Source organism: Mixophyes fleayi, chromosome 4 (genome assembly GCF_038048845.1).
Source record: "Mixophyes fleayi isolate aMixFle1 chromosome 4, aMixFle1.hap1, whole genome shotgun sequence".
Taxonomy (NCBI): Eukaryota; Metazoa; Chordata; class Amphibia; order Anura; family Limnodynastidae; genus Mixophyes; species Mixophyes fleayi.
The window spans coordinates 178403104-178475192 of NC_134405.1; the positions used below are offsets into that span (position 1 = coordinate 178403104).

The following is a 72089-nucleotide window of genomic DNA, read 5'->3' on the forward strand; positions in this document are numbered from 1 at the left end:
TAGAAATGATCATATCTATGGAGCTATACACCTAGGTATTTTATAGCATAGTGATCAATTGGTTTGCTGTGTGAGCAGCAAGTCCTGGTGAAGCTATTCATCTCTCTATGCACACACGACAAAAGTCATTGTCTTCTTGCTCACCATTCAGGCCACAATAGTGAACTATTCCTCCTGTGTGAGCAGAGGGGTGGGACTAATAGCACTATTAGTTTATCCCTCTGAGCATACAGCAGACACCACTGGTTATTTTCACACTATGTCATGCCACACATAGTTTGAACCTGTATGTGAGTAGGGAGGGCTGATAGTGCTTTTAGTCTCTCCTCTGTACAGAGAGCAGGGCTTGCTGACCAAGGGGTATGTTTACTGAACTGCAGGTTTGAAAAAGTGGAGATGTTGCCTATAGCAACCAATCAGATTCTACCTGTAATTTAGTGCATTCTACAAAACAGCTAGAATCTGATTGGTTGCTATAGGCAACATCTCCACTTTTTCAAAACCACAGTTTAGTATATATACCCCCAAGTCACTACCAATCCCAAAAAGAATTGTGAGTGGTTTGACAGCAGGATAGAGAAAAGAATGGAAGTGCACCCAGGGAAGGAGGTGCAGCTGATAGAAAATTTAAGCTGGACACAGTGGCTGCTTTTGGATTGGCCCCATTTATTACTACCCTGAAATGAACACCCACGCAAAAAACTTTCATACATTTTGTGCAGTGATTTGGGTTTTAGTTTTTTGTTTTTTACAAAAGGAGGTTTGCACAGAACAATAGATTTGTTAAGTGTAAATAACATAAATGTCATGTGTTATGCAAAGCGCAATATTTGGTCACCAGTATTCAAGAACTAGACATTTGTGTGTCATTATTTTTATTGTGAACAGCAACATCACTATTTTCAGCATGCTCTGCAATAAGGTCACACTATAACATTCATGGACAATCAAATCCCTCCCCCACTCAAAAAGAAAAAAGAAGGGAGTTTGTATGTTCTCCCCTGTTTGCAAGGGGTTTCCTCTGGGTGCTCCCTTTTTCTTCCCACACTCATCATCATCATCACCATTTATTTATATACACTCGAAAGATATTGGTTCCTGACGAAAGTAACCCTAGTGTGTATGTTCATATGGTACACAATATGGATTGTAAGTGCCACTGGGCCAGGGACTGATGTGGATGATTAAAGTTCTTGACATGGAAGACAACTTTTCTCCTGGCTGTATCTACAGCTAGGCAAGTTTCTGAGCTGGGGTACAGTGCAGAGGTGACCAACCTCAGTCATCAAGAGCTACCAACAGCTTGTGTTTTCAGGATTTCTTTAATCATGTACAAGTGAGAATCTATTTTCCTGGTTAAACAACTATCCACCTATTTCTACATACAGAAATCCTGTAAACATGACCTGTTAATAGCTCTTGAGGACTGGTTTTGAGAACCTCAGAGACTGTGGTTCTGGCCCTGCAGCAAAGTAGGCACCAGGATGAAGAGTACTCTTAAAAAAAAAAGAGGACCAATGAAGTGCGCCGGACAGAGAACCTTTTCGTTCTCTAGGACGAGAGGTTGGGCAGCCTCCAAGCAGACAATTGCGCCAGATGGTAATTCGCCTGGTCTTCAGTGCACAAATTTACTAAATTTTACAGTTTTAACACTTGCGTTCAGAAATGCAAGCTTCAGGTGTAAGGTGCTGCGTACTGCATCAGAGCGTACCCTCCATTAGGGACAGCTTTTAGACATGTCCAGTGTCCTGCACATTATGAATGACAAAATAGGATTTTTGTACTCGCGCTAAATCTTTTTCTCTTAATTCAAAGGGAGGCAACTAGATGCTCTCCCTTTATGATCTTGCTCTTCCTATTTTTTTTTTTTTTGCTTCTTTTATTTGGTTTAAAACAGTTAGTGCATTTCAACTCCTCTCCCTCTTGTTGCTCTACTCCTTTGGGGCTTTGATAGTAAAAGAACTGAAGTACTAGCAGCCAATGGGGGTATAGAGGGGTGGGGAGGCTTGAGAGTTTGCTGGTTAATTTAAAAGAGCCAGGCTCTATATCACCATATTCTATACCCCAATGTCTCCTATAGGATGATTGAGAAAATAGATTCACTTGAGGTGACACTTGATGGGCGACTCACCATTTGGCCTACTCTGAATACATGAGTCCGTGCCACTGCTTTTGGCATTACTATAAAGCATGCCATAAAACCCATTCACACTTACCTGTCATAATTAAAATAAAATAAAAACTATATAATTTGTGAATATTACGAGTGGTTCTATTATAAGGGTATCTTAATGTTTTGGTCAACCTTTTAGATACATAGAAGTAGAATTATCACAAAATATGGTAAAGTATTAAAAATGAGAGCAAATAAACAGCTTGTAGAAAATGCTACATTTATTTAGTGATCTTTTAAAGTTTAAATGAATGTGTTATCTGATGTTTTTTCTCATTATTCACAAAGCTGTATTCAAAAGTGTATTGACTCCCAGAAACAAGAGGATCACTAATGTGGGTCATGGCACATCTGGCCACAAACATCTTATTTGCTTTCCGTGTGTTGAATTCATGCTTCAAATTTTCTGTCTTCTAATTTGCTAACATGAAATAATAAAGTAAAATGAATGTTAGAAACATAGTTTACATCAAAACAACACTGGGAGAGGTACATGTCCCTTAAGGTTATTTGCCACAATTAATGAGAGAAAAAACCCAGCAACTTATGGATGTTTTTTTTAACCTGAAAACCACACAGTGCACAATGACTATCTAGATGTCGCTTCACAGTGGAATCTACATGCTAAAAACACTCTGACCCAGTATACTTCACAGAGCAGACTTATATATACACATACACACACACACATACATACATACATACATACATACATACATACATACATACATACATACATATATATATATATATATATATATATACACAAGTTAACCCGTGCATGATACTCATGCATTCTAGTCAAATCAAGCTACTTAAGGTGTTAAAAAGGTTCTTGTCATGCATTTGGGCCTAGCCCAGGCCTCCTCAGGGGAAGAGCGTTACTTCCCGACGCAAGCACCCTTTTTTAACGTGGTTTTGTCCACATGTCACCACCTCATCATTTTTCTCCATCACCTCATCCTTCATCTTCATCGCCACATCCTTCATCATGCTACTTAAGGTGTTAAAAACTCCCCACTGTCACCCCCGGCAACCACCAACCACTCCCAACTGTCACTTCTCCTTCAAGAAATATATATATATATATATATATTTTAAATCTTTATAAACACTTTTAACAATAACAAATTAAATTAACAAATTAAAAACATCTTCGTATACCAAATTTCAGCCCTTTCTGAATTTTTTTTTCCACACAACTAAGAAATTAGAAGATCAGTGTATAACTCCGCCCAGCAGGTGGCGCTGCAGCTTGGTTTTATTTTTTACAAAAAAATAAAACCAAGCTGCAGCGCCACCTGCTGGGCGGAGTTATACAGTGACCTACTAAATTCTTAGTGTGTGTGGAAAAAAAAATTCAGAAAGGGCTGATATTTGGTATACTAAGATGTTTTTAATTTGTTAATTTAATTTGTTATTGTTAAAAGTGTTTATAAAGATTTAAAATATATATATATATATATATATATTTCTTGAAGGAGAAGTGACAGTGGGGAGTGGTTGGTGGTTGCCGGGGGTGACAGTGGGGAGTGGTTGGTGGTTGAGGCCTGGGCTAGGCCCAAATGCATGACAAGAACCTTTTTAACACCTTAAGTAGCTTGATTTGACTAGAATGCATGAGTATCATGCACGGGTTAACTTATATATATATATATCTCCTTTGTAAGTCACTTAGAGATTGGTTGTAGAATGTGTCATCTATCTTTTGTACATATTTAATATCCAACGATCCGAAATACAGAGACCTACCTAAACACTGAAGCATTCTCCATTCAGTCTGCATGACAGCCAGCTCTTCTTTTAAGTTTTGCATACATTCTTCAGAAGGAGGTAGGTAAGGACCAAAGTGCATTGCTGAGGTGCAGTTTACCAAAACATTGGATAGAACTTCTATCGTCTCCACCTCGTTTTCCTGTTGGTTTGTAAAATCAGAACAATAAATTAAAAGTAGCAGAACAAACTAGTTTCTGTGTGATTTTCTGTGTGTATATTTAAACATGGTGAAGTTAGAGTTACCATAGTGTGTCACAAGGCACCTACCCCCTCTTATGTCATCACCCACACATAAATTAACAGGTAGGAATAGAAGCTTACCGGAACAATAGAAATAAATGCGCCTTCGGCTAAACCCTGCAGCAGGCTATTGATTAGAGCAATATCCTTAGTGCCAATGCTTCTGTTACTCGATGTAGCTAAAATAATAAGGTCAGGCTGGTAGCTATAAGCCAATGGAAGTATAAATCGAAACAGCGCATAGAAGAAGCTGCTACCTTCACCTGGCCTCTACAAAGGAAAGAAAGAAGTGTAATAGACAAATGCAATGCTTAAGATTACATATAATAAAAACCAGATCTGTCTCTCAAATCTAATATACTATTCTAAATATGCAGAATTTAGATGGTTTGTACAGATAAGGTTTTCTTTGTGTGTAATTATATATATATATATATATATATATATATATATATATATATATATATATATATATATATATATATATATATATAATATTTCATTTAAAAAACACACACACACACACACATACATATAAACACACACACCTGTACATATATACATACATAATTATAAAACTTTATTGGTTGTTGCTTAAACCATCATTTAATAATTTAAATATAGTTTGAAATGTAAGTGAGGCTGTGCAGTAATCCTGGAACCTTCATTATCTCCTGTATACAAATGATGGCAATTTCAATTGACTTACTTCTTCCCATTTAAGAAAAGTTTCATGATGTGAATTAATCCTCTCAGGTGTTTTGTCTCCTGAAACTGTAAGCAATAGAGTTTTCCTGCAAGGTGTAATGCATTTGATTGAATTTAGAAAAAGTTGTCTTCATGATTATAGTTTCCTCAAGTTACTTATTTAATGCAAAAAAAAGTGTTGTTTACAGAAATATATGTTGAATGACAGTGTTCAGAGCAAAAATATGCAATTTAAGTACAATAAAACTTGTTGGTGCCCAAATTACTTGTTTTCAAGAGTACTTACCCGTCATTTGTTAATTTAGGTTTAGTATCCATGTCCCCAATAATGACACAAAACACCCTATGTATAAGAAAAACATACGAATCATGTTAATATTCTAAAGACAGCTCTAAGCCTGTTTGAATACAAAACCTAGATTGTAGATTTAGCCTACAGGACCGTGCTGTAGTTCCTAAACTTGAGGATTATTATTGAGACAGAGATTATTCGCAAAGATACTATTCAATATATAAAAGACAGCAGTAAACAGCTGCCACACTAGTTTCCCATATTGTATGACTGTCTAACAATCAGTACAGAAATGAGAAACCCTTATAGATTTTTCAAAACTGCATGACAGGTACACTTTAAGAGTTTTAGCAAAATATTGACAGACACTAGAAGATTAACTAGTCTGCCGTGTGCCATGAAACAGCATTAAATACTGACTTACATAAGTCTGGTTATCTGGTCCTTTATGTCCCTCTAATAGATATTTCCACACTCTTAGTCTATGACTGATATACGATATGCCCTTGTCTCTAACATCAAGATAAAATACCCAGGCTCACTGAATTGCAGGAGAGTGTATTCCTCATATTTATTTGACAGGCATTAGTGTTCAGCCTAACGTTGTGCTGAGCAGTAAGGGAGCCTGTGTAGTTTATCTTCATGCCCTTAACAGTGGCTGTGGGAATCACTACATGCCTGAGCGGTTATTATACATTATTTCAAATGCACACTGTGGGCCACTAAGAAACCAGATTATTTACTCAGACATACCTTTCTGCACCTAAATGTAACACATGCTGTATTGCGACTGCTGTAGAAAGAGAAGCATTTGGGGATAGCGTAATACAGTTCTTTGTCTAAGGACAAGAAAGACATATTACAAATATTGAAATCACATGGTCATTAATATTTTTGAAGTGTAGAATTTCAAGTTACAAGTAGAGGTTTCATTTGCTACTGGGATACAAACACCGCTTTTACAGTTGGTGCTATGACATTTAGTCATTGAAATGTATATGCATGGTATTTATTAAAACTCACCTGTCTGCTCACAAGCTTATCAAGGGCATTTAACATTTTTCCCACAGAGATTAAAAGGCTTTCATTGTTCAAATCCTCTTGGTTGAAAACACTGAAAAATAAATAAAAAAAATAATAATGTTTTATTAAGATTGACAAGTGTAAAAACCTCTCTAATCCGTTTTATACCAATCTTGGTCTAAATGAGGGCCAGATTACAATAAATTGTATGTAAAATTCACCCACTTTTTATTTAATATCTCGGTTTATACTATGATTTACTAATACTTGTTATTATTTAGTCTGCTTCCTTACAATGGAAGGAAGGGCAGGGGGGCATCTGCGTCCCGGGCCAGTTCCATAGTGGGCTACCTTGGGTTGGGTCATCTGCATTTTTTTCCCTTTAAAATGTTCCTAATGGGCTACTGAGACGAGTCTTGTCCCCCGGGCTAAAATTTGCCAGCCTTCCCCTGACACACAAAGAAAAGAATATAGATAGAAAGTTTATGAATACTCAAAACATAGACCAAACCTCTTAAAAAAAAAAAAAAAAAAAAGTGCATATATTTGGAATCCCTATAAATGATAAAAGTCACAAAATAAAATTGGAAGTATAGTGTGTGTGAGTTGAATGAGTTGTGTCAATGTCGCCAAGGTAGGAATTGTGGAAGTTTATTTTTAATTTTCTGCCTGTTCTCATGATATAATTGCTTATAAAAAGTTAATGAAGAAAAGCAATTTGAACAAAAAAAAAAAAAAAAAAAAACCTTTTAGGAGGACAGACACATTCAATTATTTATCAGGTGTGCACTATGTGAAATAACAAAAATGATGTCACTGTAACATATAGCTTTATAAAGTTACTATGTAAATCAAGTAACATTTTAATGACCCTTTAGTAAGAGTAAGATCATACACATTAAAATGTTTTTTCAGATGCCTCTTATGTAAAAGTGAGAAACAGTAAATAGAGCACTTTGGTTTCTATATGAAATGTGGTAATACACATTAGCCGCCTGCAGACAATTTACCTTATTGCAGCACCTGCTTGTTCCTTGGACAGGATGCTCTCTTCTACCTGCACACCTGCAAGCTGGGTATGTGTGTGCCCCTCAGGGGCTACAACACAGGTTGAAATGCAAGGTGTTGGGTGCAGGATTTTCTTCATATGGCTTTCCAAAAACTCATCCACAATGGAAGCATCTACATGAGAAGGAGCGGCTGCAGACAAGCCTTTAGTACTGATGTCCTGTAATAATCTTGTTTCTTCAAAATGAAATTCAAAAGAAAATACATCACTTTCCTCATCAATTTCCACATATAAATTAATATTCCCTTTAAAAAGTGATAAAAATCTATAAATAAAATTATGATTATCTGATCTGCACAGGTCAAGATAGGATTTGATATAATCCATTCTCTGGATTTTTCAATATTAAATATAATGGACTTTTTGGGAATTCAGTGAGCAAAGAGCTCATAAAAAATGTATTTTGCAAATTATTACAAACAATTAAAACTATGCTTTACTCTATCAAAAATAAATGAATAACCATTTCAGGCAGACTTATGATACATGCAGGAATATGGCAAGCTTCCCCTGACGGTGGCAGACATTGGAAGACCTGCCAAATCAAGTGGATCGCTGAAAGCCAGGAAACAAATATTTTCCATTTATGTTTAATTTGTGAAATTCCCCCCAAACCTGATCTTTCAGAAACATAATATTTTTAAATAATGGCAGCACAGGTAATGCAACAAAAATGGCATAATTACCATCATGCAGTAAACATTTCCAGTAGGGAGCATGCACATGTCTTGCATTCTGTATGGACTCTAGAGCACTATAAAAAATAAAAAAAATAAAAGAAAGAAAAAAAAGTGTTCTCCTACATTGATCCAAAAACAGCAAACATCAGTTTCCTCCATTCAGTTAGGTGAGAAATGCTTCAGTCAGCAATAATTATTATACGATTAGTGCCACTCAAACAACAATACAAATATACAGTACAGCAAAGTCTAAGGGAAAATAGAAGCAATTCCTGAATAGAAGTCACGGTTGTCCATAAAGTAAATCATAACATGTTTGTCGATGAAAATTAAATTAGGAGAAAGCTTAAGAGCTGTGCGACAGCTTGCAATAAACAAAATACATATATATGGATGTCTATTGCTTCATCTTACCACATGTTTTCTGAAGTTCCCTTCTATCATTTGTAACTTAGAAAATGTAATTATTTGATTTACGTCTTACTTATGTTAATGAATCTGTATTCATGCAGGACATGGGGGCAATGTACAAAAAATAAAATAAAAAAAAATAAAAAGGATATTTTTCTTCTTCATATGACTTTTGGTGGAGGCATGGGGCTCTGGGGTACTTTGTAGGTGTTGGGGTACACAGCAAGAGCAGTCTATTGGGTGACAAATATGTAATGCCTTTCCAGGTACATAATAATGCCTGGATTATTTATGCTAAAAACTGGAAACCCTGATTTAGGATCAGCAGTCATATACTCTGACAAGTTGGAAGCAGTACAACATACATATTGCGCATACAGGTAAGGGCAGGTGATGATGCTGGAAGTTACCCGCCACCAGTCGTTTTCACCGAAAAATTAGAAGTAAATATCTCTCTGCTTAAATAGCAAGAGTTGCAACCCATTTGTAAATTGCACAAAATATATAAAATGTATCGGTATACAATACAAGTATAAGAGGATACTCCAGAAAAAGGTTTTATAGAGTGTTACATAGTAAGTATTCAGATTATATTCTTATACAAACAATAGTCAATGTATTTTTTTTAAGCGAAATAACAACAACAAAAAAAATCATTTCCACAACAATAGGCTTCTATAGAAATATGAACTAAGGGATAGTATTACACAGGTGATTGTTTTCTATCTAACAGAGCTACAAGAACATCATGTGGCAAACTGCTGCATGCTACATCAAGCAACATCGGTTATTAACTCCTTTTTCTGGTAGATTTCATAAAATTCTAGCATTTGCCTCACATATCCCAGAATTGAAATACTTCAGATGTTGCGTCTCTGGTAGCAAGAAGCTTCAAAATGTCACAATTCGTTGCAAGACTAAATCTCTAGTGTGGCCCACACACAACTCAATCTAAAAGTGACAGAAAACAGATGAGATAAGAATACTATGTACATACAAGGACATTCTTTTTACATATACCTGTAACATGGAGTCATTTCTCCAGACAACTTGGGCACCGGATCTCCAAGCAGAGTCCTTACAGTCATGGAGACAGATTCTGCCAGCGACCGTAGGTGGTATCCACCCTGTAAGAAGGGTGCTTATAACTATAACCTCTCTAATGAAATGAGATCAATAACAATTTCCTAGAATTTATCTTGCACATATCAACTTATTGCTAGGATTAGATAATTAACAAAACTAGACAGACACCTGTAGAAGGTCACAAACATTATCTTTGAATGATGTTTATAAATGTAAATTTGTAGCATGACACTTGCATATATGATATACATGTAGTGCATGTGGACACCCCTTCTAATTAGTGTGTTTGAACAATGGGTGTGGCTGAAATGGCCAAAGATGCATGACATCAAGCATACAGCCATGCAATCTCCATAGTCAAAACAGTAGAATTGGTCGTACTAAAGAGTTCAGTGACTTTCAATGTGGTATGATCATAGGATGCCCTTTCCAAGAAGTCAATTTGTCAAAAATATCACTGCTAGAGCAGTCCTGGTCAACGGTAAGTGCTGTTATTGTGAAGTGAAAACGTCTAAGAGCAAAAACAGCTCAGCTGCGAAGCGATAAGCCAAGCAATCTCACAGAATGGGAACGCTGAATGCTGAAGTGTCTAGCGCGTAAAAATTGCCTGCCCTCAGGTGCAACACTCACTACTGACTTCAAACTTCCTCTGAAAGCAATGTCAGCACAAGAACGGTTTGTCTGGAGCTTTATGAATTGGGTTTCCATGGCTAAGTAGTATCACACAAGCCTTAGTTCACAATGTGCAATGCCAAATGTTGACTAGAGTGGTGTACAGCACACCACCTCTGGAGCAGTGGAAACACATCCTTTGGAGTGACGAATCACACTTCACAATCTGGCAGTCTGACAGCCGTATTTGGGTTTTGAGAACACCAGGAGAATGCTTCCTGACTGAATGGTTACTGCTAACTATAAAAGTTTGGTGAAGGAAGAATGATTGTCTGGGCCTATTTTCAAGGCTTGGCATGGGCCCCTTAGTTCCAATGAAAGGAAATCTTAATGCTATAGTATACAACGACATTCGATAAAATGGTCTGCTTCCAACTTTGTGGAAAAAGTTTGGGGGAAGGCTCTTTCCTGTTTCAGCATGACAATGCCCCCGTGGACAAACTAAAGTCCATAAAAAAAAATGTTTCCCGAGTGTGGTGTGGAAGAACGTGCCTGGACTGCACAAAGACCTGATCTCAACCCCATTGAATACCTTTGGTGTGAATCAGAAAGCCAACTGCGAGCCAGGCATTATGGCCAAACATCAGTGCCCAAGCTCACTAAAGCAGTGTTCCAAAATCTAGTGGAACGCATTACTAGAAAATAGAAGTCTGTTAAAGCAGCAAAGAGGGAACCAACTCCATAATAATGTCAATGGTTAGGAAATATTCAACAAGCACAACTGGATGTGATGTTCAGGTGTCCACATACTTCTGATTATGTTGTGTATATAAAATGATATAATGTGAAAATAGAGTAATCTTTTTTTCAACAATTACATTGATCAATTGAAGAAAATAATGTACTTTTTGTAAAAAGAATAGGTGATAAAAGATAAACTACCACCAAAGAGTCAAATCCAGTCTTTGTCCCACTGAACAAATCAGCTGAATCCCATGGGGACAAATTAGTGCACAGTCAGCTGGTGATTGATACAACGAGAACACAAATAAGCGTTTACCTCAAGGATCATGCACAGTTTCCCACCAGCAAGGGGCATGAGTAGGTGAGTGAGATGGGAAAAACACTCCGGAGTAGCACACATACGTCCCTGCAACAAACGAAGTGTACAAAACCACCATTCAAGTTAGTCAATTACCCCAATATTATGTCATTTTATTTTCAGATTGCATAGTAAAACTAATAGTAATAATATAAAATTACATTTGGAAATAAACAAAGTAATTTAAAAAAAAATAATTGTAAAGGTTATAGAAAAACAGACATATAATAAAGAAACAAAAGTACCTCAGGGTCTCCAATTCCTGAATCATATCCAGCGGACACCAAGACCAGTTCAGGATTAAACTGAAAATGAAAAGCAAAGGTTTATATCTTTTCCTTGTTTTCATTGGGCACATCAGGCTGATGCATTACTCGATTCCTTATTAGAAGCTGTAACATGCTTTATTAAAAGGGTAAACACTCGCCATAAAAGAAACCTCTATAAAGTCCTTACTAGGTGTACCTGGTCCCTACACATCTACATAAAATCAGTCATTAAGTCTGGCAGCTTTAAGTACTTTGGTGGTCCTGTCCGAATATCACTTCCTCCTGAATGAAATAACGACCCTTAAGGCATAAGATTACTGGGCTCTCCCTTCGGCTCTCCATCAGCAATTTGCTCTTCTGTGCCCCTAACCCACACATTGATAAATCACTTGACAAACTAATTTTAGATATATCTTGTGCTGCAAAATACCAAGTCACTCAGAACAGGAAAAACATAGCCACCTTCTCGCCAAGAAGTCATAAATCTTATATGGTTTATTTCCAAAATGGAATACATCATCAGCCTCCAGAATAATAGGGTCAACTCCTTTCACAAAAATATGGAATCTTTGGTATGCTCATCATGATTCGTTGCTTCACGGAGCCTCCTGAATTTGCCCTAATCACTTAGTCCCCCCCCAAAACACTTCTCCTTCCTCTCCCATTCCCACCCCAGGATTTCCCCCCTCCCCTTATAGAGTGGTACTTTGCTGATGCTCTCGCCATGTACTTACCTTTTTACACTTCATCTGTCACTCGGTTGACTATATAGTTTGGTTGTTTATCTGTATTTTACCAACATGACCTTACCATTCACAAGATCTAATTATATGTTTGTTTTGTATGTTGTACTACTTTTACAAAATAACCCAAACACTGGAGCTTCAGTGTGTTGTACATTTCTAGCTGGAAACCATTGTATTGGATTTAAAAAACAAACAAAAAAACAAAAAAATACATGCAATACCAGCTGAGGGACTGCAATTACAGATCCAACACACCTACCTCAAAGGCCAAAGGAAGGAGCACGTGGAAGAAAGCTGCAATATAATCCGCATTTCCCATGCCAATCTGATCAAAACAAAAACATTACAAAATAACATAACTGAAATGCATAATTGTTTAACATATATATTGGCTGTTGGCTTTGTTTTTCAAATATTTGTTAACCAATTTTTCATGCTGCAATTAAAAATCCTTATATCACTTCAGCGCAGTTTATACCTTTATTCACTTCATTTTTAATCTGCACTGGATCTATAGGTGGTTTCTATTATATCCATTGTATTCCATACTACTTAAATATATTGCAATTATAGCCTTGCAAGCAAATGTCAACTTATGCTTCAGTGGAACACAGCATAGGTTGAGAGATGTAGTCAGTGTACAGCTGAGAAGTTAGTCACAATACATCTACATATTACTTTGATTGGCGTTTTGTATGCGTCATGATTCAGAATCTACATTTGCTTAAAAAACAATATACTTGGTAAACAACTCCAGTGCTCTACTACTCTCTTTGGATGAAAGACCATAATTGAGCAATTAACAGTCCAATTCAAATTAATATGTACAAATATACAGAGACATAAGACAACAAATGTTGTCCATGTACTTTACTGTAATAACCCCTTCTAATAAATGCAATGTTTGAGATGTGATGTATTTAGGACATCAGTTACAATGACTATGCTAACCAGTAATACTTTGTGAATTTGAAAGCTGTACCTGGTTCCAAGGTAAGTTTATGTTGTAGCCAGTTCCTTTGCCTTTACCAATGGAATCATAATCTGATTCACGGAGATTTGGCCAGAATGATCCATGTTCATAACGATGCCAGGAGAAATAGAGGACACTGAAAGTACATTAGAAAGAGACCGATTCATAGTCCAGCACAACAAACAACATTCTACCTTGTAACTAGAGATGGTCACTGACCCCCGTGTTTTGGTTTTGGATTCGGTTTTGGATCTGGATTACCGTCGTGTTTTGGTTTTGGTTTTGGTTTTGCAAAACCGCCATTGCGTGTTTTGGTTTTGGTTTTGGTTTTGTTTGGTTTTGTTTTGCTATTTTTTGGGAAAATCCATGTTTTTGGGCCTAAATTAACCCAATTTAGTGCTCCAACTGTTTTAGAGACAAGTAATCTAATTGTTGAGGTAATAAATCATCCAAAAAAACAGTTTAATTCTTCGTTGGTAGGCCTATTCTACACACAAAACAGATTGTCTTCCTCTCCATCTATGCATATTGGCAATGCAGCCATCGTCTTTGAATGTATATTACACCCTACACTTATAGTTAAATATGTAAAGAAATGGAAAAAGCCAGTTTGGTTTCTGTCTCTCAAGGCCCCCCTCCACTTGTATAAAATAGCAAAAAATTCAGCCATTATAGACTGTACAATATTAATTGACATGGAGAAAGCCAGTTTGGTTTCTGTCTCTCTAGGCCCCCCTCCACTTGTATAAAATACTAAAAAATTCAGCCATTATAGACTGTACAATATTAATTGACATGGAGAAAGACAGTTTGGGGTCACTCTGTCTCTCTAGGCCCCCCTCCACTTGTATAAAATACCAAAAAATCCAGCCGATATAGACTGTACAATATTAATTGACATGGAGAAAGCCAGTTTGGTTTCTGTCTCTCTAGGCCCCCCTCCACTTGTATAAAATACTAATAAATTCAGCCGTTATATACTGTACAATATAAATTGAAATGGACAAAGGCAGTTTGGTATCTGTCTGCATCAGATCCTCTCTCCACTAGGAGTAAAATAGAAAACTATTCAGCCGTTATATAATCTAGAATATAAATAGAAATTGAGAAAGGCAATTTGGTATCTGTCTGCATCATAATCATCAACATCATCATTAGCGCCCTCGTCGCCTACACAAATCTCCCCCTCATCCTCTTCTAATTCCAAAGTGGCATCCTCAATTTGGGTATCACCGGCTACACTCGGGCTATTAAGGCACACATCAGCAGAATGCTCACGATTAGACATCCCACTGTTGGATGGACTCTCCACAGGGATTGTTATCATTTGTGAATCAGAGCAAATATTCTCCTGTAATGCCTCACTGTTATCTTGCAGCTCGGCTTTGACGCGTAACAGTAGTTGTGCACCAATTGTAGGCTGGGTAACTTTTTGGGATCTGCCACTAATAGCCAAAGGTGAAGGCCTCATTCTCTCTTTGCCACTGCGTGTGTAGAATGGCATGCTTGCAATTTTTTTTTTATCGTCACTTAACTTTTGCTCAGTTACACTTCTTTTTCGCTTCAATACAGTAAATTTTTTTTTGGTTTTTGTTTTTTGCACTAATTTGAAAACACTCTGTTGTTTGACATCGCCTTGGCCAGATGACGTACTGGGAACACTAACATCAGGACTGGTGACAGAACCTGGTTGCTCATTTAGATCATATGTGGACTGCTTTGAATCCATTCTGAGCGCAAACCACTGAGGAGTGCTAAAAATTATTGAGTAGATACTGCTGACAGATATGACTTTTGACAGCCAGAAATATTAATGCACAATTAGGGAGGACACCCCAAAAACACTGAGGAGTGCTAAAAATTATTGAGTAGATACTGCTGACAGATATGACTTTTGACAGCCAGAAATATTAATGCACAATTAGGGAGGACACCCCAAAAACACTGAGGAGTGCTACAAATTATTGAGTAGATACTGCTGACAGATATGACTTTTGACAGCCAGAAATATTAATGCACAATTAGGGAGGACACCCCAAAAACACTGAGGAGTGCTAAAAATTATTGAGTAGATACTGCTGACAGATATGACTTTTGACAGCCAGAAATATTAATGCACAATTAGGGAGGACACCCCAAAAACACTGAGGAGTGCTAAAAATTATTGAGTAGATACTGCTGACAGATATGACTTTTGACAGCCAGAAATATTAATGCACAATTAGGGAGGACACCCCAAAAACACTGAGGTGTGCTACAAATTATTTAGTAGATACTGCTGACAGATATGACTTTTGACAGCCAGAAATATTAATGCACAATTATGGGGGACACCCCAAAAGCGCTGGGGAGTGCCAAATATGAAGAAAAAATAATAAACCTCTATCCTCCTCTCTGCACTAGCGATTTTGGTTAGAGCAATTGCAAGAACAATATGGTATTCTCTGTCCCTGCTCTAATTAGCCTATGACTACACCCTGCTCTCTCCCTCTGTCAAATGGCGATGGATTGCTGTGGAGGCGTGTATTTATAAAGTTGAAGTATCGCGAGAACCGAGTCCCGAGATCCGACGACGTCACAATGACGTTCGGCCTCGATTTGGATTCGGAATGGGCGGGAGAGTACCGAGCTGCTCAGCTCGGTACTCGGATACCCAAAGTTCGGGTGGGTTCGGTTCTCGGAGAACCGGACCCGCCCATCTCTACTTGTAACATCAATACACTTAATTATTTCTTGGATTCTGGAAGCAGTGCACATGCTGCAGCAAAAAGCAACAGTGTAGTGGTCACCTGTGAATCCAAAAGTTTCCATTTACTCAGTTATTGCCAATGCAAATCAAATTTATTTCTTGGCATCTTCAATTGAAAACGTCCTTGATGTAATTAAGACTTATATATATAAAATATAGTACATGTACAACTTCAAAGAACTGATTTTCCATGTGTTCTTATCAGTGGAAATTTAGAAGTGGCAATATAGAAATGTTAAGAAATAGGCTAGGAGCTGCTTAAGTCCCCCACACACTTTATTATAGTATCTTCAGTTACATATATACTATTGAATATCATTTATAAATAAGAAATACCAGTCTTTGTGTTTCTTACATATCTACCACAATACTGATATCATCTATATAATGACTGTTATCTGTTAGTAATCTTAGCAAGTTTAGACTCACAAACAGGCAAAATCAACAATCACCTATAGTGATGGGTGTGTGTGTACCTACAGACACCACAGATGGGTCCCTTTTTTTTTTGACGATCAAATCTCAAGGTGTATACTGGCAGCACAGTGACCTAGTGGTTAGCACTTCAGCCTTACAGCACAGGGGTCATGAGTTTAATTCTCGACCATGGTCTTATCTGTGTGGAGTTTTTTTTTATGTTCTCCACGTGTTTGCGTGGGTTTCCTCCAGGTGCTCCGGTTTCCTCCCACACACCAAAAACATACTGGTAGTTTAATTGGCTGCTAACAAATTGACCCTTGTCTGTGTGTTAGGGAATTTAGACTGGAAGCCCCAATGGGGCAGGGACTGATGTGAGTGAGTTCTCTGTACAGTGCTGCGGAATTAGTGGCGCTATATAAATAAATGGTAATAAATAACAATAATAATAATTTATAATAGGAACCTTGCACTAAGCTAGGCCTGGCCAACCTGAGGCTCTCCAGCATACCCTGCTAGCCATCGGCAGTCTTTCAGCAGGAAAAGCATGATGGGGCTTGTAGTTTCACCACATCTGGAGAGTCACAGGTTGGCCAGGCCTGCACTAGTGTTTAAGGGAGAGCTCAGCTGCAGTAAGACATCCAACGATAAAAGAAGATGCAAGTCAAGGCACAAATTGTCCTGGACCTGAAGCAGGGAAAAGCCTTCCTCTCCCGAGTGCAGAACCTGAGGGGGATAAACACAAAGACAGGATGTCTGAGCACATCCTGGTCAGACAAAAAAAGCAACAGGGTCTGCGGACAAGTGGGACATATGGACAAAATATCTTGCAGATAGAAATTAAGTATGGTAAAATCTCCCAGCAAAAGGAAACCAATAAATACCTGAAATAGACATTGGGACTACACCATTCCACTAGCATAAATGACACACAGACCTGCCATACACTTTGGCAATCTAAAAACCAGGTAAAACAGCAGTGAATTTTCTCATACAACAGCAGGTATTGTTAGCCTGTGATTACCCATGCTTCTGACAGAATAGCTGAGAGACTGCAAGCAATGTTTTTGACAGTAACACAGTTACTCTATTTCTCTGTAGAAGTTCAACATAGGATCACAGGAGAGTTGCCAGCTGATGAGAACATTTGAAACAATAGTACCAACTGTATCTCTATGTTTCATTCACACAAACATAGATCTGCTGACTATAAAGAATGTCCCGCAGATCTGTGCTTGAATGAATAAAACAGAGTCAGCAGCTCTCACACTACAGCTGTGATCTGTGATGAGTAGAGAAGTGCCGATATGGTATACCGTCCTATACCGGCCCACTTCCACCACTGGCTCTTATGCAATTTTTAATTATGTAGCACTCAGTGATCCCCTTTACTATTTTTATACTCCTAATCATGAAACCTCACTAAGAGGTTCAGTGATAATTATCTTTGGTGGAGGTTTAAACATTCTAAAATTATAGAAAATAAAAAAAAATTTAAAGTTAAACATCCTAAAGCGTAGGTTATAAAGAATATTAACATGTACTTATAAACCTTATATCACTGTACCATAGTAATCCTCACAATAAAAGGCAGAGAGTTAATGAAACTCCATAGTAATTGGTAATCCATACTTTCTTGCAAGGGATCCCTGTACTATCCACTAGCTAAGCCTATGAATAATTTGAATTGCATCCCATGTTTTGAGCCCTCTTTCTTTGCAAGGTGGTTTGTCTCAGATCTACAATATTTTAAACATGAAACAGGTTCAGGCTTTTCAATCATTTCAAATGATTTATAAAGCACTAGGAAGGAAGCGCTTCTATTTTATCCAAGTAAAACTGCATAGAGCTTCTGATTTAAGAACCAAACTCATATCAGATTGCTGGGCAGTTTTGATTGAACAACCCATTACACTACAATAATGGCAAAATGGGAGTCTAAATTTGATACCATTTTGGATTTAGTAATTAAAGTCTTACACAGATAGCATCTGGTTTCCACAAGTGTAACTCATTTTGCTCCAGGAAATACACTGTATTGCCTTAAGAGATTATAGGGGTAGAAATAATGAATACCAGGAGGAAATGTAGAAGACCCAAATCGGTACCAGGTACAAGTGCTCCAATGTGTTTAAACTTTACTTGATTGGAATATGTGTTCGGAACTACAGTAAGACATTTGGGTTAGGGACTGAGGATAGTATTTTGGGACTGGGAGTAGGAACGTGTGATAGTGACCAAGATTAGGACTTGGAGCTAGGTATTCAGATTTGAGATTATGGCCTACTGTTAAAGATTTAACTTTGTAACTCAAGTTTGATTCAAAATGGTGGAGCCAAATCATATGGCAGTAAAGTAATAAGACCCTTAAAGAAATCAATAAGATTTCCAATGAGCGCTGATCTATAGTAGCCAGTAGTCTCACAATTTTTTATTACAAAGTTTACAATCCCATTAACATAATTATTTCTTTCCAGCTAAATATATAATTGTATTTAGGGAGTAAAATTGCAGCCCCTATATGTATATTTCTGTGTAGTAATAACATAACTGAATAAAAAACTTTAAGACTATAAGGAGCACAAACCAATTCCCTAAATGAACATAAATCAACCAATGTCAAATAGATCTCCCATTTTGTTTTATTTGGTTGTGGGGAGTCATCATTCCATCATCAACATTTATTTATATGGCGCCAGCAAATTCCATAGCGCTTTACAATTTGGAAAATAAATTAATACAAATATTGGGTAATATATACAGAGAGGTAGGAGGCCCCTGCTCACAAGCTTACAATCTATGGGACAATGGGGGGGGGTGACACAAGGGAAGTTGCTGCATCATATTGCACATTGGTCCAGCTAGAATGCAAAGGTAAAATATATTGAGTGAACTGTATGACCAGTCACACAGCAGTGTTGGTCAGAGTGTTGGTGACTTGTGTTAGCTGTGCAGAGGGTGGTAATATGGTAACCTAGGAAGATTAAGAGAGTGGTTGAGGAATATTATAAGCTTGTCTAAAGAGGAGAGTTTCAGAGAATGCTTGAAGATTTGAAATTGAGAGGAAAGTCTTATTATGGAAGAAAGAGAATTCTATAGATTGTATGCATCCCGAAAAAAAGTCCTGTAATGCAGAACGGAGGTGTTCAGTTGGGAGATATTTGAGACAAGTAAGGAGATGTATGTCGGTGCAATCTTGTTGATGGACTTTTATGTTAGTAGAAGAATTTTATATTTGACATGTTGAAAAGCAGGCTACCAATGCAGAGACTGACAGAGTAGCTCAAAAGAGTAAGAACAGTTTGCAAGGAAAATCAATATAGCCGCTGCTTGCAAAATAGATTGTAGGGGTTCAAAAGTTCAATAAGGAGGGAACTGCTATAGTCAATGCGGGAGATGAATGCATGAATTATGGTTTTTGCAGTGTCTTGTGTGAGATATGTGCGTATTCTGGAAATGTTTTTTTAGATGTATGCAACATGATTTAAATATAGAGTCGATGTATTGGGAAAAAGGATAGTTTTGAGCCAAAGATTACACCTAGGCAGCGAGCTTGCAGGGTGGGATTTATGGTCATGTTATCAACAGAAATAGAAATGTCAGGCATAAAGTTTCTTTTGGTGGGTATATTATAATTCTGTTTTTGAAAGATTGAGTTTGAGTTGGCAAGAGGACATCCAAGACGAAATGGAAGAAAGACAGTCAGTAATGAGAGACAACACAGAATGTGAGAGATCAGGATAGGATAGATAAATTTGTGTATCATCCGCATAGAGATGATACCGAAATCCAAAGGAGCTTATTAGTTTTCAAAGAGAAGTGATGTAGATAGAGAATAGCAGAGGACCTAGGACTGAGCCTCGTGGTACTCCAACTGATAAAGGAAGCAGAGGTTGATCCAGAGAAATTAACACTGAAAGAGCAATTAGATGGGTAGGATGAGAACCAGGATAGAACAGTACCTTCAAAACCTGGGGATTGTAGTGGAGAGAGTGGTCAATAGTGTCAATGCAGCAGAGAAATCCAGGAGAATTAGAAGAGTAAAAGCCTTTAGTTTTTGCTGTGATCAAAATCATTGACAACCTTGGTCAATGCAGTCTCTGTGGAGTATTGAGAGCGAAAGCCTGACTGAAGAGAATCCAATAGGTTGTTTGCTAGAAGAAAGTGTGTGAAGCGAGTGTAGGCAAGCTTGGAGGAGTATGGGAGCGGAAAGATGGGGCAGTAATTTGAGAGAGAGTTTGGGTCAGAATTTTGCCTTTTCAGAAGGCGTGCTTGAATAGTGATGGAAAGATACCAGTAGAGAGAGAGATTACAGATTTTCGTTAAGAGGTAAAATGAGCACGGAAGACAGGGACCTACGAATTTGTGAAGGTATGGGATCAAGAGGACAGGAGGTAGAGTATGAAGATAAGAAGAGAGTAGAAACTTCCTCTTCTTTTGTGGGATCAAATGAAGAGAGGGTGTCAGAGGGTGCAACAAAGAAATTGAGAGGATTGCTTGTTGAGGGAGATGATACCATCTCATCAATCTTGTCCTTGAAATAGGAAACAAGATCCTGGGTCCTGATTATAGTCTGAGGGTTTGGGGTGGAAGGGTTTAGAAGAGATTTAAATGTTTTAAAAATGCATTTGGGGTTAGAAACTTGAGCATAGATGAGAGATTGGAAGTATGTTGGTTTTGCAGTGTCCAGAGCATTTTGATAGGAGTGGTAGATAGAAGTATATGTGATGAAATCATTATAGGTACAAGATTTACGCCAGTGAAGTTCTGCTTTACGAGAAAGTTTTTGTAGATTTTGTGTTACTTTAGTGTGCTATGGCTGACATCGAAGTCGACGCGTATGAAGAGTTGCTGGAGCCACTTCCTCATTTTCACCAAACCATTGCAACCGCCCTTGATGAACTGCCCTATCAGGGGAGGAGAATGTCGAAACTGGGGAAGGTGTTTGAGAGGTGGAAAACTGTTGAAAAGCAAGAGAGAGTTAATATTCCTGCAGGTATGAGGAGGCATGGAAGAGTTTGACAGCAGGGACGATAAAGAACTTGGGCTGAGAGAGTAGCTAATCAGGTGATGATCTGAGAAGGGGAAAGCAGTGTTAAGGAAATCAGAAACTGATCATAGTCTACAGAAAACAAGATCAAGACCGTGGCCATCCTGATAAGTAGCGGATTAAATCCACTGGGAAAGATCAAGTGAGGAGGTTAGAGAGAGTAGTTTTAAAGCAGCATTGGAACGTGGATTAGCAATAGGGATGTTGAAATCACCCATGATGATGGTGGGGATGTCAGAAGATAAGTGAGGGAGTTATACAGAGAAGTGTTTAAGAAATTGTTGGTGTGGTCCAGGGGGGAGATAGATCACAGCAACATGCATAGAGAATGGGTTAAAAATCCTAACAATATGTACTTCAAAAGACGTGAACATGAGTGATGGGACATTTGGTAGAACTGTGAATGTGCACCGTGGGGAGAGAAGTAGTCCAAACCACCTTCTTGTCTGCCTCCAGGTCTGGGGGTGTGGGTGAAATGGAGGCCACCATGTGAAAGGGCTGCAGGTAAGGCAGTATATGATTGCGTGAGCCATATTTCTGTTATTGCCAGAAGGTTGAGGTTGTTTGAGAGGAAGAGGTCATGTATGGAAGTATGTCTGTTACAAACAGAGCGTGCATTCAAATGTATGGGGCTGTATATAGGTCAAAAACTGCTATGAAATGGAAACACTTAGCCCCGTACCTGGCACATTCCATGGCAATCCTTTGCTTAAACCGCAGAGAGCAGCAATTGTTAAAGTCTCTTCTCTCAACCAATGATTGAAAAAATCCATTACCTTCCGTAGCAACCAAAGTTAATATGTTCTCTATTTGTCTTTCACTTCCAGACCTGGGTCTCTGGCTGTAGTGTATAGTGATTCATAAAACCTATGGTACAGTCTGAAATAGGACACAAATTTCTCCTTTGTTCCTCTTATGTTTTTTTCCACATATTATTATTTTGGTTTCCTCAGAGATATGAAATTGACACAGGGGTTTCCTTTTGACTTAAAACTGTCCAATCACAACCCCGTCTTTCACAGAATACAGGTGGTGGCAATCGTTAATAACAAAATATGTATCCTGATATACTACATACACTTTGATTGCTGAAAGTATTTGAATGGCTGTAATTAACATCAGATGCTGTCCTATTAAGTGACCTTATTCATATAATTGATTATGTACTAGAACTTACATACCACATGACTAAAGCTTAAAAACAAAATGAAAAAAGTATAATAAATACATTTTACCCCAAACAGGGTTTAAACTCATAACCAAAGACTTCCAAAGTTGCTTGCTAACCTGTTGAGCTACGTGTACGATTAGTATTTTTACAACTAATGCTAACCCTAAGTAACAGTCCATAAATCATACAGTTAAATCAAATTACATTAAATAAACCTATACAACTTTCAACTATAATACTGAATTTATCTACAGCTGAAAACTAAATAAAAAAAAATATATAAAATACAAACTCTATACCGGCGGTTCCCAAACTGTGCGCCGCGGCTCCCAGGGGTGCCGCGGCGCTGTCCCAGGGGTGCCGCGGGCCAGCCATAAAAAAACAAACAGAAACACTTACCAGTCTGCGCGGCGCCGGGACCCAGCATCCTCCTCTCTCACGCAGCTGTCATATCAGTGACAGGCTGCGTGAGAGAGGAGGATGCTGGGTCCCGGCGCCGCGCAGACTGGTAAGTGTTTCTGTTTGTTTTTTTTATGGCTGGCGCGCGGCAGAGGGGGCAAATTGAGAGAGGGCAGAGGAGAGGGACAGAGGAGAGTGACTGCGTGACATGAGGGGGACAGAGGAGAGTGACTGCGTGACAGGATGGGACAGCGTGGCAGAGGAGCTGGGACAGCGTGACAGCGTGGCAGAGGAGCTGGGACAGCGTGACAGCGGGGCAGAGGAGCTGGGACAGCGTGACAGAGGGGCAGAGGGGCAGAGGAGCTGGGACAGCGTGACAGAGGGGCAGAGGGGCAGAGGAGCTGGGACAGCGTGACAGAGGGGCAGAGGGGCAGAGGAGCTGGGACAGCGTGACAGAGGGGCAGAGGAGCTGGGACAGCGTGACAGAGGGGCAGAGGAGCTGGGACAGCGTGACAGAGGGGCAGAGGAGCTGGGACAGCGTGACAGAGGGGCAGAGGAGCTGGGACAGCGTGACAGAGGGGCAGAGGAGCTGGGACAGCGTGACAGAGGGGCAGAGGAGCTGGGACAGCGTGACAGAGGGGCAGAGGAGCTGGGACAGCGTGACAGAGGGGCAGAGGAGCTGGGACAGCGTGACAGAGGGGCAGAGGAGCTGGGACAGCGTGACAGAGGGGCAGAGGAGCTGGGACAGCGTGACAGAGGGGCAGAGGAGCTGGGACAGCGTGACAGAGGGGCAGAGGAGCTGGGACAGCGTGACAGAGGGGCAGAGGAGCTGGGACAGCGTGACAGAGGGGCAGAGGAGCTGGGACAGCGTGACAGAGGGCAGAGGAGCTGGGACAGCGTGACAGAGGGCAGAGGAGCTGGGACAGCGTGACAGAGGGCAGAGGAGCTGGGACAGCGTGACAGAGGGCAGAGGAGCTGGGACAGCGTGACAGAGGGGCAGAGGAGCTGGGACAGCGTGACAGAGGGGCAGAGGAGCTGGGACAGCGTGACAGAGGGGCAGAGGAGCTGGGACAGCGTGACAGAGGGCAGAGGAGCTGGGACAGCGTGACAGAGGGCAGAGGAGCTGGGACAGCGTGACAGAGGGCAGAGGAGCTGGGACAGCGTGACAGAGGGCAGAGGAGCTGGGACAGCGTGACAGAGGGCAGAGGAGCTGGGACAGCGTGACAGAGGGCAGAGGAGCTGGGACAGCGTGACAGAGGGCAGAGGAGCTGGGACAGCGAGGCAGATGAGCTGGGACAGCGTGACAGATGGCAGAGGAGGGGGACAGTGGGCAGAGGAGGAGGACAGCGTGAGAGGGGCAGTGGAGGGGGACAGCGTGACAGGAGGGAGACAGCGTGACAGAGGGCAGAGGAGGGTGGACAGCGTGACAGAGGGCAGAGGAGGGTGGACAGCGTGAGAGAGCGCAGAGGGGGCAGTGGGAGAGAGGTCAGAGTGTCTGGATGCAGTGGGGGTAGAGTGTCTGGATGCAGAGGGGGCATTTTTGCATACAACTAAATAAGCATTTCTGTCCTGACCTAAATACTTATTACAATTTTTTGACCCAACTACTTCTAAAACAGGACTGCTCAGTAATTATTTTGGAGGGGTGCCTTAAAAAAAATTATGGAGACTCTAAGGGTGCCGCGAACTGAAAAAGTTTGGGAACCACTGCTCTATACAATAAAAAATGAAAAAACAAATCTTATCAGCACACCATAAATCAAATTTCTTTTAGGCCATGTTTAGCTCTATAGATTCCCGGAGTCCTTGGAAATAAAGAACTCTGAGAAAATATAGAAAGCTTCTCTTCTACAAAAAGTTGCAAAACGGTCTTGTTCACTTGTTGTGAGTTTCACTTGCACTATGACAGAAATTACAATACCATGAAGAACACCCTTGTGAAAGGCCAAACAAAATGGCCACTGAACTCTATTTTATTATTCTTGTACTTTTATTGTGTCTATTTTGAAATGCTGATATAACCAAGGGAAAGACGGGATATGTCTATATACATATATCAGCTAGGCGTTGTCCCAGTGCTAACTGAACATGTACTGGAAAGTCCCGTGTAACTTCACTACTATTGCACCTGGTTAGAATAAGTGAAACTGTTTAATACTCATAGCTGTACCAATAAGAAATTCATAATTTTGATTATACCTTATATGTTATTAATATCGGGCACCATTAGTTTCCTCTCTATAAAAGCTAATTTTGCTGCAACACAAGTTGCCTTGTCCTCGACCATCGTGGAGAGGGAAAGACCCTGGATAGTTGCTGATTAAACATATTTCTAAGAGAACTTTTGAAGCTAAGTATATGATTATTATATTTTTACTTGTTTGCAAAAAAAGATTGATATTTGAACTTTGTGGTCATGACTAACTCCTTGCAACCTGAAAGAACCTGTAAACCATTTCACCGCAAACAACCCTTGTGTTTTTTAATAACATGTCTCGAAAGGCTATGAGAACCATTACCTTTCAGTATAATCCTTCTGTGCAGCAGAAACCATACATTAAGGGGCATATTCAATTGTCCGCGGGATTGCCAAAAATCCCGCGGTCCGTTGACGATTACCGATATTACGGTAATCGTGCGCGGAAAAACATGTAATACGGTAATTTACTCGCTGGCTTTCAGCTCGCAGCTCCCTGAGCCGCGAGCTGAAATCCAGCTACAAATTACCGTATTACATGTATTCGTTTTTCTGCAGCGGGATTTTCGGCAATCCCGCCGACAATTGAATATGCCCCTAAGTGCCCTCGTCATTCGGCCAACATATTGAATGCCGTATGTGCAATCAAATACATAAAAAACAAATGTGGATTGACAATTCAAAAACTCCTTTATCTCATGTCTATACTTCGAGAGAGAAGAGCAAAAATTTGTTTTTCTATATTCCACAAATCAACAGGTAATGCAGACGTTTTTTTTGCATTCATAAAAACCCTTTGGTTTGTCAGGTAGTCAGTGTAATTTTTCCACCACCAGTTCAGTATCCTTAACTACATTAAGTATTATAGTAATAAGACCTCCTGCAGTATTTGGGTTCCTTTTGGTCCTACCTGGTGTGGTGTAGATTTGGGGTAGTTTTTACCCACCATTCTTAGCACCAGGCAGGGAGATGGGTTCACTCCAGCCTAGTGTTTGTTACTCTAGTCAGTAATTCATTTTACCAGATGGAATAGTTATGGCTCAGCCTCCTCCCAAAGCCCTCCATGTAAATCTTATTCATGTACAATAATCCTCTCAAAATCCAATGCCTTGGTGGAGTGGTCTAGTGAGAAAAGTTTGGATGTAGTCTACGGTCACTGGAGCATAACAATGACAATGCAAACCTTGGGTCATCTTCAAAGATGTATTGAATTCCTTGTCCATGGTGAACATCCCAGTCAACAATCAAAATTCTATAACAAAAAAGCGTAAATTAGATATGAAAGAAAATTTTAAAAGAGATCTACAAGAGCTTATTGGGCCAATCCAGTGGCTGAAAGTGTTCATGTCTACACATGCCTGTTCACAAAACACCACTATTGTTGAAACCAAATACAAAAGACTATGGTAGAGGTGTCCCGAATTATTAAATACATTTTCGCCGTCACTATCCCCTCTTTGTTGGAGAGGTAAGTCTTATGTAGGTTCCCAACTCCACATCTGGTGGCCCTGCCCTAAGATCCCTCCTTATTGGAATGAAAAAATACACCTCTCTAAATTGATCACGGGTGCGGATGTGCCGACTGACCCTGGTTTCTGGCTCCTATTGTTGTTCAGCATTCCCGTTTTCTCACTCCTTAAACACTTGAACAATGCAGCGAAATCTCTGATCCCAGTCCGTTGGAAGTCTCCCTCACCTCCTATTATGTCCGAGTGGTTCAAACGCATTGATGTTTATATGTCTATAAAGGATCTGACCCTATCGGCCAGTGTTTATAGCCACTTGGTTTAGTTGGCTGGAATTCAAAGAGACTACTGACTACCGCATTAGAATATTACCCTCTCTCACACCATAGTAACAACATTTACACCAAGGAGGAACTATTCAGAGTTATCCTGGAGTGATTTCCTATTTCATACTGTGCTTTTTGTGTTGTTTTTGGGTACCTTCATTTGCACCCAATTATCCCTCCGATTGCCCCCCTACCCCTTCTCTGTCTGTCTTCCCCCTCCACGTGTTGGTATATGTTGCTAAATTGCTTTGCTGGTTCTCTGGAACTGTTATTGTTGACTACTGTTAATTATTATGCAACTCACAAATAAAGAACGTGTAAAAGAAAGTTCAAATAATCTAAAGCTCATTTGTATGTTCACTCCCTCTATAGTTTGAGGGTTGCTGCTTCTCCCATAAAATATTTGCTGTTTCTTCAGGTATCAGGATTGGATACAAAAAAAACAAAAAACTTGCACAACAATGGTGAAGTAACTTGTAACAAGGATATCCGATTCCATATTAAGTTACTGTACCAGATTAGACAAATGAATTAGTTATACAGATACGAGCTAAAAGTGTAGTATATTAAAATAAAATTTAAATAACCAATGCAGATAAAACACGTAAAAGATTAACTCTTATCTAGAAGTACTTGAAAATAATTCTGAGAGAGCTTGCAAATACTCTCCATACTCTTTCTCCAAAGACAGGCAGCACCCATTCCTTGACAGGAGAAATGAGGCTTTCAACATCCAGATTAAATGAGTGCAAATGAAGAGAGATGTGGCAATTACCCTACATATTCTTAGACAGTGGCTGATTTTAAAAAGAACTGCACGTAATGTAAATTGTTTTCAGCTATTTCATTATTCTAATCTGGAATGTGCTTTTAATATGAAATATCCTTGTTATGAGTTACCATTGGGGCACTCCGCACTTTTTTCTTTCATAGCTAACCTATGAAACGGTTTATGAATATTGCAATTACACCAGCATTTATAATGAGAGTTATTTTACAAAGGTTAATTACACCGGTGATTTTCCAAGCTATATCCCGATTTGTTTACAAAGCACTTTTTACCTTCTGGCAAGTCTATCGCAGTACAGATCATTATAAATAAAGTGGGACCTGGACCCAGGTGACTCACCTTTGAAGATTGTACTTGTCTTTGGCATATTCTGCAGCTACTGCAACATTATTGAAAACACAGAATCCATTGCTCTGACTGCGCTGACTGTGATGTCCCGGAGGTCTGAAATATATAACTTGATATTGTCAACAACTACAAAGCAAATTCAAGGGTATGACTATTTCACTGGTTGATACAGTGTATTATGCATCATACCAGGCAAACACAAGGAAATAGACACCAGGCCTTGATCAGCCGCTAGGCGATCTAGGCCCCTGTCTGGTTTACACACCTTTTTTCATTACAATGGGACTGGGCACTCAGTCTCAAAGGCCACTGATTCTTAACTATAGGAGGGTGAGGGTGAGGCCTCCTGAGTCTACACAGTGTTAAACAGATGCATTCCATGTTAGAATGCATGGGTGCTTCATGCCTACAGAAGCCCAGTTGTGCCAAACTAATGGTAATATCCAAGACTTCCCAGTAACATATAAATATGTGTTGGATTTCACCACTAGTTTGAAACAACTGGGCCTCTGCAGGTAGGAAGGCCTCTACTGCACAGCGTAAAAGGCATGTCTGATGCAGAGAGTGTAAGTCACAATGTAATACAGTAATTTAGTAGTGTCTGTAAGGGTAATACTGAAGACAGTAAAGGAAAGAGTTATAACCGATGGCAGTCTAATGATTTGTATGGTTACCCCCACCCTCATAGATGACCATGGGATCAGTGCAAAAGAGAGGGGTGCAACACAAGGATTATTTTAAGTACAGGAGGAGTGGAAACTATAGCAGAGAGAAGAATCAGGTTAGTTTAGTTAAGGCTACAGTATTTGCACACAGAACTGTTATCCAGTATAAATCTAGCTACCTGCCAAGTGATTTCACAATTGCTGGCATCAGGCATAAAAAGCAGTGGCCTGGGTTAGGCATATGCAGAGGACAACATACTCTGTCCGCACTGAAGATGCAGAGACTGGCAAAACAGACGCCTGTTAGACACACTCTGCTAGAAACTGTGCTGCTAACTAACTTTTACAGATAGACGGTTTGAATCTATTGTGCATGTTTAAAGGGGAAAAAAAGGACAACAGAAAAATCAATTTACCAGAGAGAACAGAGTTATCACTGATTAAGAGATCTCCATCACCGTTTTACAACCGACAACAGTGCTTCACCCAAAACACTTAGATGGGGACTTCACATAATTCTGGCTTCCCCATTTCCATTCCAATAAAGCCTGGCTCTCCCTTTGCTGAAGGGCAGGAAAAGACTAAGTTAGGGGTGAAAGGAAGGCCATTTACACTGGATACTTCCTATCATTTACATAGCAAAATGTGATTACTCCGTTTGTGCTCACTGCCATGTGAGGGGAAGACAAAATGCATGTATTAATGTCTGTAAAGCTAATATATGACCTATAGAAGATCCCTATCTCTAAGAGCAATTATAATCAACCCCCACCCCCACCATATATGAAACAGTTTAATTTTCCCCACAAGGCAGCTGCAACACATCAATGAACACCTTTGAAAAACTGTTTTGATTGTTTATTATTGAAAGACTAAACACATTGTGATATACATAAAATGTGACAAATATCTGAGTAATTTGAGTTTGAGTGCAGGGCTGTTCTTGACCTATTCCCATTAACATGCCATCCACCATACCTCCCTGAGGGGGCAGAATAATATGGGTGGCAAATATAATACATAGTGGCTCATCTCACTGGGTACAGAGAGAGGGTATTATGGAAATTAATTCTGTTAAATAAGATTTTTTAAGGCCTTTGTTCAGCCATTTTAACTCGCATTGATATATTATTTGCTAGAAGAGGTTATTACTTTTTCTGCTGAAATGCAGTTTTGCAAGATGTAAGCCCACTGCCTTGAGGTTAAGCTGACAGAAAACTCCTGTAAGAATGTAGCAAGATTTGTGAACAATACGTGGTTTCATTTTCAGTTTGTAGTGTGGGAGCTGTGCCCATGAGTTTGGATGTGGCAGACAGAAGATAAACCTCCAGACCCCCTTGGCATAAGAATAATTGACACATATGTCCTGAGAAGGGGGAGAAAGTTAACCACCTCAAGAATACGTGAGATGGTTAATCCGCAGCGCATCCCATAGACTATTGTATGCTTACGACGTAGGATTCATATATTCAGAAGGCTATAAAGACTTGTATCTTGATATCAATAAACAGAGAATATTCCTTGTATACAGAACTTGGTCTGTGTCTATTCTCTCCAGCTGATTGAAGCGCTTCCAGATATACTTGACACCACAAGGCAAACTCAGATCTAAGAACTCCGCAACTGCTGGAGCCTGCTGGGGTGGTGGGAAGGGTGTTTTGTTTTGTTTTTTTGCAATATGAAGATCAACAAGGGTAGGTAAATAGAGTGAAAAGATAAAACAGTGCAGGGGAAGGAAATGGAATAGCCTTTTCAGCACGGTTAACTCAAGGATGTGGGGCCCAAACCAGTATCTTGTCTGAGGCCCCATGGAGTCTAATCCGATAATAATAGAAGCATTGTAATTTATATGGAATTCATTGCAAAAACAAATTGACCAACTTCATGAAACTATAACCATGAGTCAAGATGAGAAGTGACAAACAGAACTTCATATGAAGGGCAATGCTGCTACATATCCTACATTTAAGAGATACCTGTAGCCAAGAAGTGATCTCAACTAGCAGTGTTCATTAATTCTTGTATGCAGCAAGGACATGCTATACGTCTAGGGAGGAGGTTACATAGAGAGAAAGCGAGAGATCTAATTTGATAGGGTGCAAGACTCAGAATACCTATTTTTTTTATTATAAAAGGAATAGCTTAATATGAAAAATTTTCTATTTTGTAAGCTTTTTAGATTATATGTATTTATAATAAGCTCATATTTCTATCCACATGTGAATAACAACATAATTTAGCCCGTGCAAATGTGTTTACTTCAAAAGGCCAATTCAATTACTCTTCTCGGCATAGTGATTCAGTTTTTCTTTAGTAACGGACAACTTAATTACGTCAATTCATCAGTTTTCTTTATATTTGAAGTAGCAGTTTTATGGACATGCTGAAATGTAATACTCACTGTTTAAGAATGCATCACTCAAAAGTTATGAACAAATTTGTTAACAGCTTATTGATGAAGTGCAGTCGGTTCAAAATATCTCCAGGTGCCATTTATGGATTGTTTCCACACTACAGATAACTCAATAGCATATCCAAAATACTGAATATATATTTAAAGCTATGTGTTTTAGTAGCTCTTTTCATAACACATAACCTGCATTGCAATGTACGAAGACAAAGCAGGAATTTCCATAGTTGTATGATGTCACTATGAATTCATTCAAGAGGTGATAGAGGCACATATACTAGATGTGGCAAAAACCTTCCTCAACAGTCAAGGAGTGTTTTAGATGTGTCATTGGCTGTGAATGTGTTAGTTTTGTTTTTAAAGTACATTTGTCCTGTACTGAGAGTTTTGAATGTAAAATGCATTTAATTACAGTATTTAATTGCTATATAATGTATATTCCATCACATACTTAACAGACACCTTTGCAAACATTATTTGTAGCCACTCATTACCTTATAAGAGCCATTCCATTACGTACATCTCCTGACATCACAGCATCTACAAGCTGCAAAGTGCCACCAAGGGACAGCTTAGCACAACGGTAAGAGTTCTACAGAAAAATAAATATGAACCAACATGTTTACAATATAGAAATCCAATGGAGACCAAATTGATTGTATGTGCCTAACCTATGTATCCTATTTATATAACCTTACATAGGGAAGACAAAATAATAGAAATAAAATAATAGAAATAATTATAATGTACGGTATATAGTTTAGTTGTAAAAGTTATCTTTATCTTTGGTATACTCTGATGCCAGATCATACAGAATAGGATTTTTATACTTACTTAAAATGAGTTTCTCTCAGTCCATTAAGGGACACCGGGGATATATAGGGTATTAGATTAGTGGGAATAGGCATTAGGCACTTCAAGAACTTTGTTCACTGACCCTAGATCTTCCCTCTCTATACCCCAATTCTAGTATAGTTTCAGTTTAGTTTAATGTCCTCGATGTTCCCCAATAGGAGGTTAGAAGAATAATATAGTTCACAGCTGCTGCACTCCTGTATAAAAGAGTGAGCTGCTTACCCTGTTATACAGGTGCACTGTCCCTCTCCCCTCCCCTCCTTGCTCCAATGCCAAAAGCAGCAGCAACAGAGGAGCAGAAGGAGACAGCCTTTTCAGTAAATAAAGCTGTGGTGACTTAATGTCCTATTTACTGTTCATCTCCCCATGCTCCGATACACCCTTAGTAGGTGCTTGACATGCAAGCATGTGTGCGAATATCTGTCCCAAATGAAACTTGTCTTTGACTTCAGAATAGCTTTAGTCATTGTGAAATGCTGTTATGCAAGTTTAGAACTGTTGCTAATTTGATATTGTATACTTTTTTTTTAGAAGGAAACTCCAGTTTTTGATAGATCAAGATAACAGAAATATACTCGTGTTAGAGTGGAATTGTATGATTATTGATTTAATATCTATCATGTGCTAAGCTTTAGAAGCGAATATGTTATGCTATAACTTTAAGAGAAATTAGCCGATATTATGTTCAGTTTAAAAGACATATTATTCAAGGTTGTGAGACTACATAGCAGGATGTTCAACAGAAACAGACCAAGGACATGTAGTAACGTTCTTCATAGATAAAACCCAAGGACTCAAAGCTGGGGGCAGCACAAGAATATTGGCAGAAAGCCTGGAAAGAGATAACGCATAAAGAAGAAAGAATTGTTTGAACTTTGTTGGAAAACTGAAATATATAATTGTTGATTGATTTTCTTTCATTATTTTACTGTCTTATAATTGGTTGTTCAGCATCTATACCCCTAGACTTACATGTATAAAAATAGACGCTGAAGCGGTCTCAAAGGGTAACAGAATAAAAGCTGCTCAGCATTAATCATAGAGGTGTTGAGTATTTTCTGTTCACCAGTCGATTGAAAACAAAGAAAGATCTGAGTGACATTGAAGGTGATTGATAGAAGTATCGGTGAACCCCGATACCCCAACACTCCAAACTTAACATCTTAGAATACTTTCCATAAAGTTTCATGAACATTATTTCTGATGATAGATAAAATCTGACTTAGTTTTTAAATATGGGAGTATTGTGAGGAAATAAATTTTGCACGAAGTTCACCATAAGTGTTTTGTGTTTGCAGAGTTACAATCATACCCAATATCTGCTACAAAATGACTATCTTTAAAATTACTAATGTGTTTCAACTTTTATGTTTTTGTGATGCACTGGGCTCCCTGGAAAAAAGAGGATTTTTATACTTACGATAAATCTCTCTCTTGTAGCTGGGAAATGTGGAGTTGCCTCTGCAACCCCCTGTAGCTAGTTAGTGTAATTCTAAAGCCCTCAAGGAAAGGTAGTCGAACAACCAAGAAGCAAACAGCAGAAGAACAGAAGGAAGGGAACGCAGTGTCCCCAGATGGAATCAGAGAAAGGGATTTATCGTAAGTATAAAAATCCTCATTTCTCCTTCATCCTATCTGGGGGACACTGCTACCACGAGGACGTACCAAAGCAGCCTCCCTACGGCAGGGACCGTCCTGAAAGCCCAGCTCATAGCACACTACGGCCAAAGCTAGCATCAGGGCCGCCGAGAAGAGGGGGGGGGGGGGGTACTAATTACCCGGGCAGGGCAGGTGGCCCGGCCCGGGCGCCGATGATTTTTTTTTTTTTTGCTCCCCCACTCAGTCGTTGGTGGGGGAGCAGGGTAGTTTAAAAAAAAAAAAAAAAAAAACATACTCACGTGATCGCGGCGCCGGCGTCCCTCCTCTCTGCTGCTCTGTGCTCCATTCAGGCTGTCTTAATGCCGGGTGTGACATCATACTGTTACGCCTGCGTTCAGTCAGTCTGGAGCAATGGAGCACAGAGCAGCAGAGAAGACCAAGAAAGAAGAGAGAAGAAAAGGTAAGTGAAGGGAGGAAAAAGGGGGGGGGGGTCACAGAGGGGTTAAAAAACAGGGGTCAGCATGGCACAGTGGGGTTAAAAAACAGGGGTCAGCATGCCACAGAGGGGTTAAAAAACAGGGGTCAGCATGCCACAGAGGGGTTAAAAAACAGGGGTCAGCATGCCACAGAGGGGTTAAAAAACAGGGGTCAGCATGCCACAGAGGGGTTAAAAAACAGGGGTCAGCATGCCACAGAGGGGTTAAAAAACAGGGGTCAGCATGCCACAGAGGGGTTAAAAAACAGGGGTCAGCATGGCACAGAGGGGTTAAAAAACAGGGGTCAGCATGGCACAGTGGGGTTAAAAAACAGGGGTCAGCATGGCACAGTGGGGTTAAAAAACAGGGGTCAGCATGGCACAGTGGGGTTAAAAAACAGGGGTCAGCATGGCACAGTGGGGTTAAAAAACAGGGGTCAGCATGGCACAGTGGGGTTAAAAAACAGGGGTCAGCATGGCACAGTGGGGTTAAAAAACAGGGGTTAGCATGGCACAGTGGGGTTAAAAAACAGGGGGTTAGCATGGCACAGTGGGGTTAAAAAACAGGGGGACAGCATGGCACAGTGGGGTTAAAAAACAGGGGGACAGCATGGCACAGTGGGGTTAAAAAACAGGGGGACAGCATGGCACAGTGGGGTTAAAAAACAGGGGGCAGCATGGCACAGTGGGGTTAAAAAGGGGGAAGCCATGGCACAGTGGGATTGAAAAAGGGGAGGGAGCAGCATAGTATAGTGTGATGAAGGGGAGCCAGGTGAAGGGGGCAAAAGCAGCATGGAGGGCGCAGTGTGATCATAAGGCATAGCGATGATGAAGGGGCACATTATTGTAATATTGGAGCTGGAGGAAGGCCTAATTATTAATCGTCGGTGGTATTGATTTAACGCCAGGGTTGTTTGGAATTATCTAAATCTAGCATTTTTTTTCCCAAAAAGGGCCCCCAGCATTCCAGGATCCAGACAAGTCGCAACTAAAGAAACATGCAGCCACAGGTGGTGAAAGTGAGAAGAACAGGTAGGAGAGAGCAGGACAGTATGTGAAATGTTGTGATTCTAGTAGGGACAATGGCAATTTTTGGTGAGTGCTGTGCCCAATGTAAGGTGCAGGCCAAGACTGAACTCTTTGTGTACACACTGCATTCTTTCTATACTACACTGTGGTGCTAGATGTCCTGAAAGTCAGGAATGCTTGGACATATGTGACGCCCTGGTGAATTGAGAGCCTAGTGATTTTGGTGTGTTAGCCACACCCCAATTGTGCATTTGCCACGCCCCCAAATGCATGACCACACCTCCCCCAAAAATTGCAGCGCCGTAAGGCGGCGCAAATTTTTTTAAGCATGCTCGACTATAAGGGGGGCCCCATGAATTTGTTGTACCGGGGCCCTGAATTCCTCTTGGCAGCCCTGGCTAGCATCGAAGGACGCAAACCCACTGAACTGATAAAATTTGGTGAATGTGTGGACCGAGGACCATGTCGGCACTCGGCATAGCAAATCAGTCGAAGCCCCATTACGCGCAGTCCAGGAAGACCCCGCAGACCTGGTGGAGAGTGCCGTAATATGGGTAGACACAGTCCAGTTTGCCCGGTTTTATTGTAAAGGTAAGCCATCTAGCAATGGTTTGCTTGGAAGCTGGCCAGCCTCTTCTTTGGGAATCAATTAGGACAAAAGGGGAGTCCATACGTCGGACATCCGAAGTTCTTTCGGTTGAAAAGGTGGGGACAGTCCGAATTACCGTCTTGTCATCATGGAAGACCAGGAAAGGCTCCCGGCAGGAAAGAGCCCCAAGCTCTGACACTCGTCTAACAGACACTATAGCCAGCAGGAACACCACCTTCCATGTCAGAAATCTAAGTCCGTTAACTGTAAGGGTTCAAAAGGAGGTTCCTGAAGCATAGATAGTACCAAAGTCAGATCCCAAGGTGCCGTGGGAGGAAAAAAGGGAGGTTGAATTTGCAGGACCCCCTGCAAAAAAAGGATGAACTTCCGGAAGGTCCGCCAGACACCTCTGGAAGAAGATGGAAAGGGCCGAGACCTGGACTTTTAAAAAGGAACCCAGGCGGAGCCCTACATCAAGACTGTTTTGAAGAAAACCTAGCAGCCAGAGCAATTGAAATTTAATTGTATTGTGTACCCGGGCTTCACACCATTTAATGTAAATGCGCCAGATTCTATGGTAAATGCGGGCTGACACTGTCTTTCTAGCCCGTAACAGGGTACTCACCACCCTGGAGAAAAACCTTTTTGACCGCCAGAGGCTGGTTTCAAACAGCCATGCCGTCAAAGCCAGCCGAGGCAGGACCTAATGCTGAAAAGGACCCTGCAGAAGGAGGTCGTTGCGAAGAGCCAGACAAAGTCCTTGTCCCATTGCCATGAAAAGGATGTCTGCATACCACACCCTGCAGGGCCAATGGGGAGCTACCAATATAACTGGTAGTCCTCCCTGCTTGACCCTCCGGAGTACTCAGGGAAGGCATTGGAATGGGATGGAAAAAGATTCCCTAGCTGAAAATTACAGTGCATTGTCATTATGCCCGCTGCCACTGCTAGCGGGTCCCTTGCTCTTGCACAGAACCTGGGAACCTGCCGATTGTGTCTGGACGCAATAAGATCCAGATCAGGAAGGCCCCACTTCCGGAATAACATCTGAAATACCTCTGGGTGGAGGTACCATTCCCCTGGCATTGTTGTGTGACGACTTAGGAAGTCGGCTTCCCAATTTAGAATGCCTGGATTGAATATGGCTGACAGAGATAGGACGAACTGTTCTGCCCAAGTAAATATCTGGGCTGATATGCTCATTGCCCTTGGACTCCTTGTCCCCCCGTTTGTTATCATATGCCACCGCCGTCGCATTGTCCAATTGTAATCGTACTGAGAATCCCTGAATTAAGGACGGAGACTGAGAAATTAACATGGCCTTCAACTCCAAGATATTCATTGGGAGGGAACTTTCTTGTTCCGAACAAAGACCCTGAAGGTGCAAATGTAGCGCCACTGCACCCCAGCCCTTTATAGACTAGAATCCGTTGTTATGATGATCCAGGAGCATGGGTAAAAGGATTTTGCCCATGCTTAGGTGTTCATGACTCTTTCACCACCTGAGAGATAAACGAGCCTCTGGGAACAACAGTATTCTCTGGTGCTCCAAGTGGAGAGTTGAACCTGACCACTTCTTTAGGAGATCCCCCTGGAAGCATCTCAAGTGAAACCTTCCATAGGGGATTGTCTCGAAGGTCGAGACCATCTTGCCCAGTAACCTCATGCAAAGAAGCATGGAAGGTTTGTGACCGTCTAGGACCCTGGTCACTGGGTCTTGTACTGAGCAAACCTTGTCCTGTGGAAGGAAAACTTTCTGCCTTCTGGTGTCCATTATGAGACCTAAGAAAATCATCCTCTGGACTGGTATTAACTGAAACTTACCCCTCTTCCAGAGCCCCCTTCCCCCTGGCTCTCTCACCCCCTGTCACAGCACCCCTTCCCCTTTGGCTCTCTCACCCCCTGTCACAGCACCCCTTCCCCTTTGGCTCTCTCACCCCCTGTCACAGCACCCCTTCCCCTTTGGCTCTCTCACCCCCTGTCACAGCACCCCTTTGGCTCTCTCACCCCCTGTCACAGCACCCCTTTGGCTCTCTCACCCCCTGTCACAGCTCCCCTTTGGCTCTCTCACCCCGTCACAGCCCCCCTTCCCCTTTGGCTCTCTCACCCCCTGTCACAGCACCCCTTCCCCTTTGGCTCTCTCACCCCCTGTCACAGCACCCCTTCCCCTTTGGCTCTCTCACCCCCTGTCACAGCACCCCTTCCCCTTTGGCTCTCTCACCCCCTGTCACAGCTCCCCTTTGGCTCTCTCACCCCGTCACAGCCCCCCTTCTCCTTTGGCTCTCTCACCCCCTGTCACAGCACCCCTTCCCCTTTGGCTCTCTCACCCCCTGTCACAGCACTCCTTCCCCTTTGGCTCTCTCACCCCCTGTCACAGCACTCCTTCCCCTTTGGCTCTCTCACCCCCTGTCACAGCACCCCCTACCCCCTGGCTCTCTCACACTCGTGACCCCTCCCAAAAATCACAGCACCCCCGCTAACCCCCCCCCCCCTATCCCATTCAGATAAAACAAAAAACTGGAAACTATATAGTTTAGCAGTGCACAGCATAACAGGGGAGGGAGCTGAGCAGCGCGCAACAGAGGTAGCTGGTTCCTGGGGAGGAACCAGCCACCAAGAAGACAGGAGGAGTCGAGCCGGCCCAGCCAGCCATCGGCCCTTGTGGCATTTGCCAGAAGTGCCAGATGGCCAGTCCGGCCCTGTGGACATTTATCAACCAATCGTGAAGCTGCAGGGTCTCTATAGTGAGGTGTAAATGCTGGCGAAGAAGCTGATCTGAGGGGGCTTTGATCAGCAAGTCATCGAGATAGGGCACTATGCTCACCCTCATAGAATGGAGACGGGCAGCCATTACTGCCATGATTTTTGTAAATACTCTGGGCACGGTGGCCAGGCCAAAAGGAATGCCCTGAATTGGTAATGGACCACTCTTACCGTGAAGCGGAGCAATGGTTGGTGCCCTTCACAGATAGGTACATGAAGATATGCGCCCTGAATATCTATGGACGCCAGGAATTCTCCCCCCTCCAATCCATTTATCACTGAACGAAGATACTCTATTTGAAACCTGACTATTCTCAGGTGTAGATTTAGACAATTTAAGTGTGAAATGGGACAGAAGCGGCTTGGAGACCAGAAAAAGATTTGAATAGAATCCATGGCGTCTCCGATTCTCTGGGACCGGGCAGATTACTCCCGCTAAAAGAAGAGAATCTACACAGTGCAACATCTCTTGCCTTCTGTTCTCGTCGAGGGGCAAGGAAGTTGCAAAAAAAAAAAACAATGAGGGGCTGACTTAAAAGATCTATGATATATCCCCCCTTGCCATGATCCCCTGAATCCAGGGATTTTATCTACTATTCTGTGAAAAGTCGCAGCCCCCCCACACTCCCGTGAGGATTTTAAAAATCCTTCCAGTTTACGATCAGTGACATCCTGAAGATTGGCGGTGCCCGGAACTGAAAGTGTAGAGTGGCGCCCCAGTCGTGCCAACGGTGTATCCACTCTAGGAACCTGTTCCCAGCGTGCTAGGTCATCTGGCTGTTATGGGTACAGGGACATAAACCTACGTGGAACCACCATTTTGCGATCGGGCTGTGACCAGGCCGATTCAGCAATCTCCCTTAATTCCGAAGAAGGGGGAAAATAAACCATGGGTTTTTTAACCTTTTTGAATAACACCCTGGTCTAGGCTTGTCAATGTCTACAAGGTCTAAAGCACGGTGTACTGTCAGAACTAGATTGTCAATACCTTGGTTTCTGTTTAAGTCATCCAGGTCAGAGACCTGTATCTGGAATTCTGACTCATGCAGAAGTTCCTTCTCCTCCTCTGATGACACCTCAAAGTCAGAGACCGAGAAGAGAGGCTGACTCACTCTGTGACTCTTGTTTCTAGACCCGGATGGTCCTGGGTAAAATAAAAACTGGTTTCATTTATCTATACCGCTAACAAAGGCACTGGACCAGGCTGGTTACCCCTTGGACAGGCCTGAAGAAGTTAATGAGGATGGAAAGCCACTTGGACCTACCCCTGCATTCTCCTCTTGGTGGAGAATATTGCTGTCTGGGCTACCCCTACTAATGAGGTAGAGGGGTAGCTCAAAAGCTGCACCAGAGAATCTACTGACTGTTGTAAAGACATTGCCCACCACTGTTCCTCCATGGCAATAGGAGCCGAAACCTGAGACCCCGCCTCACAGCCCACGCAGAGGGCCTCGGGTCCTGTTGTCCCACAGGTAATTTTATTTTACATTTTCAACAATTATAAAATTTAGCTTTGGTAGATTTCCCCTTATCAGACATAATTACTGAATAAGAACAATACAGGACAGAAAGTATAGTATACAATCACAGAGGTACAGAGTTACCCCTAAGAATACCACTAATCCCTGACAAAGTCACCAGTAGTATCTCAGATTATTTTTATTTTTTTAATAATCAAAATATGTATACATTTTTAGTGAGTAGAAAACAATATATTCAATTATGTAACTACAACACTATATCTCTTTAAAACACAATACACCTCCTCTTTTATAGCAAGTACAGTGTAATATAAAGAAAGAATAATAATTAGCCTATCCAGGCCAATGTATAGCAGGCAGGAGGGAGTCCACAGCAGCCAAGTCTGTGTGAGTTTGACTGCAAAAGTTTTTTTTCTCCAGCCGATGCTTTGTCTCTGTGGAAGAAACCAACCTGACGATAAAGACAGGAGAGATCTATAACAACTTCTCCCTGCCTTGCAACGTCCATCGGACCTCCTGACTGCTTGTAAGGGTTTGTCTGCGGCGCTTCTCTTATTAAGCCCACAGACTGCCTCTCTCAATGCATTATCCAATGTAGCTCCGTTCCACCCCCCCCCCCCCCCCCCCTCCTCTGAGGAAGGGACTTGTTAACTCGCCTCTGGATTCCGGGCGCTCTATGCGAGCAGCACCGGTCCCCAGGACATGATGTGGCCGTGTCTTCTCCCGCCGTGCACCAGCATCAGACAAAGAAGATGTCCCATCCTTCCCATCTTCTTTCTACCTTTACCGTAGTAAAAAAATGGCCTATAAAAATAAATAAACAGCAGCAAATAAAAAGTCAGCCCAACTTGGGCACTTAGACTACACGGACTAGCTACAGGGGGTTGCAGAGGGGAGGAGTCTGTCAGCAGCCAAAGATTAACTAGTTAAGTGCCAACTCCACACCCCCCAGCTACAACCCCATCGTAGCAGTGTCCCCCAGATAGGATGAAGGAGAAACAGGGTTTTTATACCAGATACTTTAAATTAATTTCTACAATTCCATTTGGGGCACACTACTACCTTGGGTAAGAGGGCTTGTGGGAGGTAGATACTTAGTTTGAATCTTGTTCAAATCTGTTTGAATCTGAAGGTCCTCCCCTTCTAAACCCCTCGCCCAACAGACTTTTCCATCCAATATGGGGGACACGGCTACCTTGGGGATTTTCCAAAGCTGTGTGCAAAAACATTCAAACCAGAATCTATCTTCTGTGGAGGCAAACACATTAAAACAGTAAAATTTGTGAATGCAAGGATGTAGCACCATGTAACGGCCTAACACCACTGCTTGATGCTCTATGCTGCAATGCCCAGGAAGCACTTAACAGTTTCATAAAGTGAGGCGTGATATTTTCCAGAACCGGCTTTTCCGGTGGTTATGTCAGTTTGCTGAATCACAGTCCTAATCCATCTGTCAACTGGTTTTATGCTGGTCAGCCTCTTTTCTGGGCATCATAAAGAACCTGAAAAATACATGTTCTACGGAAGGATGAAGTTCTATTTAGAAAGATATTCAAGGCTCTGACCATGTTAACAAATGAAGACTCTTCACTCCCAGATGACATTTTCTATCCTACAGCAGGGATTACTAGATATTGGCCTACCTATAGGAAAGTCTGGATCTCAGATAAGGGCCAATTTCTTCTAAAAGTAAATGGACAGGGCAAGTACCTGAACCTTAAGGGAAGCAAGTCTCAAGAAACCATTCTCTAAAAGGGACAAAAGAAGCCCTAACTTAAAGGAAGAGGTATAGACAATCCTTTCTTTCGCACCATGCAATGTAAGTCTTTCGCACAGATTGTCTGGTCTTAAACATGGTCTGAAGGACTTCCTCAGAAAGCCCCTCTTGGCCAATCCAGCACTACTAGGATTGCTGGAGTCCTTCTCTCATGGCCTTTTCAGTACCCGAGTTAGCATGTCTATGAGAATGATTTGAGTTCAACCACATTTTTGGCAAGCTTGGTCTCTTCCTAGAATCAAAATCCCTTTAGCTGAAAATTCAGAATCTCCACTCTCCATCCCTGTAGGCTGGCATCTGTGGTCATCATTGCACAGTCCTAGATGAAGAAGGGACGGCCCTTGTTGACATTTTCCTTTCTCATGCAATGACAGACTGTGGTGACAATCTGAGAAATTCTGTGTGGATTGGATCTGGACCATTTGGTTAAAATGAGTGGAAGCGTGTGAACTGCACTGTAGAGAAAGTGGACACCATTTTCCTCATGAGCTTCATGCAAAGGAGAACCAACTTGCTTGAGGGCCAAGAGATATCTCATCAGCTTTTGAATCGGGAGGATCTTCCAATTCTGTTAAAAATACTTTTTAAACTTGGGTGGAGGAGAAGACCCAGAAATATCAAGTGTTCAGCTGGAAAGAGGTTGGACTTTTCATAATTTATTATCCAGTCTTGGGATTCCAGATTATGAGCTGTTCTCTGCATGTGGGTCAAAAGGAGAGATGCAGATCCCAACTTTATCAGGAGGTCATCCACGTAGGGGACCCCTGGTTATTGCCTTGATATTAAGGGTGCGGCCATTACTGCCATAATTTTTGGTAACCACTTGGGAGTTGAGATGTGCGACAGCAAATCCGAGAAGTCTCTGATGGCCCTCCCAGATCGGGACGAAAAGATATGAATCATTTATATCGAAGGAGGATAGAAGTTTGTCTTGCTCCATGCCACCGATGATAAAAACTCCATGGGTCAAAATTCATATCCGGTTTTTGCACAAGAAACAGGTTTCACTAAAAACATAACCATCTCTTTTTTTGGATTGGGGACAATCAGGAGGAAACTAGGGACTGAATGGCCTCCTCTAGAGCCAACCTCTTGGTCCCATCTCTAGGGAGAGCTGTGAAGAAAACACAACTGTGGGGAGGATCCACAGAATAAAAGATGTAACCTCTTTCTATACCTCTTACCCTCATGTCCAACATGGATCTGATCCACTCTTCCGGAAAGAGGAAGAGGCGGGCTGCCACCCAGGCATAGCTGGGAAGGGAAAGAACAGTCATGCGGACTGCTTTTCAGAAGGTTTGGGGGAAGGATGCTTGCCTGACCAAGCCTGTTTGCTCTTCTGGTGGCCACCACATATAACAAAAGAGTGGACCCTTGAGGATGATCCTCTCATTCTACCTTGGAAATGAAAGGACCAATTCTCTGGCACTTGGGTCTGAGAGCATTCACTGGAAAGAAAGAGCTTCTGCCACCAATGGCTTAAGCAATAATTTTGCCCAATTCTGAACCAAAAAGGACATTTCCCTCAATGCGCAGAGACTCAAGAATGCTCTACAATTCCATGTCAGTCTCCCAGGATCTCTGCCAGAGTGTACGCCTGGCGGAAATCACTAGGGATGAAATTCTGAACCAACCCACATCCAGGGCAGCTTCGCCCAAATATTCTAACGCATCTCTCACATTGCTCTACCAAGGGAAACAATTCTCATATAGCCCTACCAGATTTTAAGCCCTCACTAATCTGCTCAGACCACTTCTTGACTTGTTTGTTTACCCAAGCAGATGTTAGAACAGTTCTGAGAATTGCACCAGCTGGAACAAAAATATGTTTTTGAATTACTTCACATTTCCTACCTGTGCTGTCCTTCAAGTAAGCAGCAATTGGAATAGGTATTGTAAAAGGAGGACAAAGGTAGGTAACATGAAACCTGCATGGAACCTGAAACACTTTCTTGTCAGGTTGCAACCAGGATTCACCCAAAACTTCTGACAATTGCAGATTGTAAGGAAATTAAATTATTTATTTATTCTCTGAAATAATATCAGGAAACACCAATTCCTCTGGGTCCTGTATATTAAGGGCCTATCTAATTGCAAGCACTACTTTGTTGGCACGCTGTCTACTAGAGTACTACATATAGGAGAAAAGGGTTAAATAAGCAGATATTTAGAGGTAAGAGATTAGCAGTTGTAACCAGACAGTGTGGGTTGAAGGCTTCCATTGCATTTCCCCAAATAAAAATAAGTGCAGATTTAGAAAAAATTTTGAACATTGTTTTGTTCTTTTAACAAGTGGCCTGTTAATTATGTGCCTGTCTATCCCTTAATTATCAGTGTGTCCCTGTTGGTAAACTCCAACTTGCGAACACGGCCCTAAAGTACCCACATATGTAATGATTTTTTTTTAACTTGTGAGGAGGTCATATTCATAAGATTATATAGTCATTGTGGCACACAATCTACAACCTAATTCAAAAGTTTATTCATAACTTTGATCAACCAATTTCGATTATTCTATTCACACAATACTTGAACAGATTTTTTGTTGTGTGAGCAGATAGAATAATCAGAATAAAACGGAGATTCACCACGTAATTTGCAGAAAATTGGGGTGCAATGTTTGGGATCCCTATTAATTGTGAGATACTCAGTTACGCAATCAGTATTCTTGAAAAGAGGTTAGAACTGCAATGGAAATCAAAATGATCTAACCAGAGCAGGAGAATAAGCCTGGTGATTAATATCTCCCAATCAGCAACAGACCTAGACATCGGACCTCTACTAAATGCGGAAAGATGGATTTACAGTTAAATCCTTAGCATCGGTGGAAATCATTAAGCAATTTCTTTGCTACACAAGTTCCAAATCTCAACTACATCATATTTATGATGAATTCTTCTATAAGCTTTTGCATGAATTAGACTACACAATTAAATTCATAAAATCATGTAATATACTACTTGCAGTCTGTGTCACACCTGATGAAAGTATGCAGCAATATAGTTCTTCGAAGTTCTCTTCAATTCTTCTACATCCATGGTCTGAGTACTCTTCACTACCTTAAGGTAGTCAGGACTGAAAAAAAGATGGGGGAAGATAGAAGGTTAATGCATGCAGTGCAAGCTGCAATATTTAAGTTGCTTGCTGCTAAAGAAACAAAAAAACATGAAAAAAAGGCATATTGGACTCATTTTGAACTATATATCGCAAGTTATACCACTTCCAGCAGAGGAGTGTATCTCCCAAATTATTGTAGCATTGTGGCCACACGCATTGGAACCCGACCATCCCACTGATTGGGACAAGGGAAGGATAATAACAAAATTAATCTTCCTACAATTATATTGTTACAGATTCAGTTACTTTTTTTTTTTTAAAGTACGACTAGCAACATTCACAAATGAAAACTTAAAAAAGGATATATGAGAGAGTAGTGTACTTAGCAAAGATAAGCACATCTGATTTTCTGTCTAGTAGTTTTGATAAAACAGCAATCTTTTGCACCCCAATATAGCTTGTATTATTGATAAAGACACATACAACTTAGTTTTTATGCAAGCTAAATGCATGTAAACAAATCTGGAATTTTAAACATTGCACCAAGATACCATACCATTTGTGTTTTTACATACTTAATTTAAGCTGCCCTATGTTATTTTAAATGCTACTGGTTTTATTTCATTTTTTTTTGGACGAATTTTATATGCGGTTTTGAAATGTCAATAAGTACGTTGTCTTTTACACAGTTGGATGCAAAATGCAGCATGTTGGCACAAAAAGCCTGTTAGTCCAGATCAGAACTGGAGAAAATTGCAGTCATATGGATGACTAATATCTGACCATATGTATATAGTCATCATCCCATCAAACTATTTGTACTCAATGAGATCCAATCTCTCCCACAAGTACTAAAAAAACAGTGACAGGTGGATGTTTGTAATTGCTAATAGTAGAGAAAATCAAATTAAAGGACAAAGTACACACCTGTGAACTAATGTTATCTCTTCCTCAGTAGCCTCTCTGACAGGTAACTGGACACATCTCTTTACAAGCTCATAATGATGCAGCCTCTTGTAAGAGCAAGAAAGTCTCTCTGGCACCTCAATAGCACATTCTGGACTGACAAAATTAATTTAAAAAAGAAAAAAAAAAATCAAACACATTTTCCCCACGTTCACATATGCAACATTATAATAAAAAAATAATTTTGTTTTCAGCTACAAAGCAAAATCACTATACACACTGCATTATGATAAATATACAAAAAAAAAAAAATCATAACAATTACTTATGCTGTCAAAAATATTTTTGAGGTTAATGATAAAACAGTGTAAATGCTAGTAATAATATGGTCATTTGATTTGATACACAAGATGCTGGAAAATGTACTTAAAATGTAACTAAAAATAATTATTTTGTCATTAGTTTACATACTCATCCCAAAGCAGCTTATAGTTCATCATTTCTTCATCATAAATCAATGCTGTGCTAGACACCATTGCTGAAAAAAACAACACAACTGTAAAGTGTTAGAAATTATTCAGAAACATGTTCTATACATATTAATAATATTTACAACTTCTCTTTCTAAAATTCCCAAAGGCAAAGACAGTTACATTAACTAAAGGAATGTACAAGATAGCTCAAAGTAAACTTCTGACAGGTATATATATATATATATATATATATATATATATATATATATATATATATATATATATATATATATATGTACACTCTAGTATTTTCATTACTATTCTGCATAACTACTTAGTGTTCTGTATATGTTTATTCCAGTGCTCTAGGAATTAAAATTTTCTAGTGCGGATATAAAATGTAAAAACAAATGTATAAAAGTGACCAATGCACTGCTGCAAAGGGCTGCACTGAACGCATCGCTATGGGCAGTTGTACCTAAGTAGTCCTGTCTGCTATACACAATACAGTGCGTACACCATAAGAACGATATCTGTATGGGACAAACCTGCGCTGGAAACACTACAAATACCGAGTTTCTACTTAGCGTGATTGAACTGTCTGATAAGAAGGTAGAATGGCAGGAGCAGCGTCAGAAATAGAGTAACCAACCGGCTTCCTTATTTTACACCGAACCCACATGAAGCCCCTCCTGTACCACGAAGCCTCGTTCTTACTTCATTTTACAGCTCAGAACTAGACTACCATATGTGTTACTACAGGGTGCGGGCTTCTGACATCGTGGCCATTTTCTCGAAGACCAAGGTTGGTTGGTCACAAAGAAATTGGCTTCCATACGTTAATTTAGAAAATAAGATTACACCAATCGAAGAGCTGGATAGTATACCTGAAATAACCGGAAGGTTTATACTTAACAAAATATGTAAATTGTGGACTCTTACTTTTTCCACAGACCACGACTGATATATTTTGTTAATACTTAATTATAGGAGGAAAGTGCTTCTCCCAGACCAAACAGTGAATCACAGGCTTAATTATATGCATTATGTGGCCTGGTATGTTCATACATAGGGGAATAATTGTTTCAGCTTTTTGAGCTGCATCACATACCATTAGGAAGCTGCCCCATATATGTGTTAGGACTAGAGATGGGCGGGTCCGGTTCTCCGAGAACCGAACCCACCCGAACTTTGGGTATCCGAGTACCGAGCTGAGCAGCTCGGTACTCTCCCGCCCATTCCGAATCCAAATCGAGGCCGAACGTCATTGTGACGTCGTCGGATCTCGGGACTCGGTTCTCGCGATAGTTCAACTTTATAAATACACGCCTCCACAGCAATCCATCGCCATTTGACAGAGGGAGAGAGCAGGGTGTAGTCATAGGCTAATTAGAGCAGGGACAGAGAATACCATATTGTTCTTGCAATTGCTCTAACCAAAATCGCTAGTGCAGAGAGGAGGATAGAGGTTTATTATTTTTTCTTCATATTTGGCACTCCCCAGCGCTTTTGGGGTGTCCCCCATAATTGTGCATTAATATTTCTGGCTGTCAAAAGTCATATCTGTCAGCAGTATCTACTCAATAATTTTTAGCACTCCTCAGTGTTTTTGGGGTGTCCTCCCTAATTGTGCATTAATATTTCTGGCTGTCAAAAGTCATATCTGTCAGCAGTATCTACTCAATAATTTTTAGCACTCCTCAGTGTTTTTGGGGTGTCCTCCCTAATTGTGCATTAATATTTCTGGCTGTCAAAAGTCATATCTGTCAGCAGTATCTACTCAATAATTTTTAGCACTCCTCAGTGTTTTTGGGGTGTCCTCCCTAATTGTGCATTAATATTTCTGGCTGTCAAAAGTCATATCTGTCAGCAGTATCTACTCAATAATTTTTAGCACTCCTCAGTGTTTTTGGGGTGTCCTCCCTAATTGTGCATTAATATTTCTGGCTGTCAAAAGTCATATCTGTCAGCAGTATCTACTCAATAATTTTTAGCACTCCTCAGTGTTTTTGGGGTGTCCTCCCTAATTGTGCATTAATATTTCTGGCTGTCAAAAGTCATATCTGTCAGCAGTATCTACTCAATAATTTTTAGCACTCCTCAGTGTTTTTGGGGTGTCCTCCCTAATTGTGCATTAATATTTCTGGCTGTCAAAAGTCATATCTGTCAGCAGTATCTACTCAATAATTTTTAGCACTCCTCAGTGTTTTTGGGGTGTCCTCCCTAATTGTGCATTAATATTTCTGGCTGTCAAAAGTCATATCTGTCAGCAGTATCTACTCAATAATTTTTAGCACTCCTCAGTGTTTTTGGGGTGTCCTCCCTAATTGTGCATTAATATTTCTGGCTGTCAAAAGTCATATCTGTCAGCAGTATCTACTCAATAATTTTTAGCACTCCTCAGTGTTTTGGGGGTGTCCTCCCTAATTGTGCATTAATATTTCTGGCTGTCAAAAGTCATATCTGTCAGCAGTATCTACTCAATAATTTTTAGCACTCCTCAGTGTTTTTGGGGTGTCCTCCCTAATTGTGCATTAATATTTCTGGCTGTCAAAAGTCATATCTGTCAGCAGTATCTACTCAATAATTTTTAGCACTCCTCAGTGTTTTTGGGGTGTCCTCCCTAATTGTGCATTAATATTTCTGGCTGTCAAAAGTCATATCTGTCAGCAGTATCTACTCAATAATTTTTAGCACTCCTCAGTGTTTTTGGGGTGTCCTCCCTAATTGTGCATTAATATTTCTGGCTGTCAAAAGTCATATCTGTCAGCAGTATCTACTCAATAATTTTTAGCACTCCTCAGTGTTTTGGGGGTGTCCTCCCTAATTGTGCATTAATATTTCTGGCTGTCAAAAGTCATATCTGTCAGCAGTATCTACTCAATAATTTTTAGCACTCCTCAGTGTTTTTGGGGTGTCCTCCCTAATTGTGCATTAATATTTCTGGCTGTCAAAAGTCATATCTGTCAGCAGTATCTACTCAATAATTTTTAGCACTCCTCAGTGTTTTTGGGGTGTCCTCCCTAATTGTGCATTAATATTTCTGGCTGTCAAAAGTCATATCTGTCAGCAGTATCTACTCAATAATTTTTAGCACTCCTCAGTGTTTTTGGGGTGTCCTCCCTAATTGTGCATTAATATTTCTGGCTGTCAAAAGTCATATCTGTCAGCAGTATCTACTCAATAATTTTTAGCACTCCTCAGTGTTTTTGGGGTGTCCTCCCTAATTGTGCATTAATATTTCTGGCTGTCAAAAGTCATATCTGTCAGCAGTATCTACTCAATAATTTTTAGCACTCCTCAGTGTTTTTGGGGTGTCCTCCCTAATTGTGCATTAATATTTCTGGCTGTCAAAAGTCATATCTGTCAGCAGTATCTACTCAATAATTTTTAGCACTCCTCAGTGTTTTGGGGGTGTCCTCCCTAATTGTGCATTAATATTTCTGGCTGTCAAAAGTCATATCTGTCAGCAGTATCTACTCAATAATTTTTAGCACTCCTCAGTGGTTTGCGCTCAGAATGGATTCAAAGCAGTCCACATATGATCTAAATGAGCAACCAGGTTCTGTCACCAGTCCTGATGTTAGTGTTCCCAGTACGTCATCTGGCCAAGGCGATGTCAAACAACAGAGTGTTTTCAAATTAGTGCAAAAAACAAAAACCAAAAAAAAATTTACTGTATTGAAGCGAAAAAGAAGTGTAACTGAGCAAAAGTTAAGTGACGATAAAAAAAAAATTGCAAGCATGCCATTCTACACACGCAGTGGCAAAGAGAGAATGAGGCCTTCACCTTTGGCTATTAGTGGCAGATCCCAAAAAGTTACCCAGGCTACAATTGGTGCACAACTACTGTTACGCGTCAAAGCTGAGCTGCAAGATACCAGTGAGGCATTACAGGAGAATATTTGCTCTGATTCACAAATGACAACAATCCCTGTGGAGAGTCCATCCAACAGTGGGATGTCTAATCGTGAGCATTCTGCTGATGTGTGCCTTAATAGCCCGAGTGTAGCCGGTGATACCCAAATTGAGGATGCCACTTTGGAAGTATAAAAGAGGATGAGGGGGAGATTTGTGTAGGCGACGAGGGCGCTAATGAGGATGTTGATGAGGATGAGGTTGTTTGTGTAAGTCCTGCACCAGTGGCAGCAGTTCTGGCACGTGACAAGAAAAAGGCCATTGTCATGCCTGGGCATAAAACAAAAAAATCCATTTCTTATGTGTGGAATTATTTCTACCCAAATCCAGACAACAATTGTATAGCCATTTGTAGTGTATGTGAAGCCACAGTCAGTCGAGGGAGGGACCTTAACCATCTTGGAACCTCGTCTATGTTACGCCATTTAACGAGAGTTCATGGCAAAGTGTTGGGAAAAGCTGAAAGTTCTTCCCAAAAGAATACAAGCACTCCCTCATCAGCTAAGACCCTCCGCTCACCGACATACCGACGGCTACAAAATACACCCACCACACCATCCTCATCAATATCCTCAGTAGCGCTCGGAGTTAGCCCGGCATCCCACTTAAGGCTGGATGACTCCGGCACTATTATTGATTCCTCTGAAGAAAGCGTTAGTCCTGCTGCTGCTGTTGCTGCTGCTGGGGGTGAATCGTCATCCCAGAGGCAGGTGAATAAAATGAGCAGTCCTACATTTCAGCAATTAACTGTGAAACAATCATTTGCGAGGGGAAGCAAATATGACAGCAGTCACCCAGTCGCCAAGCGAATCACAGACGCCATGGCTGCAATGTTAGTGTTAGATCTGCGTCCAATCTCCACAATAAACGCAGCTGGTTTTTCACAGTTAATTGAGGTTTTGTGTCCGCGTTACAGAATTCCATCGCGACACCATTTCTCCCGTAAAGCTATTCCACAACTATACCAAAAAGTGTGTAAAAATGTAGAGATTGCGCTGAAAAATGCCATTCTGCCCACTGTTCACTTAACCACAGATATGTGGACAAGTGGAAGTGGCCAAACCAAAGACTATATGACTGTGACAGCCCACTGGGTTGGTCATTCACCTTCACCAGCAGGAACAGCAGCAGCATGTACACCACTACGTAACATTTGTCACAGGCAGGCCACTCTTTGTATCACCGGCTTCACTAACAGGCATACGGCTGACAATTTGTTACGCAAACTGAGAGATGTGATTGATGCATGGCTTATACCACTCGGACTCTCCCCAGGGTATGTCATTTCAGATAACGCCAACAATATAGTGCGAGCATTACAGCTGGGTGATTTCCAACATATTCCCTGTTTTGCTCACACCATCAACTTGGTGGTGCAGAGCTTCCTACGAAATAACCGTGAGGTGCAGGAGATGCTTTCGGTGGCCCGTAAAATTTCAGGCCATTTCAGGCATTCAGCCACAGCATGTAGGAGATTACAGCAGCTCCAAGAGCAGTTTAACTTGCCCTGCCACCAACTTAAGCAAGAGGTGGTAACTCGGTGGAATTCCACCCTGTACATGCTTCAGAGGATGGAGGAACAGCGCAAAGCCATCCAAGCATATTGCACAAGTCATGACATTGGGAAAGGAGGGGGGATGTATTTCACTCTTGCACAGTGGGGAATCCTTTCAGTGCTGTGCAAGGTGCTGAAACCATTTGAAGTTGTGACATGTGAGGTCAGTGCAGACTCTGCTAGTTTGAGCCAAGTCATTCCTTTAATTAGACTATTGGAAAAGCAGCTTGAGAAAATGAAGGAGGAGCTGAAAGCAAGCAATTCAGCAAAGTATGTTGGCCTTGTCGATCAAGTACTTAATTCGCTTCACAATGATCCTCGAGTTATTAAGATCTTGAACTCGGATCAGTACGTTTTGGCCACTGTGCTTGATCCAAGGTTTAAAACCTACATTGAGTCTTTACTTGTAAATGAGCGAGATGTGAACTTTTGCAAGGAGCTATTGCTCAGCAAGTTGGCCGCTGAACTGGGCCTCGGCTTGACGACGTGTCCTCCTTCACTTTCTCAAGCTGTTGCTCGTAAAAAATTAAATTTCCAAAAAAGAAGCAGGGAAGACACAGGGGGCAGACGAGAACAATTTAACATCTGGGCTGGTTTGAAGGATTTTTCAAAAAAAAGTGTCACTTTGCCCATAAGTCCATCCAATATGAGTATAAACATGCAAAGGATGGTGGAGGATTACTTTCAAGAGGTAGTTGATATGGAAATGTCAGACAGTCCCTTTCCTTACTGGGAAGAAAAGCAGGCCATTTGGAAACCCATGTACAAACTTGCTTTGCAATACCTAAGCTGCCCACCCTCCAGTGTGTACTCTGAACGAGTGTTCAGCACAGCAGGGAACTTAGTCAGTGATCGCCGTAGAAGGTTACTTCCCAAAAATGTGGAGAAAATGATGTTTATCAAAATGAACTACATCTTCCACGAGGAAGGCCTTCACCATCCAAGACATCCAAGCACTGACTGTTCTCTAATGGCGGATTCAAGCGGCGATGAATTGATAGTCTGTGATGATGACGTACACACTGATGAGGGTGAGGATGAAGCTGAAGATGATGCCGATAACATCTTTTTAAAACTTTCTATGTAAGTGTAGGGTGCAATCTACCCCCAAAGAGGAAAGGGACTTGTGGCATTTCCATATCACATACCATCTTGAAAGGCTGCTGTTAGGGCAATTTATCCTTAAGGGTAGGGTGTCATAGACAGAGTGACCCTAAACTGGCTTTGTCCATTTTTCATAATATTGTACAGTCTATAATGGCTGAATTTTTTAGTATTTTATAAGAGTGGAGGGGGGCCTAGAGAGACAGAAACCAAACTGGCTTTCTCCATGTCAATTAATATTGTACAGTCTATAATGGCTGAATTTTTTGGTATTTTATACAAGTGGAGGGGGGCCTAGAGAGACAGAGTGACCCCAAACTGTCTTTCTCCATGTCAATTAATATTGTACAGTCTATAATGGCTGAATTTTTTAGTATTTTATACAAGTGGAGGGGGGCCTAGAGAGACAGAAACCAAACTGGCTTTCTCCATGTCAATTAATATTGTACAGTCTATAATGGCTGAATTTTTTGGTATTTTATACAAGTGGAGGGGGGCCTAGAGAGACAGAGTGACCCCAAACTGTCTTTCTCCATGTCAATTAATATTGTACAGTCTATAATGGCTGAATTTTTTAGTATTTTATACAAGTGGAGGGGGGCCTAGAGAGACAGAAACCAAACTGGCTTTCTCCATGTCAATTAATATTGTACAGTCTATAATGGCTGAATTTTTTGGTATTTTATACAAGTGGAGGGGGGCCTAGAGAGACAGAGTGACCCCAAACTGTCTTTCTCCATGTCAATTAATATTGTACAGTCTATAATGGCTGAATTTTTTGGTATTTTATACAAGTGGAGGGGGGCCTAGAGAGACAGAGTGACCCCAAACTGTCTTTCTCCATGTCAATTAATATTGTACAGTCTATAATGGCTGAATTTTTTAGTATTTTATACAAGTGGAGGGGGGCCTAGAGAGACAGAAACCAAACTGGCTTTCTCCATGTCAATTAATATTGTACAGTCTATAATGGCTGAATTTTTTGGTATTTTATACAAGTGGAGGGGGGCCTTGAGAGACAGAAACCAAACTGGCTTTTTCCATTTCTTTACATATTTAACTATAAGTGTAGGGTGTAATATACATTCAAAGACGATGGCTGCATTGCCAATATGCATAGATGGAGAGGAAGACAATCTGTTTTGTGTGTAGAATAGGCCTACCAACGAAGAATTAAACTGTTTTTTTGGATGATTTATTACCTCAACAATTAGATTACTTGTCTCTAAAACAGTTGGAGCACTAAATTGGGTTAATTTAGGCCCAAAAACATGGATTTTCCCAAAAAATAGCAAAACAAAACCAAACAAAACCAAAACCAAAACCAAAACACGCAATGGCGGTTTTGCAAAACCAAAACCAAAACCAAAACACGACGGTAATCCAGATCCAAAACCGAATCCAAAACCAAAACACGGGGGTCAGTGACCATCTCTAGTTAGGACCTATAATGGTCTTGGGAAGTAATACTTCTTCACAGTGTAAGATCAGGTTTTAAATTGTTGAGTAGGAAGACAGATGATTGGAATGATGGTAAACAACATGGGATGTCATAACCAAAGCTGGTTAACCATGATACCTCCATTTGGAACATGACATTTCAGAGTAACCCAAGCCTTATTTATGGTGTATGGCATACTTGCCAACTCTCCCGGAATGTCCGGGAGACTCCCGCATTTTGCGAGAATCTCACGGACTCCCAGGAGAGTGTGGCAATCTCCCGCATCTGGATAATTCTGCCCACTTCCTAGTGAAGTGGGCAGAATTAGGTCCCAAACGCCGCAATTCCCGGTGAATCGCGGCTTTTGGCCCCGCACCCTGCAGTCAAATGACGCGTTTGCGTCATTCCGTAATGGAAGATCGTAAAGTTGGTAAGTATAGTGTATGCGTTGCATCAATCCTGATCTAATCCTCTACAATGCAGTGTCAGCTCAATTCCCTCTACAGAGACCTTTTGGGGCATATTCAATTGTTGACTTTTTCCGCCGTGGAAAAAGTATTACCGTTATTACGGTAATATAAGCCGGATTTCAGCTCGCAGCTCCATGAGCCGCGAGCTGAAATCCAGCGTGAAAAGTACCGTAATAACGCGCACTATTACCGTAATGGTGGTAATAGTGCACGGGGCGCGTTACTTTAGGCTGTAACACCAACAATTGAATATGCCCCTTTGAGGGGAATTAAATTCTGCCGTGACTAACGCTGCGCTAAATCTGTTACTGTTAATGCTGTCATTTTAATCCTGATTTCTGTGCGAGCAATAACCAGCGTTAAAGATTACCATATTAACAGTAATAATGCACATTATTGCTGTAATATTGATATATCAGGCCAATTGAAGTGTTGCAGTGCAGGGGTTAATGAGGTCCGAGCTGCGCGTATGAGTTATGAGGAGAGGGGGTTGGGTCTGCCACTTGTTTGTGTTCTACACAGTTCACCATATCCACCAGATGCAGTCCCGGGGAGACGAATCTAAAGGGAGTGAGGGACAGGAAAGGTTCCGCTTTCGCAGCAGCGCCTCCGGACCCCCTGTGACAGGTGTGCAGCTTCATACTTATGCAAAATTGTCGTTCGAATTCTACAGACACTGCAGAATTGGAACAACATCGTTCAAGGAGATTTTTTTCAGTTTAAAAATCTTGTTCAACGTTACAAATGGCTTTGGAACGATAATCATTCATCATTGCAGGGTACATACTACTGTGATATTGAGCCAATCAGTCGTTTATCGTCAGATTGACCCGACAATCAGCTGAAAACACTAGTGTGTACTCCCCTTTAGTCTAGTGCTGCTCAAATTAAGTTCCTGCTGAGCTTTGTGTAACTAGACTAGACTATTTTCTCCTTCATCCACTCTGGGGGACACTGCTGCCATGGGGTTGTATGAGGGAGCATGGAGTTGGCACTTAAATAGTTAACTACATTTGCTGCTGATTCCTCCCCTCTGCAATCCCACAGACCTCAGTTTTGTTTAAGTGCCCAAGGAGTTGGGCTGTGTTTAGTACTGCTTGCTGCTTAGGTTTAGATTTTATTATTTTTATTAGATTATTGGTATGCGTGTAGGTGAGGATGGATGTACTTAATATTTTTTTCCTCACAGATTTCAAATGGAGCAATGCTCTGTTTTCCTTTAAAAAAGAAGAAGAAGAAGAAGAAGAATATTTATAAAAGAAAGACCGCTCAGTGTGGTGTTTATTGATCAAGAGCAGTGACAGCGCTAAGCGACTGTCACTGCACCGTCCCAAGGGGTCCGGCGCTGCCACAGGCAGAGAGTGCCGCACTCCGTCCGAGGACCGGACATACTGGGAGATACCAAGTCCCCCGCTGAGGCGGAGGGGGGACTTGGATCTCATAGAGCTCTAGGAAGAATTCTGAATGGGCATTGATACAGGAACACAACGTAGTGTGGAACCCTGGGCTGATAGAGGCTTCCTATGGGCGTTTGAACCATCAGACAGCGGGGAGTGAGTGAGAGATTCTCCGGCTGTCAGTGGTATGCTCCGAGGCGGAAGATATTTGCACCTTTTCCTGTCATCGCAGTCAGACTTCAGAGGCACCTCAGAGAGTTCTACTGTTGCTGGCTTCTCCTCACAATTCCTCCTTGTGTCAACTAAGTACCCCATAGATGATATATATTAAAAAAACAAAACAAAAAAAAAACACCAGTGCTGGGAGTGTAAAGGAGACACCCCCCTGCTGATTGGTCTACTCCAAAGGCGGGAATATTCAGCTAGAGTTTACCTCAGAGGACTCCTGACTGAAATAATGGAGAATCCATCTGCTGCTGACTTCTCTTCATTGACAATTGCTCTAAGTACCCCAGTTGTTTATGATATAAGTCAGCAGAGTTTTAGTCTGTGTGTGTGTGTAAAAAAAAAAAAAACCAAGCTGCAGCGCCACCTGCTGGGCGGAGTTATACACTGACCTACTAAATTCTTAGTGTGTGTGGGAAAAAAAACTCAGAAAGGGCTGAAATTTGGTATACTAAGATGTTTTTAATTTGTTAATTGTTAAAAGTGTTTATAAAGATTTTAAAAAAATATATATATATCTCTTGAAGGAGAAGTGACAGTTGGGAGTGGTTGGTGGTTGCCGGGGGTGACAGTTGGGAGTGGTTGGTGGTTGCCGGGGGTGACAGTTGGGAGTGGTTGGTGGTTGCCGGGGGTGACAGTGGGGGGTGGTTGCCGGGGGTGACAGAGCGAGAGGAGTGTGATACTCAGGACCGCTGAGAGAGATCCCTGTGTCTGGATAGACATCTGGATAGACGTGGCGATAAAGATGAAGGATGAGGTGATGGAGAAGAATGATGAGGTGGTGACATGTGTTTTGAGGCTATTAGCCAGAGTCAGAACTAGTAATTATTTTACTGTATTTTTCTCTGTGAAAGTTGCCTAATCTGTATTTCTTAAAAAAAAAAAAAAGAAATATAATGTCTGATAAGAACAAGAATTATTGTGCAGAATTTTTTAGCCGTTCACAATACCTGTCAAATTATCTGTGGGGTAAAGAGACCAGGGGGCCGTTTGTGCTCAGTGTGACACTGTCCTCAGCAGCTAAGTACCCCACTGGGGAATAACTAGTTAATGAGGCTCCTTGTGGTAATAGAGAGAAAACTGTAATATATATCTACCTACAGTTTAGAGTTTTATTATAGAAGGATCTAAAGTTAATGCAGACAATATTTTACATGAGTGTTCAGTCAATGATTATGAGACATAATTTTATTATTCAGAGATTAATTTCCATACTGTTTTGAGGCATTAGCCAGGATCAAAACAAACGTGGTTATACGATTATCTCTGTGGTCTGATTGTTTATGGCCTGTCTGTTTCTTTTTAAAAAAATAACATATAAAAACTGAGGAGGAGCATCTTATTTTCCTATAGGACTGCTCCCCCTTCACATTGGGTCTGTTCCTTTAAGCCAATTCACAGAACTGGACAGTAGACAGTTGAAGAAACTCCTGAGCAGTTTTACTTCACCAGCACATATCAGCAGTGTATACTGTGTGTGACTGACAGGCTGCTCTCTATCAGCAGTATATACTGTGTGTGACTGACAGGCTGCTCTCTATCTGTGGGTACTACAGGTATCACTGCTACTGATCATCAGTATATACTGTGTGTGACTGACAGGCTGCTCTCTGTCTGTGGGTATTACGGGTATCACTGCTACTAATCAGCAGTATATACTGTGTGTGACTGACAGGCTGCTCTCTATCTGTGGGTACTACAGGTATCACTGCTACAGATCAGCAGTATATACTGTGTGTATCCCCTTCGCCATCTCACACTGTGTCCCCCTATTCATCAGCTCACACTCTGTGTCCCCCTCTTCGCCATCTCACATTCTGTGTCCCCCTCTTCGCCATCTCACACCCTGTGTCCCCCTCTTCGCCATCTCACACCCTGTGTCCCTCTCTTCGCCATCTCACACCCTGTGTCCCCCTCTTCGCCATCTCACACCCTGTGTCCCCCTCTTTGCCATCTCACACTCTGTGTCCCTCTTCATCAGCTCACACTCTGTGTCCCTCTTCATCAGCTCACACTCTGTGTCCCTTTTCATCAGCTCTCTCTGTCCCCCCGTCAGCGTCTCTCTGTATCACCGTCAGTGTCTCTCTGTCTCCCTCCTTCAGTGTCTCTCTCTGCGTCTCTCTATCCCCCTCCTTCAGCGTCTCTCTGTCCCCCTCCTTCAGTGTCTCTCTCTGCGTCTCTGTCCCCCTCCATCAGTGTCTCTGTCCCCCTCCTTCAGTATCTCTCTGTTCCCCTCCAGCGTCTCTCTGTCCCCCTCCTTCAGTGTCTCTCTCTGCGTCTCTCTATCCCCCTCCTTCAGCGTCTCTCTGTCCCCCTCCTTCAGTGTCTCTCTCTGCGTCTCTCTGTCCCCCTCCTTCAGTGTCTCTGTCCCCCTCCTTCAGTATCTCTCTGTCCCCCTCCTTCAGTGTCTCTCTCTGCGTCTCTCTGTCCCCCTCCTTCAGCGTCTCTCTCTGCGTGTCTCTGCCCCCCTCCCTCAGTGTCTCTCTGTCCCCCTCCTTCAGCGTCTCTCTGTCCGCCTCCTTCAGTGTCTCTCTCTGCGTCTCTCTATCCCCCTCCTTGAGCATCTCTCTGTCCCCCTCCTTCAGCGTCTCTCTCTGCATCTCTCTGTCTTTCTTCTTCTTTTTTTTGGAGGGTGATCGCGGCACCCCTGTGACAGCGCCGCGGCACCCCAGGGAGCCGTGGCGCACACTTTGGGAACCGCTGTACTTTTTCATCTGGTGACCCAACGAATCAGACTCTCCAGGGAGATTGTCAACCTCTAAAATGGTGGCTAGTTCCAAGAGCTTCTGATGATGGGCCGATCTTTTGTCCTGTGGTCTTGGATTCTGTTGACCACAGATGCCAGTCTGAAGGGCTGGGGAGCTGTTGTTCTCCAGCTTCGTCTCCAGGGTCTTTGGAAAGACAGGGAGGCGCTTCGGCCCATAGATGTTCTCGAGCTAAGAGCCATGCTGTTAGCCCTCCAGGGAGCTCAGTCTCTCCTTCAAGGAAAACCAGTCCACCTCCAATCCTTCAATGTCACTGCAGTGGCATATGTAAATTGCCAAGGAGGAGCAAGAAGTGCAAAAGCTATGCAGGTAGCGGAACAGGTCTTCTTGTGGGTGGAGAAATTTTTCCAGCGATTTCGGCAGTGTTTATTCCCGGAGTGAACAACTAGAAGCGGATTATCTCAGCAGGCATGCAATCCTTCCGGGAGAATGGGAACTGCATTCTCAGGTGTTTCAGGAGTTAGTTTGGAAATGGGCCTGCCAGATCTGGATCACTAGGTTCCAAGATTCTGCGCAAGAACCAGAGTTTCTCTGGCTGTGGAGGTAATGTCCATGAGTTTGGACTCCTGTTTAGGATATCACTTTCCATCAATTCCGATGATTCCTCAAGTCCTAAGACGAATACTGTTGGAAAGATTTCCGATCATTCTGGTGGCACCAAATTGGCTCGGTTGGCTCTGATTCGCCAACATCTTGCTGCTAGTGGAAGGGTCAGGCTGGGCTTTTCAGTCAAGAACCATTTACACCATCCGCACTTGCCTCGGCTAGCTTTAATGGCGTGGCTGTTGAAGCCAACCTCTGACGGTCGAGGAGGTTCTCTTCCAAGGTAGTGCACACCCTCATAAAGGCTCGGAAGCCGGTATCAGCTAAGATCTATCACAAGGTGTGGAGGATCTATGTACTGTAGGGAAGAATTGTCATAACCCTACCTTTTTCAGATTAGCCGTTTTCTGGTCTTTCTTCAGGATGGGTTAGAGATGGGACTAAGACTGAGTTCTTTGAAGGTTCAGGTCTCTGCACTTTCTATTTTCTTTCAGCGCCAGTTGGCTTTCCTCCCTGACGTTTGTACTTTCCTTCAAGGGGTTATTCATGTTCAGTTTCCCAACGTTTCTCAGTTGGCCCCGGGGGATTTGAACTTCGTTATTGAGGTTCTTCAGTGGCCTCCATTCGAACCCCTGGAGTCAACTGATCTGCGTTTCTTGACGTGGAAGGTGGTGTTTTTGCTGGCCATTGCATCTACCAACGTGTGTCGGAGCTTGGAGCCTTGTCCCGTAGGGGTCTTTATCTGGTGTTCCATGAGAATAGGATGGTTCATAGACTGTACCTACTGTCTTGCCTAGGGTGGTACCTGGTTTTTATTTAAATCATGAGATAGTGGTTCCGGCCTTTAGAGACAGGATTGCTCCTTCTGGGCCTTTTTCCTCTGTTAGTCTGGATGTGGTCTGGGCTTTACGGGTTTATGTGGACAGGACTTCTGCTGGTTGCAGGACTGACTCTTTTTGTTCTTTACGAATTTCATAGGAGAGGTTGGCCGTCGACCAAGCAGGCCATTGCTCGTCGGATCAGATCTATGATTAAGCTTGCTTATGTGTAGAAATCTACCTGTGCCTCAGGTTCTTACGGTGCACTCTACTTGTGCGGTGGGGACTTCCTGGGCTGCTCGCAATGGAGCATCTGCAGAGCAGCTGGGTAAGGTGGCGAGCTGGTCCTCAGTTCATACCTTTACGAGGTTTTGCCAGTTCAACATTTTTGCGTCTGCGGACACCAATTTCAGCCGCAGTGTTTTGCGAGCTAGAAGACCAGAGAATTCCCTCCCTTAGGAAGGTCTTTAGAAGGTCCCCATGGTAGCAGTGTCCCCCAGAGTGGATGAAGGAGTAAAAAAGGTTTTTGTCTTACGTTAAATCTCTTTCTCTGATTCCATCTGGGGGACACTGCGTTCCCTCCCTTTTGCTGTTCTACAATTAGTTCTGTTGTTAAGCCCTTTTCTTGGGACTTTGGTATTACTGAGGTCTGTGGGATTGCAGAGGTTAGGAGTCAGCAGCAAACTTAGTTGTTAACTATTTAAGTGCCAACTCCATGCGCCCTCATACAACCCCATGGTAGCAGTGTCCCCCAGATGGAATCGGAGAAAGAGATTTAACGTAAGTACAAAAATCTTCTTTTCTTGTGGTTGAAATGCGAAATCTTGACAGATAAGGTCCTTCCCTAATATATGTGTTTTCTAGGAATATTGGTCATGAAATTAGGGGACATGAGGCAGAAGGTAATGCTATGTATGATAATAATGTTGCATAGAGGTGGTATTTGAGGCCAAATTATTGAATGAGTTCATCAAGAGAGGTGGTGTAGAGAGAGAGAAGAGCAAAGGGCCAAAGACAGAGCCTTGTGGGACTCCAATAGAAAGGGGAACAGGGAGGGGGATTCAGCACGGTGGCTTAGTGGTTAGCACTTCTGCTTCACAGCACTGGGGTCATGAGTTTGATTCCTGACCATGGCCTTGTGGAGTTTGTATGTTCTTCCTGTGTTTGCATGGATTTCCTTTGGGTCCTCCCACACTCCAAAAACATACTAGTAGGTTAAATGGCTGCTTTAAAAAAATTCACCTTAGTCTCTCTTGGTCTGCGTGTCTATGTTAGGGAATTTAGACTGTAAGCTCCAATGGGGAAGGGACAGATGTGAGAGAATATTGGTGCTTTTTGTGAATAGACCATTTTCTTGTGGTTGAAATGCGAAATATTGAGAGATAAGATCCTTCCCTAATATATAATATGTATTTACTGGGAATATTGGTCATTAAGTTAGGGGACAGGAAGCAATAATATGTATGATAATAATAATGTTGCATTATTTCAGCACTGCAAATAATATGTCTTCAAAGTGACTGTACTATCACAGAATACTAGAATACCTTTTTTTAAACTTCTTCCACTTTTGTGGATAGAAGACTGCAAATGAATAATGTTAAGTCCTTATAATAGGTACTTTGTATTAAAACATAATTGAGAAAATCTAGTTCTACAACCCTGCATTGACATAAAAACAACTACTTGGACAAATGAAGGACCACTAGGGGGAGATCTCTGCAATATCTTCAATTTAATATGCATACTCCAGCCACTGTTATCGCTTTCTGTGGCTTTCAGGAATGTTCTGTTTATTAATTGCTACATCGAGGAAGCAGCACAGTAGGAAAAACAACATGATGTGAACTAGCCAGGGTCCATGCCAAGGGACCCTCTCATCATTTTTCTCTTGGAAAGGAGCCAACTTGTAGTATAGCCTATTTACCTTCTATTTTGTTGTTTGTTACATTATTGTTGATACATTCATATTGTTTTCTCTGTACAATGCTGTAAGAGATTTGGCACTATATAAATTAAGGACGCTAATATTATTAATAACAAAATACATATTGAAAATAATTCCTTTTTTATGTCAAAGTTGGCAGTAATGGCTCTTCTTTCAGTAACACATCATTCGTCATCGCAGTCATATGATTAGATGTAATTACTAAGATTTCGGGCAAACCGTTATGTGGTGTGCCACTTTACTGTTTCCCTAATCATATCCACATGTAAAATCAGCATTTGTGTTTGCAAGCTGGGCACATCTGATTGCTGATTTGTAGTGCTGGTAATCACATAGGACAGCACTAAATGTCCAAGTCCAGCCCTATTGTGATGTGGCTGTTGTAAATATGTCTTTCAATTCGAGTGATTGTGCTGGAACTGAAAATGTGATATCATCACCACAAAACAGTTTGAGAGTTAAACATTACCTTTACCTTCGTTTACACTCTTCCTTGTAATCCCTCTGATATTGAGCAATTCCTCTTAATGACCATAAGGTTATAATCCTATAGGCTACTTCATCACAGAGCTGCAGTAATTATAACCATACCACTTTTCACTTGATAATTACTTCTTATGTATGTTTTCCATTTTGCTAAATAGAAGACATAGGGGCCTATTTATCAATCAAAGTTTTCATTAAAATCCCCCGAAAACAGCAGCATATTTAATGATTATGTAAATTTATCATTAGGGCATTGCAGCAGATATGTCCTTGTCTCTTCGAACACAAATGGAGTTTCTATGGGGATGTTACGGCTCATGCCCCGGGTATCAACTCCTAGAACCGCTTCAGAGGTCCTCGCCTATAGCAGCCGCTTTTCCCATAGAGCTAGACACACTCACGGGTACTTGGATGCCCCCAGGTCTTGTTCTCTAGTAGTAGGAGCTGATAACCTGAAATCGTAGCGCAGGTATTACAAAGAGAAAGAATCCGGTATCCAGGCAAAGGTTTCAGGGTCACAAGCAAATCAGCGAAGTCAGTATTCAAGCCAGGGGTCAGGGCAGGGCCGGATTAACCCTAGGGCTAACTGGGCTACAGCCCAGGGGCCTATGGCATCCAGGGGGCCCTTGAAAGTGCTCAGCAGCAGTATTGATCGGGCGGGGCGGGGGCGCCCCCGGCGCAATCAGTGCTGCTGAGCACTTTCACTGCGGTCCTTCTCCGGCGCGCTGTAGTCTCCCTACTGAGGAGATCTCGTGAGTCTCACTCTCACGAGATCTCCTCAGTAAAGAGCATACAGCGCGCCGGAGAAGAAGGTAAATGGCGGGGGGGGGGGGGGGGGGAGGGCGCGGGCAGGTCGGATCCGTGGGGGGGGGGGGGTGTGGGGAATGCGCGGGCAGCTCGGATCATGGGGGGGGGGCCCTCACAGGGGAATGGATGCCCCCTTAGCCCAGGGGCCTCCATTCATCCGGCCCTGGGTCAGGGTCACAAGCAAATCAGCAATGTCAAAATCCAGGCCAGGGGTCAGCAACAGTAACCCAGAAGACAGCAAGTACAACAACAGCAGGAGAAGTATGCTAGCAAGCAGGGACTATAACTGGCAGGGAGGCTTGCCCCTTCCTGTTATACTGGTAGTGACCAATGATTGGGGCACAGCAGGGATAATTAGCCCCCTGAGGCTAAAGCTATGTCACTCACCGGACTGTGAGTGCTACTTCTCGTGTGTTTAGGAACCGTGGCCGTCCGCCATCCTGAGGGTCTGTGCATGTGCAGCCCTTTCAAGCCTTCAGTATCTGTTCCTTTTCATTAATTGGCTGATCAGGCAACACTCCCTATTTAAAGCACCTGAGGTCAATACCTCGTGGCCTGATCTTGGAGTCTCATTCCTATGAGCCTCTGAAGGTGTTCCTGTGTTTCCTCGTGTATTCAGCTTCTGCTGATTCCTGTTACTCGTTTGTGGTTTCCAGACCACTTCAACTCTCCTGTGTTCATCGTGTCTGCACCAGCTGATTCCTATCCACTGCCTCCGTTGTTTCTACAGCGTTTCCAGGCTCACTTCAACTCTTCTGTGTTCATCGTGTCTGCACCAGGTGATTCCTATCCGCTGCCTCCGTGGTTTCCCAGAGTTCCTGCTCACCTCAACTCCCCGGTGTTCATCGTGTCTGCAGCCAGCTGATTCCTATCCGCTGCCTCCATTGCCTCTACAGAGTTCCAGCTCATCTCAACTCTCCTGTGTTCAACGGGTCAGTGCTCCGCTGCTACCATCTCTGCTACTGGAGTTCAGACCGCCTCAACTCTCCCGTGTTCTTCATGTTCCAGTTCCTTTTACTACTGCTTCCAGAGTATTGACTCATTCACGATGGTTTACTTGCCGTGCGCTGCACCAACTTGATTACCGCTCCCACCTTCCAGTGGTCTCTCCTCCTGCCGGCCTACAGCCGTTCAGGTGTCCCTGCACATCTCTCTGACAACCTGCTCTCCTGAATCGCGGTATGCATACTTCTCATTGACTTTGCTTGTGACTGCATATCTAGCTGGACTGTGTTGTGTTCTCCTCCGGAGTCCTTTATCCACTGAGACTATCGCTACCATTGACTTTGTTTCCTATTTGCCTGGATTGTTATTGTGACTTTGTATACCTTAGCAGTGCTGCTCTGTTATCATTTGTATTGTGATATCATCGTGGGATCAAGTCCTGTGTGCCCGTGTATACTCTGCATAGCATTCATCTCCTCGTGCTCTCCTCACATATATATTTCAGTGGTACAACTTGCTGACGCAGACCACTGACTCCTGTTCCCTGTGACACCAGTTTCAAGTATCCTCTCACATAGCAGTGGTACAACTTGTTATACGCAGACCACTGACTTCCCTGTTATCTACCTTCACCTGGATTCCATTCCTTCACCTAGACAGCGGTACAACTTGCTATACGCAGACCGCTGACTCTCACTGCCTCCTCGTTACCTCTGGACATTCCTCCTCACTATAGCAGTGGTACAACTTGCTATCCGCAGACCACTGACTACCCTCACGTTTCCTTGTCCATCTGGTTCCTCGTGTACAGTTATATACTCATTACCAGTTGCTGCTAGTCATAGACTTTTCCTGAGCATTCTCTCACCATCTGCTGTTCTTCCTGTTCCGTTGTCACCCTGCTACCAGAGTACCTATTACCACCTATATTAATCTGGTAAGCCACCATCTGGTGATTTCCTGGGTAAAGACTCCTAGTGCCCGTGACAAGCTAATTATCTATATTGTGCCGGAATGCCGGGACGCGGCGCTTCTGAGAAAGAGCGTCCTAATCGTTGCCTTGGCAGCGGCCGGGACAGACTGGAAGTGACGCCCCGGTCATCATGGCGACGGCTGGGATGCTGGGCAGAGGAGAGAGAGCGAGTCGCGGCGGTGCCCGGAGCCGCCGCGGCTCGTGACAGGGGACTGCTATTTTGCATGATTTAACAAGTTCCGCATGATGGCTGACACCATATGAAGATGTCGTTAGCCATTGAATCCTATCTGAGAGCATTGTGGTAGAGGGATCTTCAGAGCCATCACCGCACCTTCCTTACTCTTCCCTCCAGTCACTATTGCAAAGGACCTATGTTGTAGGCTTCTCTGTTTTTACAGGAAATAGCTTTTGGACTCATTTATGTGTTTTTTGAGTTTTTTCAATTCCATCTCGCCTCACAAATTCCTGCTTTTCATGCCCATCTGGGCCTTTTCTGGTGCATACCTCAGGCAGTGGTGAGTCTAATGCTGGCAAAACACCTGCCTGTCCTGCAGCTCAGCCTGAGATCAGCCCAGGATCACTGACCAATTTGGTCACACAAAGGAGGAGATCTATTTTGCTTGGATTATTATAGTAATTTTGAGACCACATATGCGCATACTTGCCGACTTTTTCAAGATGGCGTCCGGGAGCTGCCTGGGGGAGGTGGGAGTTTCGGGGGCACGGCTATGCAAATCAAGCAAAATGCAGCAATTCCCTGAGAATTGCAGCATTTTGGATCTAATTACGCCCACTTCACTAAGAAATGGGCAAATGCGGGAGGCTACCATACTCTCCTGGGAGTCCCCTCAGACATTCCGGGAGAGTTGGCAAGTATGCATATGCTGCAGCATTAGGCCAATTGCTCATAAGCACTGTCAGTATTGCGGTGTATCTGACCAGCTTAGTTATACTGCTACTTGAGACTTATTTTGGCTCCCATATATAAGATAAACCTTTTTATTACTATGGCGTATGTTGAAAAAGACAACTATTGTCAGGTAATCAATTATATGATGATAATAATTATCATCCTGCTTGCCTTGTGGGTGATGGTAATGTATTTCTCCCTTACACCTGCACCTCCAGTCACTGGCTTTCCTCACTCCATTCTTGGTCACACTTGGGAATCTTGCAGGCGCAGTCTTGGGTGCCACTCCTCATCTCATCTGACCTGATTGTGCACTCCTACACTCACAACTCTCCACAGCATCACAGGCATCTCTCAGCATTCCAGATCCTTTCTATCCAAACTCAGACACATTCGAATATCAATAGAAACTCTGTAAACCAGACTCTAGAGCACAAAGGAGTCAGGGTCACTCAGCATCACTTGACTGGTTTACAATCTAAAAGGTATCACATGTAAACTGAAATCACTCAAAAGCATAGATTTGAGTAACAGAACCAAAACTAGAAACTTAGCTTCTGTATGTCTTGTGATCCACGGGTCGCTGATTCACACTTTTTAAGCACTTCACTACACACTTCACAAGGGGCATGACATTCACTCTCTGATGCAGTCATTTTTATATCGTGCCAACAATTTCAGCAGTTTGGTACAATCGGAAAATAAATTGATGAAACAATGTTAGTACTGCAGAAATATACAATAAAACAGAGAGTAAAGGTCTTTTTTAGATTTTACAATAGAAAGAAATCTGCCAATAAATTAGAAACTAGTAATTTAGGGGCCTATTTAACAGCTAAATCCCGTTGTGGCAATAAAGTGTTTTTTTTATAGCCACAATAAAAAAAATCACTTATTGGAGCAATTTAACAAAATACTCTGCAGCAAAAGTTGAAGATAGATTCAAGTTATAAAAAAAATATATTAAAACAATATATGTCTTATATATAACAATTATAAACAATAGGGCTTTTTAGCCTTTGATAAATTAGCACCATAGACTTTTTACAGAAGGGAATTAGTATTTGTATTAATTGCCTACATTTTCCTGTCAGCTTTTCATAAATTATGAATTGGTTATGCAAGCACTTACTTTGGAGTACTAATGGGGCATATTATTATTAACTGCATTTTCAACACGATCCATTTTAATCCTTATCACAAAGATAAGGATTCAAATACTGTGACTATTTATTAAAATTGTTCACTAGGAACAGCAGTCATGAAAAACTTCTGTTCCTCTGAAGACCCGTTGCACCTTTGCGATATTAACCAGAGGGATGAGCAGTGGTACCCCAGGGAGCCACGGCACACAGTTTGGGAACCACTGCAGTAGAGGGATCTTCAGATCCTTCACCGCAACTAAAAAAAATGCAGAATGCATTGGGAATGCAGCCCAAAGCGGGTGGTAAACTCCATCTAAGGCTAAATACCGGCGCGAGACCGATAGCGGACAAGTGGTAAGCAAGGCGGGGGACTACTTAGTAATTATTTTGGCTTAGGGGTGCCTTGAAAAAATTATGGAAACCCTAAGGGTGCCTCGAACTAAGAAAGTTTGGGATCCACTGCTCTACCGCAATGCTCGCCCCATAGGCTTCAATGGCTAATCAGGAACAGTCTTTGTTTTTCAGAACTTGTCAAATTGTGCAAAATAGCAATGTCCATAGACATCTATTGGGACTGTTTTGGAGTTAGAAGAAAAAGACAATGTAGATATCTGCTGCTATGCCCTATTAATAAGCTTCAACTTTATTTAAAAATACGGGGTCCGACGAGCCCGGGTCGGCCGGCTGGTAGCCCCGTCGGGTTGAATCCTCCGGGCGGACCGCATGGACCCCACCCGTTTACCTCTTAACGGTTTCACGCCCTCTTTAACTCTCTCTTCAAAGCTCTTTTCAACTTTCCCTTAAGGTACTTGTCCGCTATCGGTCTCGCGCCGGTATTTAGCCTTAGATGGAGTTTACCACCCGCTTTGGGCTGCATTCCCAATGTATTCTGCATTTTTTTTAGTTGCGGTGAAGGATCTGCAGATCCCTCTACCGCAGTGGTTCCCAAACTGTGCGCCGTTGCTCCCTGGGGTACCACAGCGATCTTACAGGGGTCCCTCGGCCAGGGCCAGTGGTAAGCAAGGCGGGGGACTGCTTGGTAATTATTTTGGCTTAGGGGTGCCTTGAAAAAATTATGGAAACCCTAAGGGTGCCTCGAACTAAGAAAGTTTGGGATCGACTGCTCTACCGCAATGCTCTCCCCATAGGCTTCAATGGCTAATCAGGAACAGTCTTTGTTTTTCAGAACTTGTCAAATTGTGCAAAATAGCAATCTCCATAGACATCTATTGGGACTGTTTTGGAGTTAGAAGAAAAAGACAATGTAGATATCTGCTGCTATGCCCTATTAATAAGCTTCAACTTTATTTAAAAATACGGCCATCCCCGAAAACTGCAGTTTTGGCTGGATTTTGATGTAAAAAGAGATTGATAAACAGGCCTCTTAGTGTGGGGTAATATGTTTCATTAGTTTACAGTTAAATGTGCTTTTCAAGTTAATTGTGGATTGTGAGTCTGACGGATTCCATTTTTGCTGTTGCAAATCTAGATTTTGTGACCAAAACCTACAGCTGCTTGTTCAAGAAATTCTTTTGCCATATATATATATATATATATATATATATATATATATATATATATATATATATTCTATATATAATATATGTATTATATACATACCTGCCTACTCTCCCGGGAGGCTCCCGAATTTCAGTGAATGGAGGGGCGGGGCTTAATCGCGTCAAACTCCACCCCCTCCATTTAATGCAGTGAATCTTGGCCTTTTTATAGTGGGAGCGGAGCTATGGTGACACAAAATGTCACCACGCCCTCCTCCTACCCCATGTCACATGGCTTCTTAAAAGTGGGCATGTATGATTATATGTATATATGATTATCGACAAAGATAAGCAAAAACAATAAAGTAGAAAATCCCAGGGCCATCAGATTTGTTTTAAACACTGTAGCTTGTTTTGGATTGTTAAAAGACTGTGTTACATATAGCCAGTTGAAGCTGAACACTGCCCCGTCTGTGTGTTTGTTTTTCTGTCAGATCAACCCTGTGATGAGTAAATAAAGAAATAAATATATAGTGACAGATTTTATTCTCAATAAAAATAAGCATAGTAGCAGAAGGGCATTCACATGCTTTTGGTAAACACAAAACAATTAGTGGGATTCCTGTGATGTCCCCTAGACTGGAGGGTGCCATGAAAACTGGTGAAATTCAGTGAGGGATTGGGCTCTATTCTGACTGGCTCTTCCATTGAGCTCTGAAAGGGATTAAAATAAATGTCATTACAGCATCTCCTTCTATTGTTCAATCCATAATGTCAAACATATGTATTATAAATACATATATTTAGGCTCATTGGTCTCAAGTCATTCAATTATTTATAAGGAAAATAGCTCCTAACAGTTTGCAGTAAGATATTAGTTCAACAACGCTTAGAGATTAATACATGCTTCATATTTTCAATTGATGGCATTGTGACATGTATCTTGTTATGTTTCTTTGACAATTTTACATTTTACCATTCTCATTGCATGAAACTCATACAGAACTAGGGAAGTATTTTAGACACCAAGTAAATTGTATCAGAAAGGACAGTTATATGTGACTGAAGTAAATATGCTTGCTTCTGCAGAACTAACATTATCTGTGACCTATTCATTATTGTGTAACACAGTACTGAAATACTGTAAAGCACTAGTGCGTGCATACTTGTATGTATGTAAATGTGGATTGTCAGTCTGACTGATTACACCTAATGGTTCCATTTTTTCTGTTGTAAATCTTGATTTCCTGAACAAAACGTACATTTGTATATACTGTAAAAAGACATGTCTATGGTCAAGATCTTATTAAGAAATATCTTGTGGAAAAAGAACCTGAACAGTATAGGGGAGGGTCACAGAAATGTCTTGGAGTCAGCCTATTTAATTCACACAGACGACTGAAAGTCAGCCAGTAATAAAGCCTGTTAGAAATTGAAGAGTCTTAAGTTTTTTGTTATTTACATATAGAATTTGTCAATTATAAAAAATAAGTTGTCGAAGAGGTAAATGTATAAAATAACAGGATAAAATCAGATAGCAGAGTAGAAAAAAAGGAGGAAGAAGAGATGTATTGTCCAAGTTTTGTATTATTAGAAGACCTATGTTTATTAAGATTCTCGGCTCAGTGCTAATAAACTTAATAAACATTCTTGCAGAAGTTAGGAGCCACAAAATAACCAACTTTACAATCCTGTTAATACAATTAGAGTGGGCACATTTACATATGATCACTAGAGATGCAGTATGAGTTGGAAGTGTTCTAGACTTCTTACATGTTAAATATATAGGCAATTGCAAAATCAAAGTTTGTGAGGGAAAAGAGGTATTGAAAGTAACACTTTCTGTCACAGTTTAGTTTGTGCATTGCTGCCTCATTAGAGTTCCAGTGCTCCCTGAAAAGTCAATTGTCATGTAAACTTTAAGCATCTGTACACCAGACCTTACACTTTTATTCTGAATCACCTCATTAATCCGCAGACAGGTTAAACAGACTGAGTGATGTCTTGCTCTACTCCACCCCCTGTCTGGAGCTGATACCTCCATTAACATTAGATCAGTCCCATTGCTGTGGTGCCTAGTATTGACATTACTTTACTCTGTTTGTTTAGTGCACTTTTTTTACATACAATAAATAGTAATGTGTGTTTTGAAAAAAACAAAAAAAACCCCCAAAACAACCATGTACACTTTTGGCATAGACGGGGAGCTGGCCGAATACAGAATCTTCTGGAAAGTGACTCACTTCTTCCATTCTCCCAGCTACAAGCCAAGTGCGACTTTCCAGTTTGAGATTTTGATTGTTGTTCTCCTCTTCTTCCCGTGTGCGTGGCATCTCAACATGGAACCTCCTGTCCCCTGTTAAAACAGGCGTTCTGCCGGTTCAGGCTACATGGGAATCTGATTTGGGGATCACTATCTCTGCAGAGGACTGGGAGAAAATCTTTCAAAACATTTGTAAAATGTCTTAGTGTATCAACCATTTGGAGATGATTAAGATCGTACACAAGTTGTATTTCACCCCAGATAAGCTCCACAGAATCTGGCCCTCAGTAACTAAATACTGTTGGAGAGAATATGGTGAAATTGGTACGCTCATGCATGTTTTTTGGTTGTGCTCAAGACTCAGACCATTGTGGGATGCAGTTTTCCATCTCATATCTTAGGTTACTAAATCCAGTATCCTCCCTTGTCCTGCTATGGCACTATTACATCTTTACCAGGCCCATCTACAGAGTCACAATCACATATACTCATCGCCACTAGTGTAGGCAATAGCCAGCATTGGATGTCTCCATTACCTCCACCCCTTTCTAAAATGATTGCCAAAACTCAATGTAGTTATGTGATGGAAACCATTGGGTTTAAATATTCCAATGCCTTGTCCTCACTGCTGACCAAGTGGTTTCCGTGGTATGAATATTACATGGAACATCAGCCCCCCCAGGAACCATCGTGCCTAAACTAGTGCCCATGGGTCTTACTGT

At 41.7% G+C, this 72089-nt stretch overlaps 1 protein-coding gene across 3 annotated transcripts; it reads right to left on the bottom strand.

Moving 5' to 3' along the window:
- Positions 1-2376: 2376 nt before the first annotated feature.
- On the bottom strand, positions 2377-46824 carry HDAC10 (histone deacetylase 10). Of its 3 annotated transcripts, none has more exons than XM_075208908.1 (21): positions 46701-46818; positions 46151-46217; positions 45701-45835; positions 44695-44791; positions 31643-31740; positions 28065-28169; positions 26327-26395; positions 13170-13296; positions 12447-12512; positions 11418-11477; positions 11131-11220; positions 9393-9499; positions 7968-8035; positions 7223-7457; positions 6213-6303; positions 5943-6028; positions 5184-5240; positions 4899-4983; positions 4271-4459; positions 3926-4088; positions 2377-2594 (listed from the first exon to the last, which is right to left on the bottom strand). In XM_075208908.1, the coding sequence occupies exons 2-21, from the start codon at positions 46213-46215 to the stop codon at positions 2587-2589; spliced, it is 2001 nt and encodes a 666-aa protein (XP_075065009.1). In that variant the 5' UTR covers positions 46216-46217; positions 46701-46818; the 3' UTR covers positions 2377-2586. The 3 variants fall into 3 exon arrangements, with proteins under 3 accessions (XP_075065009.1, XP_075065010.1, XP_075065012.1); XM_075208909.1 differs by lacking the exon at positions 46701-46818 and adding an exon at positions 46631-46688; XM_075208911.1 differs by lacking the exons at positions 2377-2594; positions 3926-4088; positions 4899-4983 and having other exon boundaries at positions 4273-4459; positions 46701-46824.
- Positions 46825-72089: the final 25265 nt, after the last annotated feature.

Bases quoted from the DNA above. Each gene is read 5' to 3' on its own strand.
- HDAC10 (XM_075208908.1), bottom strand. From the start codon at position 46,215: ATGGTGTCTAGCACAGCATTGATTTATGATGAAGAAATGATGAACTAT. The intron at 11,478-12,446 runs GTAGGTGTGTTG...TTTCATTTTCAG, and splicing joins TCCTTCCTTTGGCCTTTGAG to TTTAATCCTGAACTGGTCTT. The intron at 4,460-4,898 runs GTAAGTCAATTG...TTTCCTTTGTAG, and splicing joins CTTTTCTTAAATGGGAAGAA to AGGCCAGGTGAAGGTAGCAG.